Source organism: Lolium rigidum, chromosome 1 (assembly GCF_022539505.1).
Source record: "Lolium rigidum isolate FL_2022 chromosome 1, APGP_CSIRO_Lrig_0.1, whole genome shotgun sequence".
Lineage (NCBI taxonomy): Eukaryota > Viridiplantae > Streptophyta > Magnoliopsida > Poales > Poaceae > Lolium > Lolium rigidum.
In genome coordinates, this window is record NC_061508.1 from 109,040,930 (window position 1) to 109,111,570 (window position 70,641).

General features: G+C 44.7%; 5 protein-coding genes and 1 pseudogene across 8 annotated transcripts; 4 read left to right on the forward strand and 2 right to left on the reverse strand.

Moving 5' to 3' along the window:
• The first annotated feature begins 4,575 nt into the window (after nt 1-4,575).
• On the forward strand, nt 4,576-8,764 carry LOC124649697 (la-related protein 6B-like). Its single transcript, XM_047189318.1, has 10 exons — nt 4,576-4,956; nt 5,910-5,991; nt 6,536-6,627; nt 6,885-6,956; nt 7,033-7,112; nt 7,198-7,300; nt 7,456-7,503; nt 7,579-7,647; nt 8,012-8,113; nt 8,256-8,764. Exons 1-10 carry the CDS (start codon nt 4,663-4,665, stop codon nt 8,502-8,504), a joined length of 1,191 nt encoding a protein of 396 aa, XP_047045274.1. The 5' UTR covers nt 4,576-4,662; the 3' UTR covers nt 8,505-8,764.
• A 76-nt stretch (nt 8,765-8,840) lies between these two features.
• On the reverse strand, nt 8,841-11,106 carry LOC124649803. The gene is made up of 5 exons (XM_047189402.1): nt 10,777-11,106; nt 10,125-10,296; nt 9,849-9,924; nt 9,658-9,778; nt 8,841-9,536 (listed from the first exon to the last, which is right to left on the reverse strand). The coding sequence occupies exons 2-5, from the start codon at nt 10,294-10,296 to the stop codon at nt 8,898-8,900; spliced, it is 1,008 nt and encodes a 335-aa protein (XP_047045358.1). The 5' UTR covers nt 10,777-11,106; the 3' UTR covers nt 8,841-8,897.
• A 1,488-nt stretch (nt 11,107-12,594) lies between these two features.
• Nucleotides 12,595-16,052, forward strand: LOC124649901. Of its 4 annotated transcripts, none has more exons than XR_006986876.1 (5): nt 12,599-12,986; nt 13,699-13,755; nt 14,118-14,262; nt 14,518-14,596; nt 14,925-16,052. XR_006986876.1 is itself a non-coding variant. In XM_047189566.1 (4 exons), exons 1-3 carry the CDS (start codon nt 12,626-12,628, stop codon nt 14,522-14,524), a joined length of 513 nt encoding a protein of 170 aa, XP_047045522.1. In that variant the 5' UTR covers nt 12,595-12,625; the 3' UTR covers nt 14,525-14,596; nt 14,925-16,052. The 4 variants fall into 4 exon arrangements, 2 of the variants coding, with proteins under 2 accessions (XP_047045522.1, XP_047045457.1); XR_006986869.1 differs by having other exon boundaries at nt 12,600-12,986; nt 13,626-13,755; XM_047189566.1 differs by lacking the exon at nt 13,699-13,755 and having other exon boundaries at nt 12,595-12,986.
• Nucleotides 16,053-16,530: 478 nt separating this feature from the next.
• LOC124649602 lies at nt 16,531-25,422 on the reverse strand (annotated as a pseudogene).
• A 6,173-nt stretch (nt 25,423-31,595) lies between these two features.
• LOC124650134 lies at nt 31,596-33,270 on the forward strand. The gene is made up of 5 exons (XM_047189722.1): nt 31,596-31,807; nt 31,975-32,125; nt 32,673-32,731; nt 32,953-33,073; nt 33,157-33,270. The coding sequence occupies exons 1-5, from the start codon at nt 31,727-31,729 to the stop codon at nt 33,168-33,170; spliced, it is 426 nt and encodes a 141-aa protein (XP_047045678.1). The 5' UTR covers nt 31,596-31,726; the 3' UTR covers nt 33,171-33,270.
• Nucleotides 33,271-39,518: 6,248 nt separating this feature from the next.
• LOC124649951 (putrescine hydroxycinnamoyltransferase 1-like) lies at nt 39,519-40,787 on the forward strand. The gene has a single exon (XM_047189520.1). It carries the CDS (start codon nt 39,519-39,521, stop codon nt 40,785-40,787), a length of 1,269 nt encoding a protein of 422 aa, XP_047045476.1.
• Nucleotides 40,788-70,641: the final 29,854 nt, after the last annotated feature.

Genomic DNA, 70,641 nt, shown 5'->3' on the forward strand with positions numbered 1-70,641 from the left:
GCCCCCATATTTCAATACCCACCATCAAAGGATATCTTAGGCTGCTGGGCATTTGTACGATGCTTTCCTCGTGTTTTATCCACCTGGGTGCCCCCCCGAGCCGATTCTTTCAAGGGATTTGATGGTATCGGCTCTGTTGGATCAAATGTTGAACCCAGTGCGTAATGGATGGTGAGGATAATTTTGGCCGATTGCTGGAATCGGCCTCTACGTTGCTTGTTCGATGAAGGTTTTGTAATGTCCCTCCATAAATTTTTGGGGCCGATCACAAGGATCAGCCTCGCCACGTTTGCTCATTGATTTGCTCCAGCTACACGGTTAGCCAGTGGATACGACCAGCCTAACTTCATCCTCTGTCACGTCGATGCGCTCGTCGTCGTCCACCTTGAGTGCATCGTTTAATCCTCGAGCAAGAAACTCCGTCGGGAGGATGAACACCATGTTTGTGCCAGCCGATGTTTCATCATCGGCTTTCTTTGTCCTGGGGCGCCACTCTTTTCTTTGTGGCCGACCTTCTTCGTCCGTGGTTCGCCGAATCTTGGCGGCCGGATAAGGCCGTGCCTTCCTCAACGTGTGCAGGTATAATCTTTCGGCCTTCTTCCAACCCACGCAGTACGCCGAACCCTTCGTTTTTGGGAACGGCTGAGCCCATCAGGGCACCACCTTGGCCGATGATACTTATCTTCTTCATCATCGTCCTCTAGTTCCTCGAGATCTTACACCCGAGCGGACTCAGCATGCTTGTTCCGAGGCGGGAGGGGCCCTAGACGCTTGAACACAGATACGTTGGCTGCATCCTTCTTCTTCTGTTTGCATTCTGGGCAGTTGCCGATTGTTGGCAATCGGCTCATTCCCGAATCCCAGCAGTTGTCCGAAGAAGGGGCAGTCCCAGTGCCTATCCTCGTCGTCTCGCTCCCTCGACTTTTCCTTGGCGTGGCGCTCGTATCGCTCCTCGTCGTGATCATGCCGACGACGCCTCCTGTCGTCCCTAGCCAGACGATCTTTTTCATCGTCGTCGCTGTATCGCCGGCGTTGGTCATACTGACTCACATACTTGCTGAGGAGGTGATCGCAGAGAGGTCGTTGATATCTTATGTTCTTCACTTCTCCCTCTCGTGACGTAGCGCTTGCCGTCTTGGCGGAGCCGATCGCGTGGAGCGGCTTCCTCTCGTGTCTTTGATATGAGAGCAGCCTGCCCTCATCTCCGTCCTTACCAGCAGTGGTGCCCAAGCCCTACCATGTTGACATTGCACGAGAAAACCTGGCCGGCACCCTCCATGGTAAGTATACTCCACCATGTTAACGGCGGGGAAGGGGTGTGTGTCGACCTTCATGGCGTACCGGTTGAAAATTAGCCGTCCATTTTCTATCGCCATTTGGATCTCGCCGACGCCACACCCTTCGGCCGTTAGTGGTGTGGGTGAACGTGTTATGCCACTTGCGTATGGCTTTCCGTTCAGCTCTCCGCACCGTAGGAATCTTGTGGCCATCGGGTACCTTTATATGCTTCTCCGTGAGTAAGAGATCGAAAATCTGCTCGCTTTGGTCACATCGAAGTCAAACCCTTTTGGAGGGCCTTGTGGCTTCACCCATTTGCAGGACACGGGGCCTCGCCGCTCGAGTCCATTCAGCCACTGCTACCTCTCGATCTCCCGCAAGCACCTTCATCCTCGTCCGCCTCAACCAGGGCCACCGCTCGCTTGAATTTGTCCCGGTAAACATCCGGGTGGCGCTGTTCATATGCCGACGCCTTCGCACCATGTGCGCCAATGAAGGGTAGTCTCGCTTGGGAGGCCACGTCCTTGATCGATCGCTTCTTTTTCACTTACGTGAACCGAATAGCATCGGTTCCTCACGGTCCCGAAGCGCCGGATGTATTCCGACACCGTTTCCCCGCGCTCTCGTCGTACTTGTGCTAAATCGGCAATGCCAGCCCTCGAAGCCTCCGAGTGATACCGCTCATGGAACCGCTCCTCCAACCGCTTCCAAGTCCGGATTGAGTTCGGTGGCAGCGATGTGTACCACCCGAAAGCCGATCCCGTGAGGGACCGTGCGAAGAACCTCACACGCAGCTCGTCCGACGCCGAGATCGTGCCCAGCCGTGCCAAATATCGGCTCACATGCTCGATGGAGCTGGAACCATCCGATCCACTAAACTTTGTGAAGTCCGGGAGCCGATATTTGGGTGGTAGCGGGATCAATTCGTACTCGTTGGGGCACGGCTTGGTATAGCCGAACGTCTTCCTTTTCGGCATCATGCCGAACTGATCTTTCAGGATTGTACAAATCTGATCCGCGGTGATAGCTGAAGGTGTCGAACCCTGAAGATTCGCCGGGGTGGCATACTTAACCAGCCATGCTTGCTTTTCCAGCTCCGAGCCAACCGCAGGAGCTGGGCTCGGAGGTTTGTCGGAGTGGCGTACTTAGCTAGCCACGTTTGCTTCTCAAGATCCGCTCCCGACGTTCCTCCCGCCGTTCCAGCAGGCCCCCGCCGTTGCAGCCCGGTTCGAGAGTGCCTGTGTGCCGCAGCTCGGCACATATGCGCACGCGTATCCGTGCGGGATCTCCTTGGGCGCCTCGGTAGGAATTGGTAGTCACTAGGATCACCACCAATTTTGTAGACGACGTATGCCGATGAGTTCGGCACTTCCGGTGCTGCCCATGCGAACGGCAGCGGTGGATGGGACCGGAGTGGCATCTCTCCTTTGTAAGTCCCCGCAGCTGGTCCCGACGGCGAATACCGATGGCTCATGATTTCCGGATCACGCGCGAGCGACACGCTCTAAAGTGTTCACCAGTGCTCTCGAGTGGCGGTGCAGCGAATGAGCCACCATGTAGTTGATCTCCCGACGCAGCGAACCGGGTGCGTTCTTCCGACGGAGCGGACATGTCCACTCCATCGAGTGCGCCTTCGGTGAGAACCCCTTCCACCCGACGCCATGGGAGCGGGTTCCGTGGAAAGAGCCGATGAGTTCGGCTTCGAGGACCGCCTTGATCTCGTCATGCTTCTTCTTGAGCTCGTCGGCCGATCCTCGTACTTGACCGGAGTGCTTTCCGCCATCTCGGATGTAGATGGCGATGCGGTGGATGTCGAAGGTTGTCCCACCGAGCGTGCCAGAATGTGTTGCGGTCAGAAACCCACCGGCGGGCAGCGACTGGCAACACCGTAGAGCCGGGAACAACTAGGGCTGCGGCTGGCCCCAGTCCCTCGCAGCGACGGCCCGCAAAGCCTTCCGGTCACACGTCCGATGCCTGTCGCAAGGGCGTGCCACCCGACCTATACCCGGTCGGGAAGGTGTTGGATGATGCCTCGCTTAGTTTCCTGCATGGCATACACGTAAACGTTAAATACGAGCCCCGATCGGCTCTCAGGTTATCTCCGTGAATCGGCTCAAAGAGCCGATCCACCCATGATTCGTACGAGGTGCACGAATATATGGTGGTCCCGCTTGATCAAGATAAAGTTAAAGCGATCTACGACGATTTAGGGTTTTCACCGCATAATCGGATCATCCTACTCACGATTGGGCCTCGCGCTCGCGTACGGTGATCGTAAGCCGATCCTAGACAGGGCCTAAAAACCAACACGAGGTTGATCCCCGAACATCCTCGTCTAGGGCTAGCAAATTACACCCTACACGCCGCCGGATCCTCCAACCCTTTGTAAGGCCTAACTATTGCGGATGTTAAACTAATCCTTGAAGAACAAGGAGCAACCGTAACGGATCGGATCTACTAAACTATGATCAAGCGGGTGCCGCCCCTACACCCGAGATAGGTGTAAGGGCGGCTAGATGTGTAAGGGTTGCACTACGACGAGATATGATACGAAGAACAATGCTAACCCTAACACATCTAAGATAACTACGTTGCTCGCCATCAAAAAGGCTTCAAGCACGAGCAACGCATGAACAACGTGGGTAGGCTTGTGCTGCCTAGATCGCAAGATGCGATCTAGGCAGCATAGTGCTTACCGGAGAAACCCTCGAGACGAAGGAGTTGGCGATGTGCCGAGATTTGTTTGTGTTGAACGTTGGTTGTTGTTTATTTCATAAACCCTAGATACATATTTATAGTCCAAGGGACTTTCTAATTCGGGCGTGCACCTAACCGTGCACGGGTAAAACTCTAACTCCTAACCGACACGTAATCTAATATGTTACAGATACAAGAGCAAACTAGCCCAAACTTTGCATGTAAGGCCGATTCACGTATTTCTTCCATGTATATTTTTCAAATCCATCTTGATCGCGGCCCACCTCTAACTCGGTCAAATTCTGGTGATAACAGCTCTTAGGTTCTTACCTGATTCTAACTCACAAAAATGTGTTCCTTCTCCGAAAGTAGCATATCATAATAACTAATCAGATTTTAAATATATCATATGTGAGCATAAACAAATACCTGATATGAAACTCTATTGGACGGATTGCACCCAAAACCTGTGTTTTGTTTTGAGATGATTTGTGCTCGTATTTGAACTCGTGTAGGTCTTCCTCTTTAAACCCTAAGCAAAGAGCCTCCTTTTCTTTGTTTGGGAAAGTGAGGCCGCCTTTTTGTATCTGTGTCGGCTTCCTCCTCGCTCCGCTTCCCTTCTACTGGAAGCCAAAGGCAAAGCTGAGGCGAGACGAAACCCCTCTTCCCCAATCCGCTCCAATCTCCATGGCGCAAGACGAGGTCTCGGAGTCCTCCTCCTCCCCCTCCGCCTCCTCGTCGGGGCCGGCTGCCCGTCTCAACGCCGCCGCCCCGGAGTTTACCCCCCGATCCGCCGCCCAGCACCAATCCCATCCCCATCGCCGCGGGCCCCACAATCACTACCACCACCAGCCGCATCACCATCACCAGCACCGCCACCAGTATCACCACGGCGACGATGAGGGCGATGCCGCAGGGGTGGTGGAGAGGGACGCTCAGCTCGTCCTGCCCGAGGAGCTTGCTCGCCGGGTCGTCAAGCAGGTATTTTTTTTTCTTTCTTTTCCGCCGATTGCCACGAAATCTGAAGTGCCTCGTAATAAAGTTCGAATCTTTGGCAAAAAGAAGTGAGGTTTACATAGGTTTTTGTTAAGACATAGAGAGAGAGTTGTACTGGTGGTCTATGATTCGATTGTTTGCTTGCCCGCGTTACACATGTATCATAGCATCATGCGTTGGCAAATGTAGTTTTTTTTTTTGCTTCAAATATGTTGACAAACATAGACCACTGTCAGATATCGACATTCATGATTTTTCATGAATTGCTCAGCAATTTCTCTCATCATTTATCTGATGATAGGTTCTCCCCGTGTTACGTTTCTTAACTATTATATGGATAACTAATCCAGTTGTACAGATCTATGGTGGTGAAAGTGTACTCTGGTATAGTATCCATTGATAAGTAAGGATGGACCTGAGAGTGGTGGGTGGGGCGTAGATATAATAGGACGTCTGTTGAGCAATGATGTTCTTCTAAAAAGCTAAATTGCAAGTCTGCAACTAATTTTTTTTTGGGAGGATACTGTGTATTCCCCGTAATATGGGGGATGGAAAGAACTTGCACAGACTGTTCTAGGGTTAGGGTTAAATGAGAGAAGTAGAACGACAAGTTTACATGCACGTCAAGTCATAAATATTTGGCGGATATATGATCCTCCATTGAATTTAGTAGCCACAGTTACGGTATGTCAAATAGAGGCCATAAACAAGAGAAAAATAAACTTTTTCTCGTTTTATTTTATCATCTTCTACACCCTTTCTGTTTTATTTCATCTACTCTCAGATATACTTTTTTTTTTTACTTTTTGTACTTGGTTCACCTTTTACTCTTTCCTATTTAGCTGTCTATTAATATAATTAAATCGTAATCGTTGATTCATATGCATTTTTAAATTGTGTGTCCATCTGATATTGTAACATATTTGAAAACATGACAGGTGGAATTTTACTTCAGTGATGTCAATTTGGCTACAACTGACCATCTGATGAGGTTTATTACTAAAGATCCAGATGGATTTGGTAAGTTTGACCTGTGAAATATTAATAAAGCGCCTGATCATGCTGTTTACTTTCATAAAATATTTGATGGCTAAAATCATTTGAATTTATTATTTGTGCAATATGTAACATGATGATAAAATTCTTGCAAATGCTGATATATATAGCCTTCATCCAGCTATTATTTTCTTCTCGTAAATTTATTTGTTACTAATAAGTAATACATACACGTTTAGGGTACTAGTATTGAGAGGTAATCTTGTTCTGCTGTAGGTGAGGGAGTATAGGACTATAGAGTACTGACATGTTTGAAACAGGGAAAATGTTGCTTTAAATTAGTATCTAATATGCTTGTATTATTTTTGCATCATTAATTTATTACTGGGAGCTGCATGCCACTTGTTCTCTCTTTCTGTATTAAGTTTTGGCAGATAGCAGTTGATACTTCTCCATATTATGACATGATTGACCGTACATGATGGATGTTGTTGACTTATCTGTCTGGTGATATTGACATTTATTTTCAAAATGAATATATTGATTATACTTTTGTTCTGTTCTACAGTGCCGATGTCTGTAGTTGCAACATTTAGGAAGATTCGGGAATTAATTGATAGATCCTTGTTGCCTGCTGCGCTAAGGACATCAACGGAGCTGGTAAGGATCTCAACCATATAGTATTATGTTTATCTGTTTACTTGTTCTTTTATATGTATATTTTTCTAGGCCAGTTATGGTTTCATTAGTTAAATCTTGGAGATGGCTGCCTCAATGCAGCCATGCAGGGATGAGGCCAAAAAAAACAATTGTTTTGAAACCTGTACTATGTTATTGGAAAAGCTATCCTGTAATATAATACATTCATGCTCTTGTTCAAATATCTCCTGATCTTACTAAGAATACAACTTTTATAGGTAGTTTCAGATGATGGGAAGATGGTGAGGCGCCGAGTGCCCTTCTCTGACGTGGATGCTGAAGAAGTTCAGGTTAGCAATCTAAATTAGCCAAGTATTCCATTTGCTATATCATGTTTCTGAAATCTTATGTATTCTTTGTGCGCAGGCTCGCATTATTGTTGCTGAAAATTTACCTGAGGATCATCACTATCAGAGTCTTATGAGGATTTTCTCAGCTGTTGGGAGGTATGGATGTCTGTTAGGTGTTAGCATGAGTAATTGCCAAATGCAATGTTGAACACATCATATTATGACATTATCGATTTTGCAGCGTGAAGTCAATACGTACCTGCTATCCGCAACCGCAAGGGATTGGTACCTCTGGACCTGCTGCTAGCAAATCATCAAGGATTGAGAAGCTGTTTGCTAATAAGGTCTGTATAATGATCTACCTCTCTACGATCGCTACAGTAGTACAATTCGATGAATGATTTCATAGGTTATGAAGCAATTAATCTGCTGTTTGTAAGATCTTTTATTATCTGTTTCTGTTGGATCCACTAATGTTTCTAGTCTGCTGTACTTGCAGCTGCATGCTTTTGTCGAGTATGGAACTGTTGAAGCTGCTGAAAAGGCGGTATGTCAGCTTGACTGCTATCTGGTTGTTTTTTTGCACTTATCAACATTTAAAAGAACACTCTTTTTCATGTAGGTTGCTGAGTTCAGTGGTGGGAGAAACTGGAGAGATGGGCCAAGAGCCCGTTCGCTGCTTGGTTGCCTGGTGCGTTAATGATTCCTGGCCAATGCATGTGCTTTTCATTGTTCATTCTATGTTCTTTATAATTTTTTAAAGTAATCAGAAACTGATGGGGACTGTGGAGCAGATTGCACATAAAGCTATTCTATGATTTCCTCTTGTCTATCCTACTAATTTGGCTAGATCTGTCCTTACATCTGGAATATTGGTTGTCCACTCACATCACTGTAGTTACATACTTGATTGACAGTATAAGCCTGTCCAGTGAACATTTCATCTGAGGACTTCTTAAAAGACTTACTTGAAAATTCGCTGGATCGGTATTATGAAAATGCTTAATTATAAAGTCAGACATGTGTTGACATTTAGTTTTGTTACCTTTCACTAGAAACATGGGTTGGGTCAAGGAAGAAAAGGTGGAGATGAGGAGGCTGCAGATGAATATGATCCTGACACACCTCATGATTATGAAGCAGAAGATATGGCCCAGGTATTCAGATAAGCTGCTGTCTAGTCCATCCGTTCCAAATTAATTGATGCAGATTTGTCTAGATACGTTATTACTACATTTTGTTGATGCATCAGAAACTTCATAAAGGATGGATAGTCTAATGGCTTGTATCATCTTACAGGCCGAGGATGGTTTCTATGACAAATCTGGAATGGGACGTGGGAGAGGACGAGGACGCGGGGGAAGAGGCCGTGGCCGGGGCCAGTACCATGGCCAGAGCCGGGATGGTGGCCATCCAATCGGCACTCCTCCATCGAATCACAGTGCTGAGCATCCGGTGGTGCCGAAGCCGCCTCCTGGTCCGCGTATGCCAGATGGCACAAAAGGATTCGCCATGGGGCGGGGGAAGCCACAGCTCAACGCTTCTTAATGTCAGTTGAAGCCTGTTGCCCTGTTTTGAGGGGCTGGCAGAAACATGGGATGTTCTAGCTTAGATGCTTCACGTTTTGCTGGTTCCATTTTGGTGTGAGCCCCTGAAACGGCAAGGATGTTATGCCAGGTGCATGCATGTATACTGCTGGACATGTGAACCTGTCTTTTGATCTGAAGGGCGGTAGTTGGAAGTACAAAATCTTATACTCGAGTACTTGACAAATTCAAAGAAAAGGAGTATGCGATGGGAGGAGCAAATTTTACATGGTTGTCTTTTGGAACTTTGATTTTTTCACATTTGCAACATCTGCAAACAACGCATAGATTTCAATAGTTTTTGCTTAAACCGTCATGTTTCTGAACATGTAATTTGATGATACATATTCCCCATTCACTTGTCTGCAAACCTTGGTCGTCTCCGCTCGTTCTTCCCATCTGCAGCTCTCATTCCCTTGGGCCGCACAGCCTCACCGGCAGGCTCGCCGCCAGTGCCAGGTACAGCTTTTCCCTTCGCTGGTAAAACGTTCTTCCTGCTATCTGCCTGCGGCTTATTGAAACCTCTCGCTGTGGGGCACGGAGGTGGCCGCCTTGACCCGATACTTTCTCCTTTGACGTCCGCACCAAATGCAGGACCCCTAGATCGAGGTCTTACCACCATCGTCGATAGTGCACCGCGGCGGGTGAATGCAGACCCAGTCGTGAGCAGGTTCTTGGGTGCCATGTATGGGACTTCTTCTGGGCTCTCCACTGTCTCTGTCGTTGCATTTGCACTGCTGTCATGGGTTGCATAGAACCTGTCCGATTGTTTCTTGCCTGAGTTGCTGCTTGTAGGAATAGCAGCTCTAGCTGTGCTTCTGCTTGCAGGAGTTGTAGCTCTAGCAGTCACACCAGCTGGCTTCTGCTGCCTGCTGGGCAGGGCAGTGTGGGTTGATCTCTTGTCGACTGGTGGAGCCCCTCTGGACAAGTTCTTCATGGGTGAAGTACCAGGTGGAGATGATGCCTTTTTGGTCCCCTCTGGCCTGCCTAAGAACTGTCGTGGATAGGATTCAAGAAGAAAATCAAGTCCAGATAACAAAAATTAATCAAACTCAGTTTTCCAACAATGGATAACTATGCGTAATTATAGGAGATTTAGCATTTAGTATATATACCCTTGAAGCAAAAGGTTTCACCGGTTGCGGGATCGGTAGCTCCTTCTGGAGAACCATCTTGGAGGAGTTGGCTTCCACCTCAAGGGAAGGAAACAGAGATGCAGCTGGAGGGGTCTTCAGCCTGAAGCAAGACACTTGTAAAAACCGATTCGAGTAGAGTACACATATTTTCTTAGACCTGATGAACCTACCAGTCATAGTCATGCTTCTCGGCGATTGGCACGAGGAAATCTCTCCTGCCCGTGGGAGGTTTAGACATGTGACCACCTAGTGAGACAGGAACGCAAACACTGCAGTGAGTTTCATCAAAATTGCATATGGTTATTGAGGGACTCATGCCTGGTTAGTCAGAAAGATTATTGGATATGGATATGTTGTGGACAACCTGACAACATTGGTAGGAACACATATTCTTAGACATCAGCATGCGTATGAAAATGGCTGCAAGCAAGGATCAAAGATCTCACCTTGTATAGCGTCAAACTCGACGGAGTACATCGGTTCCAGGAGATTCATATCCGTATCTTTCTCATGCTTGTACAGCTCCCTGAAGAAAACTATGCTCTCATCTTTATCTTTCTGAACTGCGGATGGGACCTTAGCTTTGCCCATCCCAGCAATTCTCCTCATGCGGTTCATCTTCAACAAACAAGGGTAGTCTTGTTACATGGGTTGGAATGATTAGACGTATGGAGATTTTGACAAAGGCTCCATGAATACTACCCAAAAGACTCCAAATCTGCCGGCGATTCCAAAGCGATTGTTGTAATTATGGGAGACAGCTTACACAAATATAATTAATCAGTTGGTGATGTCGATTGGTCGATGTGACTATTGGAAATGATTAACTGGTTTTTTGAGGGATTACACGCTTTGCTGTTGTTTTCTAATTGTTCTCTAATTGTGTATTGTCTTTTTGTTGTTGTCTCTAGTGCTTGTCATTTCTAGTTTTATGGCATGTTTTTATCACACTAAACTTTTTTTGAACACATGAAATTTAAGATAGTTTAGGGTTTATCAAACATGCAAGTGATTTTGGATGTGTGAAATTTTCTATCTAGAATATACAAATACAGTGGAGCAGATGAAGCGAATGATATGGGATATGATGCTACACACCTCAGTTTGAGTCAGCACAGGAGGGAAGGGGCATCAGTAGAAACTTCTTTTTGTTGGACACCGTTTGTATTGCTGGGGCGATGTGTTCTGACCAAGTGGAAATACTCCCCACCTTCTTTTCAGCGTCTTCCCAAGTCTGGCCTAGCTTCGCTTGATCGGGTATTGTCCAGGGTCTCCTCCCAGCCCTTATAACACGAGGGGACGAGCCTCCTTAGAAAATTCTTGCTGCTGGATTCTGTTATCGTTGATCGAATGCTTTTCTGCGGGACAGACGAGACCGAGTGGAAATACTCCCCACCTTCCTTGCAACGTCTTTGCAACTCAGGACAGCCATATCACTACACCACCGCATAGAATTTGGGGCACTTCTCTTAGTGGCACTTCTCAAAGGTGCGGCTAATAGTAGGCAATTTGTGGCACTTTTTAGAAGTGCCCCTAATTGTATATAATTTGTGGCACTTTTTTAGAAGTGCCCCTAATTGTATACAATTTGTGACACTTTTCAAATGCCTCAGTAGATATATACCTATTGAGGCACTTCTCTTTATGCCCCAATAGATATATACCTTTTGGGACACTTCTAAGTGCCACAATTTATCATTACTCACTTGATAATTATGTACAACCTATAATTAAACAACATTGTAATTAAACACGAATAAACACAACATTCCATACATACTAACATTGCAGTTCATACATATTTACACACATTCATACTAGAATTAATTAACGTTCATAGATTCATGAAAATATTCATAAGAGTTGGGAAAAGAGTATGAAAATCCTTATCAAGCATTAGTTGTTTCCTAGGTTAGTTGTTTTCTTATTGTTTTATTTGCGGGCTTAAAAATGATCAAGGGTTCGAGGAAAAGTTTGTTTTACAAATTCAAGTAATGTTCACGTACGGTATTAGAAAAATATTCATGAGGTAATTTGGGTTAACAAAATATGTCCACAAATACAAATAATATTTCGCAGGGTTCGTGAAAATATTTACGAGTCTTGAAGAAAACTTCACGAGTTTGAATATTTCAAAAAATTCTACGAGTTCAAAAAATCTTTACAAGGTTTGTAAATGTTTCATGCGTTTAAAATTTATATGTTCACTGATTCAAAAAAATCACAGGATTTTAAAAATACATCCTGGGATTAAGAAAATTTAACCTGATCAAAATACGTTTACAAGCTATGACAAGAATGTAGCCGTGAAAGAACAAACTACAAAACGAATGGGGATGGGAGTGCGAGGCATGGAACTAAAATTCATTCTATTGTGTCGAATCGATAAGCGTGACACATATAACTTTTTTTGACAGAAACACAGACAACTAAAAACAACGAATGTACAGTACCTATTTTATATTGTAGAAACAGTTGAGCGAGCGGAACAAAATTGAAAGAACAGAACGAAATAGTCGAAACACACGGAAAAGTTGAACGTGTCGCTACCTATCGTCCATTGGGAGATCGAAGTCGTTCCGCTTTGAGCCCTGAAAAAAAAGGACCTGCCGACTCCTCATCCCCGCACGCTAAAAAAAGGACTCCTCGTCCCCTCGATTCCCCATCTCCTGCTCGCTGCCCCGGCCGCCGCTCGCCGCTCGCTGCCCCGGCCGCCGGTTCGCCGCCTCCGACACTGCAGCCTGCTGTCCAAGCTCCTCCACCATATCCTCTTCTAGTTCCTCGCCGCCTCGATTCTCGCCCGTGCCCGTGCGAGCGACCACGGGAAACCCTAGCCGCCACCCTTGCCGGTCATCCAGGGCATCTCCGGTGGCTCCCAGCGTCGCCACCTGCCGGTGTGGCTCCGCCAAGGTCTCCTCCGCAAGCTCCTCTCCGCCGCCAGGCCGCCATGCCTCCTACACCCACGCGGCAAACCCTAGTCGTGGGATCTGGCGGCGGTGCTGGCGGTGCTGCTGCGAACACCAGCACATCCCGCTGCATCCTCAACGCCCGTGGCCTCAACCTCGACTTCCCGACCCTCCTCCTCGACGGTCTCGACTTCCAACTTGAGCCCCTGCTCGACCTAGCTGTCCCGGCCTCCCCACGGTGTTGTGGTGGTGCATTGCTGCTGCTGCTGATGATCCAGTACTACCTCGGCTACCTCCACGACGACTACTACGTCTTCCTCGCCTACGACCTCAGTTTCCGCTGCTGCTGGACGGGGGTGGTTTCACCGAACCATAACCATGGTGGTGGTCGCCATCCGTCAGGTAGTTCTTCAACTTTCCACTGCTCTTGCTCATGCTCAGTGATCCGGTGTAGGTGGTCTGGTTACTGACCCACGGTTAGTTTTATAATTAGGACTAAGGTGGTGATTCCTGGAAATGTGCTAGCTAGATAGGTCCTGATTAGGCTCTAGCTGTTGTTTATGCTTGTGAATAAATGTTGTGCTGGATACACAAATATATGCTTCTAATAATATGATACACATGAGGCATTCCTCAAACAAATGCGTATGTGAGGTGCTGGAGTCCATACATAGAACAAATATATGCTGGTGTTGGGATAGCTGCCATGGAACTCTTTTGCAAGCTCACCTTATCATAAAGGCGATGTGAATGCCCTAGCAATTGTGTCTTGTCAGCTGATGGACAGGTTGGTATCATTGCTGAAACATTTGTTAGCTGGATTAACTACACTTGCGGAAACTTCTGTCTTTCTTATTTTGTGTGTTCTGCCTTCGAACTCTTAAGATGCTATAGGTGCAGTAGGTAAAGCACATATAAGTTGGAAAGAGGCTTTGGCAATTAATTGTGGTGTTTCATTTTTCTTCAATTCAAAACTCCTTGAGTCAAGCATATCTTACCTACTGCTTTCCTTTGCTTTCTAATTCAATGGTTGCTCTCTAGGTAATTTTGTACAAAGCATCGAAAGTAGTACTCTCTACACAAAATAGAGTCGCTGAAGAGATTTCCTTCTCAGAGTATGATGTTTACTGCTGACTCGTCCAGTCGATACTATGACAACAAAAATTAAGAGGTGCTTTTCTTCGGTTTCTAATCTATATGCATGAGTTCTCCATGTGAAGCTTGCAACTGAAATTTAGCTTTTGGATTTTGCCATATGCTCTCTGGTTTACTAACTTATTCATGAAATCTTCTGAAATTGTGTTGGTCAATAGTAATAGTTCCTTTTGTCCTGATAAAGCTTTAATATTCTAATAAACCATTTAGAAGTTATTATTCTAATGGGTATTTAGCAGTTTTACTGAATTTCTAGCAAGTTCCATAAACTAAGTGAATGGTTATTGTTTAGTTCTAGGACCCCTATCCATTGAGGTTTCGAAACTTATAACAAATTAGGCATATGAAATTATGCTAATCCCTGTGGTCTTGCACCAGGTATCTCCAAGGATGACCAGACTCAGATCCAATGGCTACGAGACAGCCGAAGAAAAAAGTTGACCCATCCAGCATGCTCTCCTTGCTTCCACTCTTGGTACATGGCCAGTCTCCTGCACGTTTCCACAACAATTTACCTGAAAAGGTACCTATTCTATGAAGCGTTTACATGGCATATTCATCTCAAGAAAATAATTGTTTCTAGCTGATTAGGTGTCTTATATTAACTTCACATCCCTACTGTTATTTCTTTCATTTTAGAAGTCTAGAATTTGTTTTCTAAAATCGGGAAACTGATAAGTTCATTTTTCCTATATGTGTACTTGTGCTCAGTTGCATAGTATCTTTTTCCAATTAATCTTAGTTCATGTCTTACTGACATAATGAGTTACTTTTGCAGGTTTTGAGCCTGCAATCCAATGCTATTATGTTCATGTGCTCTCCTTAACTTGCAGTGAAGTTCCCAGTTTCTAGTAGAGGTAAAAGATGTATCCTTATTAATTAACTATGGAAGTGCTCCAGGCTTCATAGGCTTTCTTTATGAGCTCATGGCTATTTAAGCATTATATTAGATGATTGTTTCGTACTCAACTGGTATGTTGCAGTGAAGTTCACGGTTTCTTCAATTTTCTATTCTTTTATATTTCATCATCCTGAAATGTCACTCCTTTCATGCATACAAGTCTTATGATTTTTTTTTTTTTTTTTGCATATCATGGGCTTCTGGTTTATTAGATCTTTCATTACGCTGCATGTACCATTCATCATATCCATGTTATCACGAGGGTCTAAGATGCGTCTTTACAGGTGGTTGAGCCTTGCAAGGATGTCACAGATGAAGGCATCTGTATGGGTATACAAAATGCAACTGGTCCTAGTACTCTTTATCCCATTCTGAATGTTCTTATTTATGACAGCTTGTCATATACACTGAAAATGTTGTCATTGTTACTGATTTTACATAGTTACTGAACATGCTGTGCTGTAATTGAAGTTGTATGAATGTGCTGCTACATTTATGGTCACATGATATTGTGTGCATGCATACCTTTTTACTTAGATAGGCTAAGGCATGGAAGTTAGTTTGTATTGTCAGTAAGCTATTATTAATAAGCTCTTTAATTACATGATGCCCCTGTCTAAGTCACTCCTTTTTGGCAGATCAGATAGAACAAAAAACCGATGAATTTTGTCATTGCAAGTAACCATTTTGGCCACTGCCATTTGAGGTATTTGTTTTGGCTGATCAGATAGAACAAAAAATCGATGAATTTTGTCTATAGAAGTAACCATTTTGGCCACTGCCATTTGAGGTATTTGTTTGAGAATAAGCTCTGCACGCACATGTTGATCACCCATGTTACATGGTACGTGGATACATATAAGCTCTGCACGAACATGTTGAGCACATATATTACATGGTACAACCACTCTTAATTATCATGATCTGAACTTGCAGTGATCTTATCTATGTTTTCTATTTCTAGAGGGTTAATAGACAGAATGGAAGCTGCTAAATAAAACGCGTGACTGGTACCTCGTGTCAACACTCTTGACATCAGTTCTCATACTTACAACTAACTGGTACCTCGTGTCAATTTCTAGGGAATTATCAGTGAATATGAATGCTAGCTGAGGAACAGAAGCTGCATTTCTACGGAAATTAAGCTACTATTGGAGAATCCATGGTTCCAAGGGGTTCTTGACTTCCTAATAGTGGACTTGACCCTGTTCCTGTTCACCTTTGCTATTCTCCTCTATCAAGCAATTCTAGTTGTCTTGTAGTGATTTCTATTAAAGAATATAGAGTTGATATCATTGTTACTGGAGTTGTATACTGATGTTTACGAAGTGAAATATCGCTGTCAGGATATGTATAATGTGGTGATGCCTTAATGTTGTGATATGTGGAATGGTAATTTCAGATTTTGTGCATGTATTCCATTTATTTGGGTCCTTCCTCAGAGACTCAGAGGGCCCCTAATTGGCTTTTGGGGCACTTGTCAAAGTGTCCCTAATTGGCTTTAGTGGCACATTGAGAAGTGCCCCTAATTGGCTTTAGTGGCACTTGTCAAAGTGCCCTAAATGGATTTTGTGGCACTTGTCAAAGTGCCCCTAATTGGATTAGTGGCACTTTGAGAAGTGCCCTAATTAGCTTTTGGGGCACTTCTCAAAATGCCCCTTATTACTTCAGTGGCACTTTACAAGTGCCCCTAATTGGATTTAGTGGCACTTTGAGAAGTGCCTCAAGATAGTGCCCCAAATATCTTTAGAGACGCAAGTAAAGGTGGCACTTTTAAAAATGCCCCAGTAGCTAATTAGGGGCACTTTGTTACTAATTAGTGGCACTTAGAAATGCCCCTAATATTTGACCGTGGTGTAGTGTATACTACTAGGGTTCCAAGGGCATGGAGCCGATCGCAGAGACCCTGCGGGAATTGCTCTATCCCTGGACAATGCGTAATCGACAATCGCTCTAGGCAAGTGAGGTGATACCATCAGGCAGTACTTTCAGGCATCTGCAGACACCGATATCAAGATTCCTCATCTTGACCAGATCTCCAAGGTTTGAAGGTAGAGCCACCAGTTTTTTGCAATCGAAAATTTTCAGTTGCTTGAGGGATGCAGGCAACTTCGGAACTTCCAGCAAACCGTGGCAGTTAATGATATCTATCCTCTCCAGCTGGGGCAGTGGAAAGGTCTCGTCAGGCGATGAAACGACCTTCCCCTCCAGGTTTGCACAACCGAAAATAGACAGGGAACGAAGGCGAACCAAGCTCCGGAGCTCCTCCATTGGCCAGAGCACAAGTTCGTTGCTTGAATTAATCGTCAGTTCTTCAACAAAGGCAAAGCATTCCCAATACCCAAGGTGCGATCTGGAAAATCCCGGCGATGTGACAAAGCAGTCGGGGCCATAAAGTCTCAAACTCCGAAGGGTTTCCAAAGCTCTTGTTTGACTTCTGTTTTGCTGTTCCTCTAGAGGCATGGGTACCATCATCATGTTTGCCAGCGAACAAACCTCTAACTTCTCCAGACATGGCCAAGAGCGCATAGGTGTTGGACAACTGTTGGTGTGTCTGTTGGGCTGTTTTCTTGTTCTCTGTTCTGGCCCATTTGGCCCAGCCCAGTCCTGACCTATATAAGGTGCTTCTATCTCTGTAACCCTAAGATGAGAGAGTTCCTCCCTGCAGCCTCCTTCTACCTCGAGTTAGGCCCTCACCTCTCGTCCACATGGTATCGAGCAAGGGGCGGTGAGGGCAGCGACGGGAAGGACTCGCCGATCCGGAAGCCTAGTCTGCTGTGGCAACTAGGAGGAAGAGGAAGAGGAAGGGAGCGAGGCCGCTGCGGCGGCAAGGAGGAGAAGGCAGTGACAAGTAAGGAGACGAAGAGGCATCCTGCGGGTAAGTCCTTTGGTGGTTCTGAGAGGTTAGTTTGGTGTCAAGCATGGGGGACAACAGGGATTTGGCCAAGGCTCTCGAGAAGCTGGCAGAACTTATCACTACCAAAGGAGATGGAGGAGGATCTGCTGGAGGGGGAGCAATCGTTCCCCATACCAACATCGGTCGAAACTTGAGCTGCCGGCGAACGAAATCAAGTTGGAAGGAGTGGCCAACTATCTCCGGTGGTCAAGGAGGGCGCCGCTGATTTTGAACTCGAAAGGGCTGGATGAACGTGTGAGTGGTGAAGCTCGCAGAACCAGCAGACAAGACCGAGTCCGGAATGGAAACGATGGAATGCCATAAATTCTCCGATTGTGGCATGGTTGCTTAACTCTTTGGTTCCTAACATTGCTGCGTCCGTAGAGGCACTCACAAAAGCTTCGAGGTATGGGATACCCTATCAAATCTTTATTCCGGAAAGGGGAACATTATGTTGATTGCTTCGAGATTGAGGATAAAGTGCATGACTTGCAACAAGGAAACAAAACTGTGATGGCATATGTGGCTGAGTTGCAGCATCTTTGGGGAGATTTAGATCATGTTGATCCTCTCGGAACTTGCCCATGGGGAATGTGTGAGTGCTGCTGCAAGCTCGGATTGAACGTCGGCGAGTCATGAAGTTCTTGAAGGGTCTTAATCAAGATTTTGAGGGGAGAAGGGCTGCTTTACTGCATCAAACCACTACCCCTTCTCTCAAAGAAGCCATTGCAGCTATGTCCGGAGAGGAAGTGCGTCCGAATATGACAAAGGGAAGCGATTATGTCCCTCATCCGACCTTCTACACTACCGAGAGACAAGAGATGAGAGACTGCTATACTTGCGGGCAGAAGGGACACTTGAAGCATCAGTGTACCTCCTTTGCTACATCCAGGTAGGGGGAGAGGAGGATACACACATGGCAGAGGAAGCTACGAGAGGAAGAGGTGATGGCAGAGGTAATGGACAGCCATATGGACAGCACTATGGAAGAGGTGGTGGACAACACTATGGCAGAGGTGGTGGACAACACTATGGCAGAGGTAGTGGACAGCCATATGGATATCGGTATGGCGAGGGTGGAGGACAAGCAGCACGCTATATCACCCAAGGCACATATGGAAGCGACTTCGCAGTCAACTACCGGTACCTCTCGGGGACAATCAAAGGAAGAAGGACAAAATGAAGCAACCTTTGGGAACTTTGCTCACTATGTCTACAAAGATGAAGGTAATATTGATAGAGTTTCTATAGCCACTCATAATGCTAATTCAGATTGGATTCTTGATTCGGAGCATCCAAACATGTTACTCGGAAATATTAGTGAGTTTGACTCTTATACTCGGTATCCTCCCGCACATAGAGGCACTATCCAAACAAGCAGATGGCACAGCACAATCTATAAAAGGGAGGGGTCGGTTCAATGTACACCCAACATAAAATTGTCATCAGTTCTACATGTTCCTGCTTTTCCAGTAAATCTGCTATCTCTAAGTGCCCCGATTGATCAGACAGGACTACCGTATAATAGTTGATAGATATATGTGTTTAATTCAGGAAAGGGAGAGCAGCAAGAAGATTGGGACTGCAACCAGGCATAGAGGTCTTTGGCACATAGATCGTGACAAGATGGGGCATGATGCTAGTTCGGTGCTTGCTGCGATTGTTGGAGGAAAGGAGAGTATGGCACTAGTTCATCAGTCCACATGGCGTTTGATAAAATGTTTCGAGTTTTTCCTGATGTAATGAATGGAGTGGACAAAACCAAATTATGTTGTGATGCCTGCGAATATGCTAAGCATACGAGAACCTCTTATGTTAGTAGAGGGATAGAAGTGTATCCCCATTTGTGTTAGTGCACTCTGATGTATGGACGTGTCCTGTTGTGTCAGTAAGTGGCATGAAGTACTTTGTGACTTTTATTGACTGCTATTCCAGAATGACTTGGATTTATCTTATGCGTCACAAAGATGAAGTGTTCACTTGCTTCCAGAGTTTTTGTGCCTATGTGAAAAACCAATTCAATGTTCAAGTGCAAGTGATCGGAACCGATAATGGTACCGAATATATCAACAAACCTTTTGTTGCTTTCTTATCTTCGCAAGGTATACTGCACTCGGACTTCATGTCCCGACACTCCTCCCCAGAATGGAGTTGCTCGAGCGGAAGAATAGGCACATCCTTGAAGTGGCTCGATCTCTTATGTTTACCATGAATGTTCCAAAATTCTTATGGAGTGAGGCGAGTTATGACTGCTACATATTTGATCAACAGAATGCCTTCAAAGATTCTAGGTATGCAGTCTCCTTGCCAACTCCTTCTCAATAACAATGACTTTGTTGTACCACCCAAACTCTTTGGCTGTACATGTTTTGTAAGGGATCACAGGCCATCAGTTGGCAAGCTAGATCATCGGGCTATCAAATGTATCTTTATTGGCTATTCCTCCGGACGTGAAGGGTTACAAGTGTTGGAGTCCCACCGATAGGAGGACATTTGTAAGCATGGATGTTACGTTTCGCGAGTCCGAACCATTTTATGACGGTGAGAGTGATCTTAGTGGCTTGTTCCGGGGCTTGACCATCTTGGTGATGCTCAAGAGGGGGAGCAACAACAAGGTGGTGATCAAGAGCAGCAAGATGGTGACCAACAACAACATCAACAAATTCCTATTGTTGCGGAGATTCCTGCAATTCCTGGTACACCTACACCACCTAGACCCGTACCACCACAAAGATGGCTGCAGAATCCACTTGTGTACTCTAGAAGACAAGTACAAAAGGAACAAGTAGATGCACTGGAGGAGCAACAAGATCAGGGGCAGGGGGAGCAGCTCATTGGACCAGAAAATCAAGGAAGCACAAGTGTAGATTCTGCAGAGGAGAATCAATCTCGACCGAGTCCAATAATAGCCTAGACTTGCCAATTGCAATAAGGAAAGGGATAAGGAAAGTTGGGCCCCCAAAGCGACCGAGTTATGATGACTATGACATAGGAAATTATATTTCTTACGAGGCATTATCACCCACTTTTCGGGCTTTTGTTGCTTCACTGCAAACTGTATCTGTTCCTAAGGATTGGAAGGCAGCCAGGTTGGACCCAAGATGGTGCAATGCTATGATGGAAGAGTTAGAGGCCTTGAAGAAAAATAAAACATGGGAGTTGACAGATCTCCCTAAAGGAAAGAATCCAATGAGGTCGTAAGTGGATCTATTCTGCAAAACAAAATGCGAAGGAAAAGTGGAGAGATATAAGGCAAGACTTGTGGCAAGAGGATATAGTCGGACTTATGGCATTGACTATGATGAGACATTTGCACCGATGGCAAAAATGAGCACTCGTCGAATTTTGATCTCTTGTGCAGCAAATTTCGGATGGCCCTTGCATCAACTTGATGTCAAAAATGCATTTCTGCATGGTGATCTTCAAGAGGAGGTGTATATGGAGATGCCACCATGGTTTGTCAGACCTGAAACTAAAGGGAAGGTATGTAGACTGAAGAAATCTCTATATGGTCTCAAACAATCTCCACGGGCCTGGTTTGACAGGTTCAGACAAGTGGTGTGTGGCATGGGTTATGATCAATGCAATGGAGACCATACCTTATTTTACAGACATTCGGAGCGTAAAATCACTATCCTTGTTGTGTATGTTGATGATATTATCATCACGGGAGATGATGTTGTGGAAATCGCAAAGCTGAAAGGATGCTTGAGTCGAGCCTTTGAGGTGAAAGATTTGGGAAAACTTAGATACTTCCTTGGAATAGAAGTTGCAAGATCGTCAAAAGGGATATTACTATCTCAAAGAAAGTATACATTGGATCTCTTAGATGATATGGGCATGCTTCGAGGTGCCGAGTGGCTTCAACACCTATTGACCGTAACACTAAAATCACAGCAGAGTTCGGGGAACCCATAAACAAGGAGAAATATCAAAGACTTGTTGGAAGACTAATATACTTATGCCACACGAGACCGGATATATCATTTGCAGGTGAGTGTAGTGAGTCGCTATATGCATGATCCGAGGGATGGACACTTGGAAGCAGCTCAAAGAATCTTGAGATACTTGAAGGGCACTCCGGGAAAAGGAGTGTTGTTTAAAAGTAATGGACACCTAAATGTAGATGGATATTGTGATGCGGATTGGGCTAGTCGCTTAGATGATCGAAGATCCACCTCGGGTATTGTGTTTTTGTTGGAGGAAATTTGGTGTCATGGAGAAGTAAGAAACAATCCGTTGTCTCGAAATCAACGACGAAGCTGAGTACGTAGCTATGTCACAGGGCTCGGGTCAAATGTTGTGGGTACGAAACCTTCTAAGAGAGCTGAAAATTTTAAGGCAAGGAAGCTTGAAAGTGTGGTGTGATAATATGTCCGCCATAAACATAGCAAATAACCCTGTCCAAAGCATGAGCGAACTAAACATGTGGAGATAGACAGATTCTTTATTAAAGAAAAGATTGATGCAGGGATTATCTCATTGGCTTATGTGAGATCGGGACAACAGTAGCGATCGTTTAACAAAGGGACTGGGCTCAAAGGAGTGTAATCTAGCTCTGTGCCAAGATGGGGATGATTGACATTTATCACCCATCTTGAGGGGGAGTGTTGGACAACCGTTGGTGTGTCTGTTGGGCTGTTTTCTTGTTCTCTGTTCTGGCCCATTTGGCCCAGCCCAGTCCTGACCTATATAAGGTGCTTCTATCTCTGTAAACCTAAGATGAGAGAGTTCTTCCCTGCAGCCTCCTTCTACCTCAGGTTAGGCCCTCACCTCTGTCCACAGGTATGCTTGTAGACACCGTATCTTTTCCATAGTATTTGAGCTCAGACAATGTTGTTAGATGTGCGAGTGAACTAATTGGAGGACAACAGAGTCCTGCTATGCACAGATGTTTGAGAACGGGGCTCCCTGGAACGCTTGCAATCTTTGGGCAAAATTTAAGGTGTAGCACTTCTAGCATAGGAAACACTGTGGAGTTAATGGGCTCTCCCGCACTCGTTTTCCATCCATCTACCAAAGCTTGGTAAATTATATAAGGCCATCTCCTTTAACTTAGGGAAAATTTGCAGATGGGTATTGTATCCTTCTGTTTCCACCTCAGTGATCTTGCCTAATGTGGTTAGACTACTCAGATTTTCTAGAAACAGGTACTCAAGGGAGACTGACAACCATACTACAGGTAAATCCTCACATCTTGGGCAGTTGGAAACTACGAGTTTTCTCAAGCACTGAAACATCTGAGGGTCTCTCATCCATTGTGATACTTTTAGGCCATGGTATCCAGCTACCTCTAGAATTTGGAGATTACTGTGAGGTGCAAGACAATCCAGCACTTGTTCCCCGATACAAGCCTCATGTTCAGACTTCTCACCTTTGGAGCGTCCCCAATACAACGACAACTCCCTTATGCTTTGTTTCAAATGAATATTAGCTTCCTTTGCATTTTTTCCACTCTTCACTTTTCTCAAATTATACAGTTCCAATCTGTTGGCAAGATGTCGCAAGTCTTTGAGTTCACTAATCCCATGGCCATCTCTGCTGTCAACAACAAATGTTGTTAGTGTGTGAAGATTTTTCAGTAAACTAAATTTTTGTGGCATGCCTTCCAAACTATCGCATCCAAGAAGATAAATATGGACCAGCTTCCTCATAGCACTCATATTCTCTGGCAACAGTTGTAGTTTCCAGCAACCATTGAGTCTCAGTGTTTGCAAGTTATACAACAAACATACCGAATCCGGCAATCTAACAACTCCGGACTCGTAAAGGTCAAGATAACGTAAATGTTTTGCATTTAAGACCTGGTCATGGATAGTAGAAGGAACATAAACATCCAAGTGCTCTAAGCGACATCGGTCTTAACTTCTTGAGATTCTTGTTTGTTGTACATGGCTCTAAGAAAGTATGGAGATATGTCGTGCCTTTTAATAATCTGTTGATTTGTTCAACTTCAGTCCGTGTAATAATCTGCATGTGACGAGTATCTTTTACCGATGATCTCTGTTGAATCAAGTCCTCAGTGGTTGCACATTCATCTGTGACATCTTTCGCTAGGTCATGCATTAAATCATGCATTTTACAATAAATTTTCTTATGTCTTGTCGTGCCAAAATGAACTTCCTTCTCTTTCACATCTTGAAGAAAGGATCTCCAAACCAAATAATGGAAAATCAGTTCTCCTTTCTGGGACAAATCCATTGTTCCCTCTTCTTGAACAAAACCATTTGCTACCCATAGTTGGATCAACATGTCCTTCTCCATCTCAGAATCCTTGGCGTACACTGAACAAAAGGCAAAACACTGCTTCATTTCAGATGACAAGTGTCTATAGCTCAGTTTCAGTACAGATATTATCTCATCTTTGCTGCAGGCATTATCCCCTATACTTCTTTCTTCTATGGCCTTCCATTCATGCACTTGTTGTTTAGAACTCATCAAGCCACCTATCGTCTTCAGAGCAAGAGGCAGCCCCCTGCATTTCTTCACAATGCCTCTACCAATGCTGATCAACTCTGGTTGCTCCTCTACACCATTACAAAATGCTTTCCTTGAGAACAGTTCCCATGAATCATCTTCACTCAGACATGCTAGCTCATGGGGTTTAAGGGTGGCCATTATAGAGGCCACTTGCCGGCTTCGACATGTGACGAGTATAACACTTCCTGGTCCACCAAGAGAACATAACAGAGGTTTCAGACCATCCTCCCACTTTCTCTTCTCTTCATTCCATACATCATCAAGAACAAGCAGAAACCTCTTGTGTCCAATAACTTCCTGAAGCCGCCCTCGCAGCAGCTCGATGGTGTTGGGAAGATTGCATTCTTGTATGGTAGCCAATTCAATGACGGATTTCACAAGATCAATTGCTTCAAAGTTTTCTGAGACACAGTGCCACATGTTCAGCTGAAAATGTTGCTGAACCCTTCCGTCGTTGTACACCATCTTGGCAAGTGTAGTCTTTCCCAAACCCCCCATCCCAAAAATGGGCAGCACCTGCACCTTGCTCTGATCTTGTTGACGGAGCAATAGCTTCACAAGCGATTCCTTGTCGTCGTCTCTGCCAAAGATGTCAGCAGGGTCGTCCAATGCCGAGTACGTCTGTCGGTAAAGGAACTGTGGTGGCTCCATGCGCTCAACCAGTCCAAACTTGTTCATCTCCTCAACAAGCTCATCGATCTTCTTCAGGACGTTGCTCAGCTTCCTGCCCATGATAAGACGGAACAGCAGTGGGCTGTGGGACGTGAAGTGACAGAGTACCTTGCGAATGTTTGACTTGCCGATCTGCACCTCGCGGCGGAGCGCCTCATACTGAAAGTCGTCGAGGACGTCATTGGCCTCGTAGGCAACGGTTCTGAAGTCTTTCATCCACCTCTTGATGTACTGATTAGTCTCGCTCTTCATCTCGGCGTCGGCCAGCTTGTACTGGACGGCCAGCAGTTGGCGCTCGAGCTTATGGCGATCGTCGTCAACCCCACACATGCTGGTCACCCTCTGGACGAGGGCATCAGCGGCCTTGCCAGCTGCGGCGTGCACCACGGGGAGAAGCAACGTCTCGGCCATGTTAAGTCGATCACAGCGCTTCCTCGCGATGGTACTCTGAGCAAGCTATGAGAGAAGAAATGGGCGATGGGAAGCAAGGATATGCACATGAACCTGGACCACGTCCTTGAACGCAAGCTGATATTTTGAGTCGTCAACATCAACCATTAATTCATGTTGGACCAAAGAGTGGGCAGACTAGTTGTGGAAGCTGGACCAATGAGACGGTGACATTTCAGGATTAAGTGTACCAAGTTTAACCGCACTGTTTCCAAAATAATTGATGGCCGGAAACAAGACTTGGATTGCACGCGCTTTGACTAGGAGTATGCCACTCGTTTGGACATTTCAACAGGCATCTGATGGACGCACACCGACAGAAGAGGAGAGGTAACGGTATTTTTGTTGGTGCATGAAATCAACCAATATCAGTACGCCGCTGAACCACAAATATCCCAGGTCAAGTAAGGCACTGTTCTTCTTAGTTGCCCAGAAATCACGGTGCGAACCTGTATCGTGGAGAATTGGACTCCGTACAGCTCCGGTGTCCAAACAAAAGGTATATCAGCACTGTCCTCATACTCGCCATGTTGCCTTCATTAATTTAAAGCCGGGCTCAGCTCGAGCCTTCCGTCTCAACAAAAATTATACTATTAGTGGAGACTAACACCGGCAGATCCTCACAGATGCTGAATTCAGGTTTTTATCCTTGAGACCTTGGTAATCATACTTAAAGTCTGCATGCATCCGTAGTTGGCGAGGAGGCGAGCACAAGGGAAATTCTTCTAAAGATTTTAACTTAATGCTGAGCTGAAATATGTGGAACAAAGAATTGAAAAGCGACTTACTAGTTGGAGAGACTAGTTTTTGGGTCTTGAGCATTTAGAATCAAATTTCAAAGACGCACTACCGTGATATTCGACAACAGCTTGACCACTAAACTGAGGAGAGATGTCCAAGAGATGACCTCTAAACTGAGGAAAGGATTTAAGTCCGTGATACTTGAGCACAGACAGGGTCATTCAATCTGCTAGTGGCAGCATTCTGTTATGCTCAGTTCTTGGAGACCTGGGCTCACTGGAACACTATCAAGCACCGGGAACATTACCAAGTTGATCTTTGAGAGATTCTTCATCAATCTAGTGGCCGGTGAATCACTAATCAACGAGCAGGCAGCCGCCAGGTTTAATGATTTTGTGAGCATTTCTCCCTGAAGTTGGCTCGAAGACCTGTCCAAGACTGCCGTTGAACAGCTTGCATGCACCTCTAAGACCTGTCCAAGACGTCCGATCTTTGGGAGCTTGTCCGTGATCTATCAGGGCTGAGTCTGCATGGCCCATGCTCGGACGTGCAACGACCCAGGGAGCTGCAGAGCTGGTTACTCGATTGGCTGGGTAAGCTCACCGACAAAGAGGTCGCTGTCGCCATTATGACTCTTTATCAGATGTGGCTGGCTCGGAATGACGCCAGGGAGCAGGCTTCTATTGAGGATCCGGGCATGATTGCTAGGAGAACTCTTAACCTGATCGAGGAATGGCATGGACTGAGTAACATCTCGGCGACTGTGGCTCCAAGGAATGGGGAGCACTGGCTACCCCCGGATGAAGGATGGCTAAAGGTGAACGCGGACGGGGCGTTCCATGCAAGCTCAGGTGTTGGTGGGTGTGGCGCGGTTCTCAGGAATCATCATGGCGACTTTGTGGCGGGAACGAGCCATTTTTTGCCACGTGCGCCGGACCCCGAGCAAGCGGAACTTCAGGCTCGCAAGTGCGCCTTAATGCCGGCCAAGGAGCATAACATCGACAGGGTTCATCCGGGAGTCGACCGCCCGGGTGTTGTGGCAAACCGAGGAGTAGTGACTTTGATCGCTCTGTTCATGGACAGCTGATCCAGGAGGTGAAGTCGCTATTGCGGAGCTTTGCTGAACATCGAATTAGGCATGTGCGTAGATCTTGTAATGGTGTCGCGCATAGTTTAGCTAAGTATGGCTGCGTTAATAATGTCTGTATGGTTTGGGTGGGTACTCCACCTGACTTGATTGTGAACCTGGTGGCATCTGAGCATGCCGGTTTGAGTTAATATAAATGCAGCTTTGATCTCAAAAAAAAAAAAAGACTGCTCGGGCGCGCTTGGCACCGTGGTCAATTGTAGCTCGAGATTGAATATCTCGTCAGAATGAATGAACTAATCCTAACTGCGGAGATAACTGAACGATCTTAACCCTGGAGGCTAGAGTAGACCCAAGTGTCAAAACCTCCGATTGTTTCCCAGAGGTTTTGTGATTTGGCTAACAATTTACATATTGCTGCTTGTGTATGGGAATATAAATTGAATTTTGTGGCTATTTTGAAAACCGGTAGATGGGACTTCTCGGTGAGTCTTCTAAACCACATTCTCGCCCGTCACGTGGCAGATATAGGTGCTTATTATTAGCGTCAGAAACGACACTATGGATATATTGGCTACTTGGGATGGAGATCATCATATAAAACTTCATATCCGTAACAAAATCGATAACTTCACGTGGTGTCTTATCGCCGTGTATGGAGCCACCTAGGAGGTTTATAAAGCTGTTTTCCTCCATGAATTGCTTGAGTGCTTGACTTGGCAAAGACAACACATATCCTATTCTTATAGGTGGGCACTTTAATTTGCTAAGATTTTCACACGGAAAGAGTAAAGATAGATTTGACAATTATTAGCATTTCTTATACAATGTTGTCATTGTCGGTCTAGATTTAAGGGAGGTTTCAATATTGGCAGACAGTTTAATTGGGGAATTAACCTTCCTGAGCCTATATAAGAAAAATTGGTTTGTGTACTAAAGAACACAAATTGGGAATCTAAATTTCCACTGGTCATAGTATGGGCCCTAGCACGTATTGAGGCGTTGTCAAAGCATGCTCCTATTACTTGTAACCATAAGAAGATAATTCAAGGTTTAACTTGGATGTCTACATCATGAAGGTTTTTCTGACATGGTTAAGAAAGTGTGGGAGAAATCTGTATCCAACCACAATCCTATCCAAAGATGGAATAACAAAATACGCGCAATGCGCAAATACCTCGAAGGATGGTCAAGGCATATGTTTGGGCAGTTAAGAAAAGGCTTCGCTTATCATGCGTTATTGATAAGTTAGAAACCTTCATAGAAGTACGACCATTGTCTTCGCAAGAGATTGAACTCAATAGTCAATCCAATGCATAGATTGCTCGTCTTCTGCGAGAGGAGGAACTCAAATGGTACCAACGTTCGAAAGCCGAATTTATTTTAGAAGGGAACTCGAATACAAGTTACTTTCATAGTGTCGCAAATGGCATACACCGGAAGAAACTTATTTACTCTCTTGTACAACATGAGGGTACGAGCAACCCAAAGCATACGTAACAAAGTATTACAAAAGTATGTTTGGGGAACCAAAAGAAGGTAACTTCACGATGAACGAATCCCGACCTGATGATATTTCACAAATTTCCGATGAGGAAAATGCCTATCTTACTGCACCTTATATTGAGGATGAAGTAAAAAAAATGCGGTTTTCCGAATGGAACACAACAAAGCCCCAGGCGGACGGTTTCGTAGCTGAGTTATCATCAAATCAGACCTTCTCGAGTTGTTCAATGTTCTTCATGCTGGACAATTATACCTATTTCGCCTAAATTTCAGTGAGTTCTGTTGCCAAAGGTTAATGAGGTAGAAATGATCCAACCAGTATATGCCTATCTATCTTCTTAAAGTTAGCTTCAAGATATTCACAAAAACCGCAACTATTAGGCTAAATCCGGTGGTTGTTCATGTTGTACGCCCCACTCAAACTATTTTTACGCAAAGGAGAAATATCCTAGATGCGATAGTAACCATTCATGTAACAATACATGAGCTACATCCGAAAAAACTGTATGGAGTAATTTTGAAGATAAACTTTGAAACTTCTTATGATAAAGTCAAGTGGTATTTTCTTCATCACACACTTAGAATGAAAGTTCTTCTGATGATTGCCGTGCTCTAAACCATAATTTTGTGTTCGGAGAAAGTGTGACCATAAAATTCAATGATAACATTGACAGATACTTCAAACAGAAAAAAGATTAAGACGAAGTTATCTATCATCGTCCATCATATTTAGTATAGTGCCCAATATGTTAGCCATTATCATAGAGCATGCAAAAAGCGATGGCCAACTTGAAGGTGTAGTTCCACACCTCGTGGATAGTGTACTATCCATCTTTCAATATTCCGATGATAAAATTCTCTTTTGGAACATGACCTTGAAAAGGGGAGGAGAATCTGAAATTTATATTATCAGCTTCCGAGCAGCTATCAGGTCTAGAAATAAATTTTCACAAAAGCAAAATTCTTAAGACAAGGCTGCCCTTTATGTTGAATTATGTGACCGCATGCAAGGCCATTTTCTGTCAGCTATTTAGGCATCTCGAATTATCGGAGACTTACAAACACTGAATGTAAAAGCTTTGAGGAAAGACTAAAAAAGCGATTAAGTGGCTGGAAAAGAAAATTAGTAACTCTCAGAGTTTGAGTGGTTCTCACTAATTAAGTACTAACTAATATGAGACCGTATGGTTTCCTTCTTCCAGTTGCCGAAAGGATTTTTTTCATCGATTGGATTATTTTCAATCTAGATTATTTTGGCAAGGACATAGTGAGAAAAAGTCACCTGGATAAATGGAATGTAGTTTGTTGCCTTAAAGATCAAGGAGGACTTGAGATTTATGACCTTGAGGTCAAGAGCAGAGCCGTCCTAGGTAAATGGATGTTCAAACTTCTTAACCGAGAACATGGTGTGGCAAACTATTCCAAAAAGGAAGTACATAGGCGCAAATCCATTGTCTTAGGTTTATTGCTAACTCGGAGACTCGCACTTATTGGCTGGCCTAACGGCAATGAAGAAATACTTCTTCCCATTAATTCGTTGACAATTAAGGATGCTTCGGATGTAAGGTTTTGCGAGGTTAATTGGCGTGGTAACGCTACACTCTGAGAACAATATCTAGCTATGTATAAGATTGTGCGTCACAAAAGCGATAACATCTCTAAGGTGTTGGAAACTTCACCACCAAATATGTTGTTCAGAAGGGATCTTATTTGTCAGATGCTAGTATCATGGAATTCTCTGCTACATCATCTGGCTTCAGTCCAATTTTTGCAAGGAACTGATGAGTTTCGATGAAATCTGCATGAGAGTGGAAATTTCCCTTTAGATTCTATGGACAAATGATTAATCCAGCGAGACATGCCAGTTAATAATAACAAAAAAAATCTAGAAAAATCAAGATTCCCGAGAAGACTAAGGTTTTTGCGTGGTATTTTCGTAGATGTGTAATACTCACTAAAGATAACCTTGCGAAACGTAATTGGCATGAAAGTAAAAAAGTGTATCTTTTGTCACAATGATCCTGTGTAAATTTGCTAGATTTATATTTTGGTGAGCAATTGAACTACAATTTTCACAATATCAACAACATGAAAGTTTTACACATAATGAGCATGGAAAGTAAAAAATAAGAGATTATCCTAATATTCTTAGCCCGTATAAATTGATGAACATTTTTTTCGATTTGATTCTCAGTTGTGGGTTGATTTGCTTTCCTTCTGTCACACTGTAATAAATTACTTGTTATGTGATGATAGGCACATTCTTTTAGGGAGGAAATAGCTAGATGTGAAGTTATCCTCATCTTTATTTGAAATAAATATCAATCTATAAGGCTAGGCCCTAATGAGCATGTAATATGAAAGAAGATATCATGCCTTTAAAATATTATTAGGCTGCTATATCCGATTAAAGATAATCCGTAGAATAAGGCTAGACCGGTTGATTGAAGAGATAAACAACGGTGGAGGGTAGGAGGAGAGAGAACAAAACTAAGGCGGTCATGAAGAGGAAATGTTTAGGTGATCAGCCGGGAAATTGCAACCGGTGGCTAAAACTAGTCATAGTGGAAAGTAACATAGAGTAGTAATATGCACATGTTACAACTCTATGTTACTACCTTCATACTCCCTCCGTTCTGAAATAGTCTACATTCTAGCCCTAAAATTTGTTCTCAAATACTCTACATTCTAGCTTTTAGTCAACAACAACACTAAAAACAAAGTGGTTTTGCTATCTTCATTGGACGTTGTTGTTTTCAATGTAGCTTGTATTGGTTGTTCACATATCTAAGTAGTACTAATAAATGCAATACTAGTTTGTCTCATTTTTTCTAGGATGTAGACTAAATCAGAACGGAGGGAGTAGTGGTTAGTAACATTAAAGTAGTATCATAGATGTCTTCATTAATTAGCTTCTAAACTCATTGTATCTTGAAAAATATGATATTACAATTGAGAACAAGCAAGTGCGTGGGTGTTTGCCCTATGCCTGGGCGCTCCACGATAGTCACCTGGCGCGCGTCGACTTGGTCTCCACCGTCTGGCGAAAGGTGGACCCCGTCTGGCGGAAAACGCGTCGCTCTTGTTTCTCTCACACAACCCACGCATCCTCCGAAACCCTACCCTCTCGCGTTTTTGGCGGCGGCGGCTCCCCACGCGCTCCTCTTCCCCGCGTTCTCACCAAGTCTCGCCAGGCCACCGGCGGATCAGAGTCTCTCCAATACATGGCGTCTCTCCCTGCGAAGAAACCCTAGATGTGGCGGCGGTCTATGCCCGCCATGGCCATTGGCGGATGGAGCTCTAGATCGACGGCAACGGCAATGGCGGCCGGACAGGTAGGTACTCTGTCCTCTCCCTCTCTCCAGCTACTCAAACCCTAGCGTCGCCCTCTCTTGGTCGTCTCCTCCGGCGCCGGTGACCGGGAATCGGCCAACGCCGTCCGTCTCCTCCCACTGGTGACCTCTCCCTGCTCCTTCTCCCCTCATAGCTTTTTCTTGAACAGGGAAGAAGGACGCGACCGAACCTAGAGAACGACCGGCAGAGAGAACATGCTCCATCCCATGACCCGCGCCGCTGCTCCAACCACTGCTTCGGCAGCTGCTGCTGGTCCATCTACTTGACCGGGCCGCTGCAGTTCCAACCCATGAAAACAGGTAGATTTATGCCCTCCTTTCCGTTCTTTTCTATTTTTTCCTCATTAGGTATGGGATGCAGCTAACTGAAGTTAATTTCTAGAAAAGGTTGAGAGGATCTACATGACAATCAGGCCTGCCAGTTCAACTTATTTTGTTATGCACTTTTTTTTTGTCTTCTCTCGCTGTTTTAGTGCCAGTTCAATTTGGTTCAGACCAAAGTAATAGTGACTCTTCTACATATGTAGATTAAAGGTATTATTTCTTGCTTTAAAAAGTACTTTTCGCTGAAGGGAATAAAGCTTCTTCAGTGCCCATGAACTTGGCGCTGGTTGGCTTCTGAAGGTGCATCAAATTTTAAACGTACCGCAGTTCATGGAAGTTACTAGCGAAGAAAAATGTTTTTGACATTATAAGCAATACAAATTCACCCTTGCTCACCAACGTCAGATCTTAATGCCCGCATTAATCTATTCAATATGCACATAATTTAGAGTTCAATAACTTATTAAACATTATTTGGAACACAAGGCATAATTTCTAACAATTACAATGAACTATGATGCAGTTACGGCGAAGTCAAAGAATAAGGAGAAAGAAAAATCAGAGAAGGAGGCATCATTGCAGGTAAAATTATGTCATGTGTTTATTTTCTTCTTTTCAGAGATATTTTTTCACATAATACTAAGCAAGGTGAAATTACATAATACTATCTGAATTTTTAACATGTGGTATGGTGTTTGCATGCGCATAACATCGTATATAATAATAAAACTACTACATTGATAAACAGATGTATGTTTTATCTTTCTCCTTTTCCTTCTGTCACTGATCTTTAGTTACTGCAGGTGGAGCAAGGAGGACAATCAACAGATCTAGCATTTATTTTGCTCAAGCTACATGTTATTGTTATAATAAACAGTGTGTGCCTTCATTCAACATGCTATCATGGAGCTCTTATTGGGCATGGTACAGTAGCCTATTTCGCATTTAGTTATCTGGGTTGATGCATTTGAAAATTGGTACCCAAAACTGGCTTCATGTATTTGCAGTTGCAACTAGATGATGACAAATTGGATCCTGCTCAAGAACACCCCATTGTATAGAGGTTTTTTCACGGCAAGATCATTTGTGTATTTTGAAATGCTTGGTCATGACCTGTAAGCAACTTCCATCAGGCATGTATTCACTAATACTTCTACAACTATTCCCTTTGTTAGTTGAATAATGAATAATGTGGTAACTTAAACTCCCACTTTATAGGTATGTGCTATAGAAAGAATGGCTTCACAAGTATACAACAAAACTTTGACAGGTTAGGTCTCATTTCCAGATGATGTTAAATTTCGTATGTATATGTCACCAACTTACGATATTGTATCCATGGCGCACTCTGTTTAGATATTAGTGTATTGATTGTCCATGAAGGTGTTGGCATTGTTCACAGAAGCTAAAACCAAAATTATCCCGTGATTCCAAAATGAGTTTCTTCCCCTCAAAATAAGCACTTGCTATGATTACCATTAGTATGCTATTACTTCTGGCCATGGTTATGCTTGATGGGTGAGGTGCTCATCATTTATTTGGTTTTAATTGGTTGTAACAATCAGTCGATGGCATTATGCATCACCATCATGTTTCTGGCTTATTGAAATATGCTTCATGTAGTTATCATTGTTCCTATAATTGCTCTTGATTTTTTGAACCATCATGTTCTGGTGTGGTACTGGTATGTTCGTGATAACCCATAGTTTCCTTCGTGCGGGATTTTCCTCTATTACCACTTGTCATTTCTCATAGAAAGAAATTCAAGGTTGATGCATTCCGTGTCAGTTAAGCACCATCTTTTCCTCTGTTTGATATAATTGGGTTGTTTGGAACTCCTACTCTTGAGCGCTAATGATAGTTAGAAGTGATCTGTACATACAGAATGGTTCGGATGGTTAGGTAAATATCGTGTTGTTGGTTAGAATCATGGGCATATGAATCAAAATTGTTGTTTCGGAAAGGATACTCATTTTATCTTATATGGTGATCCTTCTTACGAAATTATGTTGATCCCCAGTCTGCAATAGTGTTGACCATGGCTACAATAGCTGAAGGGTCTTATTATCTAAAGATGTCTTTCAAAAAAATCCAGTAGACTTCTTGGGCAAATATCTTTTTTGGCAGCTTGAGTTGTTACAGGATGTATGGCTTATTTGTAGCTACAATTTTGCTCCATCGTGTTGTATGGCTCAAGTTGGACGCTTAGCCTGGTTACTATTTTGTTTGTGCACCAAATTGTAGCTCCATTTTGGTTTTCTTGTATCTTGAATGACTGACAAACTTATACACGGCAGATATATGCACTTGACAGTGCAAGCTGAGATCTTACCAGTTGTTATAGTCTGGGTCCTAGAAGTTGTACATGTGTTCTAATTTATTTTGGATTATTAGTTTTTTGAGTGCTAAGATTACGTACTAAATATTGCTAGCGTTCTCTCTTCTCAAGTTACATATATAGTTGAATATAGAAGTGGTTATTTTGCAGATCAGCAGTATAGTGGTTCTTCATGAATATGAGTTTCTCACAAGCAGTGTGAATTAACTACTGGTGTCGTAGCATTTTGTGTAGGATTATAGGTACAATGATTCATGTTCTACATAAATTAGCATTTTGTGTAGCATTTTTTCATATTGTTCATGAATATGAGTTTCTCAGAAGCAGGGTGAGTTCCTCACAATGCACACTGGTTCCATACTTTGTATTTCCTGTCTCCATCAAATTTATGTATATCTTTCTCTGAATTTAATCTCTGTTTGCCTATATTGTTGACTGTAGATATCTTCCCCATCTTGTCCTGCTTGAGTGCTCGGTGATATTTCCGCTTATTATAGTCTTGAATGGGTGTATTATTTTCACCTGATCTCTGAACTGTAGATTGTTAATGCACTTCTTTGGAGAGAGGAAATTGTTGCTTATGTTGGCTAATTTATAAGCTTTACATCTTTCATGTTGGTCGTTTTACAGGTTTTACCAAGTTGATGAGATTTGGATACATGAGCTCTATAAGAACTCTGTAGGAACTCAAAGTCCATGTAAGGAACAGTGCCTGAATAATTTGAAGCATGCCACTTCTTTTGATATCCCTTTTAAAATTTACTTCTTTTGCTGTGTAGGGTTAAGCTGTACTTGCTTCCAGAGATCTTCAATCAATTCAAAAATCACATTCGAAGCAAAGCACGAAGGTCACTTGATGATTCCCATCAGATAAAGTCAAGGTAAACATCCTACTTTAGGTGATATATATATTCTCTTATAGTTGGCAGAAAGTTTTGATATAAAGGAGATTAACTTGACAGTTTCCCTTACAATTAACTAATTCAAATATGTGATGTGATATATATTCTCTCACTGCCATCATTCTCAGAATATATATGTAGCTCCTGCTAATCAGGTTAATGTATATATCAAGGATCTGTGAAGATATATGTAACTCTTGCTAATCAGAATATTGTATATAACAAGAAGATAACCTTTCCTGCTTAGACTGTAAGTCAATTGGATTTCCTTTATGGACAACATACTGTATATTCCTTTTTGCTACAAAATCTATTATTTTTCTAGGGCATGTAAAAACAAGTTAGGTATGTATTGTCGAAGTTCTCACTGAGGTTAGTTTGCACACTGTTTTTTTTGGTTTACAGATATTGAGCTAAGGATCGAACCATGCATTGGTCAAATTCCCTAATATTTGTTCAGATTGAATGATTGTGTGGATCTACCATTTGTAATGTATTATATTCCTCATCGGTGGGACTACCTTCTTACAAGTATGTGAGATGCATGTATCCCTGCTCTGATGTAATCTTGGATCTATATAAATGCAATTACAAGTATTTTTATGTCCCCATGTTTCATTTATCCAAGTGACCAACACGATAGTACTATATTTTACTATAAGTTTGTATTAGTTGACCATCAAAGTATTCAGATTGGGTTGCCCCTGACCGGTGAGGAGGCGCCCCATGGGGCGCCCCAACCACTAGTAACTATAAAGGTAGTATCATATATGAAGGTAGCTATGTTACTCTATCCTCCTCTCCCCTCATTAATCACGGCCGCATAAGACTGCTCATAGTGGGAGTAACATAGCTAGTAACATCACACATCTCAAAGTATTTTGGTGACATGACATACTAATAAATGAAGAAAGAGAGTGAGGTGGTAACTAGCTATATTACCATAACATCACACACCTCAAGGCAAGATGAGTTTACAACATAATAAATAATACAATGCATGACACCACATATAAATTACTACCCACTATGAAGGTAGTAACCTAGACTAGTAACATGACATATGTTACTAGTCTAAGTTACTCCCCACTATGACCAACCTAAGCAAATTTTGTGAGTTGAATACTTAATTACTAGTGAAATTATTTCCACTGTAAATAGTCTAAGGAGTTGCGTTTGCAGGTTATCCACCGGTTGAAGAGAACACAATCGGGGCTATCTGGTGCCGAGTGAGCGCTAATGGACAGGAGGGTGCCAAACTAGGACCCATATGACCAGTCAACCTGAGTTTTGCAGGGCTATCGTGACTAGGAAATCCCGCCCCTAAAGTCCAGATGAGTGTGTGGCCAGGAACATTCCACTTAATTCCACTTCGGAGGGGGACTTCGTGGAGTGGTGGTTGCAGACGGTGCGGACCGTTCCTCGCCAGTTGCGCAAAGGTACATCGTCGATAATCATGCTCACGGCGTGGTTGATCTGGAAGCACCGGAATGATGCGGTCTTCGACAACGCACAGCCTTCGGTGCCTTCCCTGCTCAACGACATCAAGACCGAGGCGCAACAGTGGGCGAGCGCGGGAGCCCGGGGTGTCCGCCAGATCCTCCCCTAGACTAGGTCTCCTTTCTTGGGTCGAGTTGTAGTGCGGGTGGGTCCCTTTGTGAACATGTACATATAACCTTTTTTTCTATCAATGCATCGAAACACAAGTCTTTTGCGTTTTCGCGAAAAATTAGAGAAATAAGTTTTCATAGGTACAGTATCTGATATAGCACTCAAATCGCTGAGATCTCGCTAAGTTTGTTAGCCATTATATATATAGAGAGAGATACATACAGTATTATAGTGCCTCCTGGATATATCAAAAGTGATCTGCTCCATAAAAAATTTAAAAACTATGTTCTTGCATCACGTTAATACATGACTAGCGTACTTCAAACCAGCAATTGTCTCTTAGTTTGTTGGACGTGTAATCTGGTGCTCAGCTCGATCACAACCTCACACACACGCTATTGATTAGCAACTCGGTTTGCTGTCGCGGCCTCCGTTGGGGTTGATCGGTCACCATGTGTTAGGTATTCGGAACGGCGACAGGAGGCAGGCGACATGTTATACAAATGTGTAAAATCATTGGAATGTTGGTTTCTACGCAAGACATCAAAGCGCATATGAATGAAATTTGTATATTTAACGGGGCAATCAATTTCATATCTAGTAACTAGTACTGTTCTAGCAAAAAAGAATTTCCGATTTCCTTATCACGACATGAAACTCGCTTTCGTAGGAATAAAAAATTATTTTCTGATTGGACGGAGATCGACATGAAAGGTGCAGGACGTAATTGGATGGAGAAGCCGACTTTTTTTTTTGAACAAAGGAGAAGCCGACTGAAAGTCTGCAAGCGCAAGCCATGCTGCCACAGAATTCGACGATTGGGTGGGTAGCATGCATCATGGTACCACTTGATCATTCCACAGAAATATGTATACAAACACACCTCGTACACATATCTACTACTCCATCAAATTAAGTATAGGCGCGCCTCACATGTCACCGGCCCTTTCGTCCTCGTGATCTCATGATCTAAATAATCCGGTCAAAAAAGAATCGTGCAGCATATAATTAACTGATTCCACAAGATCCAAATTAAATCCTTTTCGTTTACACCATGCAGCATATAATTTGCTGATTCGATCAGCTGGCCTCTACGACGTACTCGTCCGGCCTGCGTGCACCACGCGATACAAATTAAACAAGGATATTGTAGCATCTCCAGCAGCGGCATACTGCGGGGTCGTATTTCATGTTTACAACGCGAAGCCGGCCGCTGCCAATTTATAAAGATGCCCAAAAAATGTCGAATTTTTTTTACAGTTTTTTAGATGCTTTAGTTTTTGTCGCGGCAAAAACACTGAAATTGTTCATTCGATAGTACATTCAGACAAATTCAGTAAACACACAAACACTAGTTCATCGATACATTCATACTAAAACACGAACAAAACTACACAATGTCGGCTTTATCCCAGTCAGAGAGGACGCCGCCGTTGTTGATGTCTTCCTCCGTCGTCTCGAACGTCGCCTCCCTCACCGCCCTCCTCTCCGCCTTCTTCGCCGCCCAATAATTTTCCGCGTACTCCACGTCCTTGGGGTGGCGCGATGCGCTCGTCCGCCTCTCTGCGATGGAAAGTTGTTGTCATCCCCTTTCGTGGTGGCGCTATTCGCCTGGGATGCAAGCCGTGGTTCTGGCGCCAGCATCTCCGCCTCATCCTTGGACTGAATTTCCGCGAAATTTATGTCCCGGTGCGGCCGGCTGAACCGCCAACGAGGCTTACTCCGGCAAATTGAAGGTCTCGAGCCAGCAGCGCTCGTCATCGGAGGTGATTCCTGCCGCGAAATTGTCGGCTAGGCGTGCGCGGACGTCTTGGAAGCCCATCGTTTTTGCGGACGGTGCCATGGCGCGGAGCCATCTTCGATTCGGCAGGAAAAGACCCGGCGGGAGTCGGCGGAGACAGGGACCGGCCGGATCTACGACAAGAGCGGCGGGGGAGGGTTGTGGCAGCCGGAATCTACGATGGAATTGGCGACGAGCTCAGTGGGCAAGGAATATTTCACGTTGAATTTCTTTTTGGGCTGCGGCACATTGTTGTACTTCTGCAGAAGCTTTCCCGCACCCTTCTGTACCTTTTTCTCAGACTAGCCACAATAAGAGTATTATAAGTACTATCATGCATGTCATGTTGGCAAAAATCTGATGTAGCTCACCAATTAATGAGGTGAGAGATGGGAGTGGTATCGTAATATGATACTACTAAAAAACTTAATGGCAAACACATCATGTACACTAATTTGCATTGAGATTCTACAAACATTAAATATGATGATACTATGGAAAATTCTTTGGTACAAAACGTGGGTTCGTGCGATTGGAGAGAGAGGAAGAGGCAGTTTCAGCAAAATCTTCCCTAGCAAATCTGCAGTTCACACGTCAGCTCGTAACAAAAATTCCGTAGAAGTACGTCCGTAGAAATAGCATTATTGGTCTATATATTTGTGCTCCAGCTCCACTTGCCTCTCCACTCAACAAGCAACAGGCATAGTACATATCTCGTACGCGGTACTGTACTTTGGGATGGAGTCGACCAAGGTGGCGGTGGTGGAGTCGATGCTGGTGGCGCCGAGCGAGGAGACGCCGCGCCTGGGGCTGTGGCTCTCCAACTTCGACGTCACCGCCGCAATGACACACACGGCGCCGGTCTACTACTACCCGGCTCCGGCGACCGTCTCGACAGACCGGCTCAGGGCGGCGCTGGCCAAGGCGCTGGTGCCGTTCTACCCGCTTGCCGGGCGGCTCGGGGTGGACGAGGGCGGGCGGCTGCAGATCGACTGCCATGGCGAGGGCGCGCTCTACGTCGTCGCAACGGCGGACTGCGCCGGGGAGGACCTCTTCGGGAACTACGTGCCCTCGCCACAAGTCAGGCGCATGTTCGTTCCGATCGCCGACCCGCCCAGCCTCATGTCCATGTTTCAGGTGACGTTTCTCAAGTGCGGCGGAGTGGTGCTGGGCACGGCGATCCACCACGTACTCATGGACGGCATCGGCGCGTTCCACTTCATCCAGACGTGGTCCGGCTTGGCGCGCGGCCTCGACGTCTCCCAGGCATGCCCTTCGCCGCCCTCCCACGACCGCACGCTCCTCCGGGGGCGCTCGCCGCCGCACGCCGACTTCCACCATCCGGCCTACTCCTCGGCGTACCTCAACGGTCCCCCGCGCCCCTGCGTTACCCTCGTGTACCCCGTCTCCCCAAAGCTCCTCGCGGGACTCAAGTCACGGTGCGCGCCCGGCGCGTCCACCTACGGCGCCGTCACCGCGCACCTCTGGCGCTGCATGTGCGTCGCGCGCGGACTTGCGCCGGCATCCGACACCCGCCTCCGCGTGACGGTCAACGTCCGCCACCGCCTGCGCCCGCCGGTCCTGCGCCACTTCACCGGAAACGCCATCCTGCGTGACCTCGTCACCGTCAAGGTGGCCGATGTCCTGGCCCAGCCGCTGGGATACGTGGCCGACACCATCAGGGAGGCGCTGGAAGACGTTGACGACGCGTACGTGCGGTCGGTGATCGACTACTTGGGGATAGAGTCCGAGAAGGGCGGCTTGCAGAAGGCGCCATGGCAGCTCCTGCCGGAGTCTGATCTGTGGGTGACGGCCTGGCTGGGGATGCCTGTGTACGACGCCGACTTCGGCTGGGGCGCGCCGCGGTTGGTCGCGCCGGCGCAGATGTTCGGCACCGGCATGGCGTACGTGACGCAGCGCGCCCGCAGGGACGAGGGCGTCGTCGTCTTCCTGGCGCTGGAGCCCCAGTATGTGCAATGCTTTGAGGACGTCTTCTACAGCGAGTAGAATCCACGTCACCGACCTGTGTTCGACGGTTCTCTAACATTCCTGCCGTCACATCTTGCTTTTGGGGATTTGCATACCTTGCATTTGTAGTATTTTATTCTGTGATTCATATTTGCATCTGCCATTTAATAAGTCTGAAGCATGCAGCACTTAATTTGAAGCATGTCTTCTTCATGTTTATCATTTCACCCTGTTGACGTCGTTGAGGTGGCCCTTAAGCAGTTAAGCCATCTGCATTTGAGCAATTTGGCGTATGACATTTTGGAGTTTTATGGAGCATGTAGATTCGGCACTTCGGCAGTCAACCGTTTGAGGAATCAACACTCCACCAGCGTCCGCATTTTATGTCCAGACCGTCACAAATATTGTCCAGTTTGAGGGCGTTCGTACAGGGTCACGCGGGTGCTAAGAGCATCTCCAGTCGGCGTCCCCAAAGCAATTTGGGAGGCGGATCAAAAAAGGTTCCAGTCACGTCTTCTAAAGCCTAATTTTGTCCGGCACGTCCTGATACGGTGTCCGGCACCCCGAGCCCGTCCCCGCCCCACAGGGGATGCATCGGGAATGCCGGACACACCGAAAAGCGAGGCGGGGAGTGGCGGGCCGACTCGCCAGCGGCACAATAAATTTTAACCTAACCGTCGCTTACCTCGCGACGGAAGTTATTGGCGCGCAGCGATGGTGCAGTTCCCGCAGCGACGGTGCAGTTCCCGCAGAGGCGCAGCGACGCGTCTCGTCGCGCCTAGCTCTGCGTGCCGGCGTTAATGAGCGCCACCGCTCCCCCGCTTCACTCCGGCCTATAAAAAGGGCCGCCTCTCATCGTCCCTCTCACACACAAACCCTAGCGCCTCTCTCCCCAACCCTAGCAGTCACCATCTCAACAAGAGTCGACGCCATGTCTGGTAGAGGTGGAGGCCGAGCTCGCGGCCGTGGTCGTGGTCATGGTCGTGGCCGCGGCAGAGCGGCACGCTCGCCGTCGTCTTCACCGTCGGAGGTGGACGTGGAGCTGGGCGTGCTGTTGAGTTCGTCCTCGTCCTCAAGGGCGACCCACGCGGCATCCAGAGGGTGCCGGACTCCTTCGCCGAGTACGTCGCCGGCGATGACCGCCCGCGCACGATGCATCTGCGGGAGGCTTCGTGCGGCTACTACCGGTGGATCGTCGATGTGATCTACGACGCGCGCGGCAAGATGTACCTCAACATCGGCTGGGAGAAGTTCGCGCGCCACCACAGCCTCGAAGCCGGCTTCATCCTCATGTTCTCCTACTTCGGCGACATGGACACGAGCGTCAAGGTCTTCGACGAGACGCGCTGCCGCCGGGACTACCACGGCGACAGCACCGATGAGGATGACGACTGATGATGAAGAGTGTTGTTTCTTCACAGCGAATACGTGCACGGAAGTTTCTGGATGTTCGTCTCATCGGTAGAACCAACAAGGGCACCATCCTCCCGCTGGATTTTTCAGTTTGGGTGACTGGGTGTGCCCTCGAGTGTTCTTTCTTAGCAGCGAACACAGGAAACCTTCGATGCACGGCCTAGTTAGGTATAGTTTTTTGCAAAATTTTATATTTGTGTCCACCATGATTCAAAATATGTATTAGTTTGTGAAAAACCATGTTCCAAATTGTGTCTTCCTGTAAACCACGCTCCCAATTATGTATTAGTTTGTGGAAATTGAAATAAAAATGCCAAAAAAAGTATTTTTAATGTTTGCGGGCGGCGTTTGGGGGACGCGGCTGGGGAGCGACGTCCCCCCCACCCCCCAAACGCAGCACGAACGAAACACGTCCCCCAAACGCTCAATCCGGCGCGGGGTTTGGGGGACGCGACTGGAGATGCTCTAACACCACCTCCCAAACGTTTTTTAAACAAAACTGAGGCCAAATACATTCAAACTATTGTTAGTATAACAAAATTTAAATTGAAAAAAATTAAAACAGCTAAATTTAAAGTGATCTAACCCTATACCTAATCTAAGCGTCAGACTCTAGAGTCGACGACGACGATAGTACCATCCCTCAATCCTCATCCCCCGCTAGTGCAGAATAAGCATTCACACGCTATGGTAAACTTAATTTGTGCAACCGTGGACGATGCTCGTCTACAACGTGCATGGTTTATTTAACCGTGTGCGAAGGAGTTAAGTTTTGCAAACATGTACTTTTATGAAATTGTGTGTGACTGAAGAAGTCGCCGCACATGCTATTTATGTTGGTGGTGTGTGTTTGATGACCGTCGGAGACAAATGTAGATCTTTAATCGACTGATTTTACCAAACATCACAAAATACTTTACTATGCACCTATCACTAGTACTTGCATCCCCCAACTGCACTTGTAACCCATGCAGCATTTCATTAAACATAGTAGTACCTGCATCTCCAGTAGTGTTTACGGAGATGTGATGAGGACCATGTTGAAGTATACCTTATCGATGTAGTGTCGGTGAGGGTATAGCAACATGCGGAAAATAATGTTGTTTGAAGGTTTCCCTTGTGGTGACGCACATTGAAACCTTGTTGTCGAAGAATTTGCGTCTTTTTCCACACCGTCCTGACATGTTAGGCCGACGTCGCTTCATGCGTATGTGCTCGATGAAGATATTGCCTTATGTTAAATTGTATGAACCCTAATTTTGGTGTTGTGTTATGGTGACCTTCAAGAGGTATATATATATGTATACGGAAGAGGGAGAGACTTGTAATATAAGATGATCGAGAGTACCATGTATATCCTAGCTCGTCTTGTATACGTATTCTGACATTCCCTCTCAATTGTAGCGGGATTGAAGCGGTCGACTGCAACTGAATTTGAAATCATGCTCTTTCGTCGCCTTCGACGCCTTGTCAGCATCGACATTTCTTTCTGGTGCTTTCTCTTCCCTCCCAATGGTCACAGCGGGTGCGTCATGGACGGTACCGATGACATGACCGATGTTGCCAATGTGTAGTTGGCTAGTTGCACGTTGCCCTTAATGTTAATATCAAGATAGCCGATCGTGATGTAGTCGTGATTAATTTAATACTCGTTGTAGTTGGTGTAATCGCAATCGCAAGAGACGCAGCAAGAAAATGATAATGATGTATCGGCCAGTTTTCTTCATTGGGGTTTTGCTGAAAGCTGCGGTTGTCCACCGGACCGGACAGCCTGGCCGCAAATTTACTGCCGAGTTTCCTGCATCGGGTTCAATCGAAGAGTTGTGGTTGACGACAGGCGGAAGCATCATTGAGTACCACGACGTCATGTGTACTTGTTGTGCGTTAGTCTTCTTTAGGTGCAGAGTTTGATCGCTAAAGGGTGTTTACTCAGCTAAGGACACATACAGGATGCTTTGTTTGGGGCAGGAAGAATTCAGCATGTATAAACCCATCTGGCACTCGTTCGCACCACCAAAATGCAAGATTTTCGTGTGGCTTGCTTTGAGATATCGTCTTTGGACCTCAGATAGAAGGCACAGACATGGATTGCAAGATCGATCGGCGGCTTGTTACTGGTGTCTTCAGGAGGAGGACAACCTGGATCACGTGCTTATGCGCTGTCCATATGCTCGTCAGGTGTGGTTCGGTTGTATCACGGCTGCAGGGCTGAACATTGTGGAGCCTAACAGGGATAGTTCTCTGGAGTCTTGGTGGTCTTCGGCAAGAGATCTGGTGAGGAAAAGGGATAGAATCAGCTTCGACACATTGGTGATCCTCATCGCATGGCAGATCTGGAAGCAACGCAACGCTAGAGTGTTTGGAAACACTAACCGGCAATTCTCTACTGCCCAGATGTTGATTCAGATAAAGGAGGAGTTTGGCCTTTGGAAGCTTGCCAAAAGAGGAGAGGAGCACCTGTTTGTGAGAGAGTAGGCCAGGGGGTGCGTGCGTGTGTGGGTGTGTGTGGAGTCGCCGCCTTCGCTGTTCGCAGACGTTAGGCAGGCCTCTTGTATATGACACCTTGCTTTCTTCTATAAAGATTTGGTACGCCATTGGCGTACCCTCGAAAAAAAAAAAAAAAGGTGCAGAGTTTGATCACGGAATCACCGGCACGAACTGATCATTAGCTGTCACAAATTGTTACTCATCTCTTTTCTCTCATGAACCAAAGCTACGCTGCCGTCAGGTTGTCCTCACTTGGATGTAATGAGCTAGCGAAAGCAACAAAACATGCCTACTATCGGCTGCTGATTAAGCCATGACGACTTCTCCGTCAAATTCGTCCAAGCTAAGATAGATCAGATACCGATTTGAGCAGATGGGCCCTCTCCACCGCTCTCATCCATCTACAGTAGCTTTGAGAGGCGGAGTGCTCTGACCGGACCACCGACGACCTCTCCGCCAGAGTAGCTGGCCGGAGCTGGTCTATGCGCCGGAGTAGTTTTTAGGGTTCCTTTGTAGATTTCTCTTCTTGTTTTGGCTGATGCCGGTGTTTGGGCATATGCCCTGTAGTCTAGGCGGAACTTCGGATCTCCTCCACCAGATCCTTGTTGTTCTAGGGATGCTGCTAGTCCTGCTGCTGCTCCTCCGGTCGGAGCGCGGCCTGGTCAGTAGTGTTGCCGCCTTCTCCAATAAAAAGGTGGATCTGAGATCTAATCTCCCTAGCTATGAGGTGGAAGGACTCCTAACCGGCCATGCTGGCAAGGAGGAGTACTGCGCCGGTGTAGCAAGGCTTGTTGTTTCCCTCTTCAGGCCAGCCGTGGTGGTGAGGTGGAGAAGAAGACTGGTGAGCCGATTTTCCCTCTGGAGTTCGGATCTCTCTCTTGGCATCGAAGCTGCTGTGTCTGCAAGTGTTCACCCATTCTTCTCCCTGGCCGGCCGTGGAGGCGAGGAGGGAGCGGCCGTGGTGGACTTGCTGAAGCAGCTGCCAAGGTGCTTGCCTTCGAGGTGCTATGGAGTCTTGCGTTGCAAGCTCCTCCGAGCGAAACACACGACGGCGATGCTCGCCGCCGTGATCTTTGGCCGGCAGGGCGGCCCGTTCTCAACCTCCTCCTTGGATTCCTTGATTGGTTTCTTCTGCTAGAGCTCGACGGGGAGCTTTCTCCAAGTGGTTTGTCCCCGGAGTCAGCTCAACGGCCGGCGGCAAGAATCCATCGCCGGAGTAGGGCTTTCGAGCGCCCAGCTCTCTGATCTCGGCGGTGACGCTTTGAGATCGCCGGCGGTCGGTGGCGGAGGCACCAGAGCACTGGATTGCTTTTCTTCTTTAGGTGCTAGGGTGTTTTTTGTAATAATGAGGGGCCTTTCTTCAAATTTCTGGTTTCTTCGTGCGAGGGATGTTAAAGGGGCTTTTGTTAAAAAAAAGATTTGAGCAGATGGCAAGGCCTAGGTTCGACGTTTCCATGAGGTGATCCCAGCCCGAGTATAAGAGATTATCCCTCATCGGTACATCTGCTGCTGATTACCAATAGGAGCACAGGTCCAACGATGACATTAGAGTGACATGGGTGGCAAAGGCCGAAGATGGATCATCAACTAAGAAAAAACCTGGAGGATGCTTTATTATTTAAAAGGTTTAAGTATTACACCCGGCCACTGCATTGTCAAGATCCACATAGCCGTCCAACAGTATAAACCACACCAAAACGTTACAAAGGCAGCCGAAAAGGTCATAGGAGGAAAAATCATGCGATTATGTAGCCACCTATATTGGGTAATAAACTTCTTGGTTGTTTCCTCCAACCGTGTAGACACCTCCGTAAAGAGGCCGTGGTTCTCCAAGCGCTAGAGCGGCGACCATGAATGGAGCAAAGCCATACATCGATAGATGACCTGCATAAGAGAAGAATTTTTATATCAAAAACCTTGTCATTCCTACATAGTCAAAGCGACCATATTACGGCAATTGCTCCCACTCTGATATGAACCTTAAACCTAGAATCCACCCCATTTAGCCAATTGCCAAAAATATTTGCAATGCTTCATGGAAGGTATAAGTTAAAATCTTTTTGAATGGTTGAGCATATAGATCTAACGAGCCAACACTGGGAAAAGGTTTTTTTATTATCTCCTCTTCATGATAGAAAACACATTTCATACAACCATGCCAGTTGCGTTTTGCAAGGTAATCTTTAGTAAGAATAACGCCACGACGAAGGTACCATGCAAAAACCTTAGTTTTCAATGATATCTTCATCTTCTAAATATTTTTATTATTAAGCACCGGCTAAATGGATTAAATTAAAGCCTTCTACATGGACCCTACCGAGAATACACCATTCTTGGTAAGTCCCTAGCGGAATTCATCAGATCCCTGTAACAACTAGACCGAGGGCAAGCACTGTAGCAGCTCATTCCAAGAAACCAACCGGGGTCCAATAAGATCCCGCCTAAACGTCATAGAAGGCGAAGATGTTTCCATAACCTTCTCTGAAGGTGGTTGCTCCCAATCATTTATCCTCCTAAAACCTTATCTCTGATCCATCCCTAATGGAGAAAGAACCATATAGGAAAAATACTTTTAGTAGCCATAATACCAGCCTAAAAATGTGAATCTCTAGGTTTCCAAATGACCTGAGATAACGCTTTTGAGCCAACATACTTTCTTCGCAACAAGTTTTTCCATACTCCATCCTCGGTTAAAAATCTAGCCAGCATTTTCCTACCAAGGCTTTGTTCTTGACCTCCAGATCATGGACACCAAGTCCACCCTGATCTATTAGATGGCAAACGACACGCCATTTAGTCAACCGGTACTTCTCTTTCTCACTATGTCCTTGCCAAAAGCAACTTAGATCGGAAATAATCGAATCTATGCAAAACTCCTTGAGGCAACTGGAAGAAATAAATCATATATAGTACCATATTTGTGAGTACTGAATTTATGAGGATTAATCTTCCACCTCGAGATAATTTTTCTTTCCAACTACTAAGTCACTTTTGTAGTCTTTCATCGACTAGTTTTCATTCGGCAAGCGTGAGCCTTCGATGATCGATCAGAATGCCCATATAACTGACCGGGAAACTGCCCGACCCGCATCTGAAAAGTTTGGCATATTGATTGGCCTCGTCTTGGGCGTCGCCAAAAGAAAACAATTCACTTTTGTGGAAATTAATCTTAAGACCTGACAAAATGCTCGAACGCTGACAATATTAGCTTCAGATTTCTAGCTTTATCGAGATCATGATCCATAAATAGAATTGTCTCATCGGCATACTGAAGGATAGACAATCCCCCATCAACCAAATGAGGGACCGCTCCTTTAATCTGACATTCAACTTTAGCACACTCAATTAAAATAGTCAGCATATCCACCACAATGTTGAATAACATTGGAGATAGGGGATCGCCTGGCCTCAACCCTTTTTTTTGTCTGAAAGTATTTACTAACACCATCGTTTACCTTAATGGCAACACTTTTCCCAAAAATAAAGTTACTAATTAACGCGCGCCACTCTTCAGAAAACCTTTCATCCTGGGAGAGTTTATTGAAGAAAAGACCACTTGACTTTATCGCAAGGTTCCTCAAAGTCTATTTTGAGGATCAGCCCTTTGCATGTTTTCTTTTCACTCGTTTCTTTCAAATTATTGTATGTGACTTTCTTACTATTTTGCAAGCTAAACAGTCTCTCAAAAGGATGTGAGCCACAATAGTTTTAGGGACGCGGATCTTGATAAAAGAGCATGCCATGACCACGAAGCTATTATGTGGGAAAACAAGAAAAGACTCATCTTGGTGTCCAAGCCCATCGACGTAGAAGAAAGATGGACCTAGTACCTACCTGCAGCATATGCGGAGTCGAGCATGAAACAGCCCACCACGTAATTATCAATTTCACTAAAGCAAAAGTCCTTGGACAGAGACTAAGGAAAGAATGGCTTCTGCCAGCGGACCATTCCTTAGACTACACCGGAAAAGATTTGATCCTAGTCTTGCTAAACCAGGTCAAACTCCTTCTCCTTTGGTGGGGAACGTGGCACCTGAGAAACAACACCTTGTCCGGGAATGGTAAGTGCAGTATTGAACACTCGGCTATTTTTTTGCAATCTTACCTCTCCCTGTTTCATGACAACGCAGACTGCGAGTTTCTAGCTGATCCAAATGGCAAACAACCTGCCTCTCCCCAGGGAGCGACTAGCAGTCAACCTCAAAGAATAATTGAAGCCAGTTGGTCCAAACCTGGCGGTGGGTAAAACTTTAATTTGATGCTAGTTTCTGCAGGAAGATAACAAAGGCCTTGGCCCAGCCGCCACCACGCCAGGCCCAGCCGCCACCACGCCGCTGCTTATCCCCGCTGCCGCTCGCTTATGCCCGCCCCCGCTCGATCGGGAGAGCCAAGGAGCGTTGACCTCCTTGGTGCATGCGCCCTTCCCGCCTGCGCCCGTACGGCCAGGGTTGCTCCCGCGCGGGAGATTTCCTTGCATGGCCCAAGCCACCGCACCGCATGCTGACTGGCCCTACTCGTTGATGCACTGTTGTCGTCCCTTTCTCTCTCTTTATGCGCTGCTTCTTTTCTATTTTGCACTGGATTTCGACACAAATGGTACTATCGGTTTGCACATCGGTAGTACCCGTTTGAGGTATTTTCTGAATCTTTTCTGCACAGTTTTGACGCAAACGGTAGTTGTAACATCCCATGTTTGTTAATCAATTTATGTTGCTAAGTTGTTCATAAGCATGCATGCATTTGCATTGAATTTGTGAAATCTTGCACCAAAATGGTTTGAAACAAAGTTGCAAATGTTGTATTTTGCTCTTTTTAAAAATTTGATGCAAAAAGCCCCTCAAAACTGGGTCAAAATACCCTAATTATACCTATTTTTGCCCTATTTTAAATGTTCCAGAGTTTTCCTAAAAAGCCAGGGGGCTATGGGCAAAATGCCCCTTGTCTTCTTCCTGGCGCAGGCAGGCACCTGCGTGCCCTGCCCTGCGCGCCCGACGCCGCCACCTCCTGCTTCGCCGCTCCGGCCAGAGGACGTCCCGCGCCCTCCCTCCCTCGACGCCTCCCCTCATCCCTATCCTCTCCCCGGCTCTCTCTTCCTCTCTCTCTTTCTCTACACACGCGCCGGACCAAACCCTAACCCCCGGCCAACTATCGTCGCCGCCGCTCCGCTCCTCCCCGCGCCCGGCCGACGACGCCATCGGCTCCGCCGCAACGCCTCGACCTCCTCCGTCCAGCAGCGCAAGCGGAGGCGCCCCGAATCGCGCGAATCGGACCACCTCTGCGCCGCCGGCCACCGCCTCCCGCCGGTGACTCCGGCCTCCTCACGCCTCTCCGTCAAGCCTCCCGTGCTCGCGGTGAGCTCCTGAGCCGCGTGGTGCTCTCCTCCTCCCCGATTTCTTCCTCCTCCGGCCCAGAGACCGTGAGCCCGCCCCGGCCTCCGCGCGAGCTCGCCGCAGACGTCGCTCCGGCGACCATTCGCGAGCGGCGCCACCACCAAAAGGCTCGCCGCATCGAGCTGCGTCCGTAGCCCCCGCGCACGCGCCCGAATTCGGCCTCAATCGGCCGATTGCTGCTCAACCTGAGACCTCAAGGTCGTGCTGACGTCAGCATGCAGTAAATCATTTTTCTTTTTCTGTTTTGTTATTTATTAATTTCAGAAACTTGTATAATTCATATCGTTTTCATATTAATTCAGAAAAAGATGTGTAATACACCGAAATGTTCAGAAAAACATTCTCTACAAGTTTAGATGTAATTCATGCATCGTTGCAACAATTAAAACCGCATAAGTAGTGAAACCCTAATTTAACCCCTCTCATATGTCGGGGTCCGATGCCGGAACCTCCTTTAAATTGATGATGCACCTAGGGTTTACTTAATTCTATTAAAATGACATATCATTCATACTTGTATGTGCATTGCATCGATGCCATGTGTTGATTGTTATTTCTCTCTTTATAGTATTTGCTTCTTCGCGATCGATAGAGCACGTGCCCGAGACGATGAAGATCAACAACGACGGAGATCAATATTTGTCCATCAGCGAACAAGTCAAGCAAGGGATCCTCGAAGATCCATATTGGTTTATCAGGGACAAAGGCAAGCCCTAGCCTGGTTCATATATGATTTCGAAATGCTTTTACTCTGGTTCCTTCATATTGCATGCGATTCAACTGTCTTTTATCGATAGATAGAGTTACCCTATCTGTTGCATGTCCTACCTTTGTAGCCTCAAATACCTGATCCACTGCTCCTAGCATAACTAGGTTTGGCATGTGTGGATCGCTAGAGCCTTTATATCTTTATGCTTAGCCATGCTTAGTTTGTTATGCTACTACTCCGGTCTTCGGACTGGAGCCTTACAATGAAATGAATCTAGCATGATGAAGTTGACGTGGTGAGTATAGAGATGTTGTTAAAATGATTAAAGGCTCAGACGAGAGGCCACATTGGGATGTGGTGGGTTGTTTCGTTTCTGCCGACCCTAGGAACCGAGTTCTCGCCTCTTGAACCAAGACTGAGCGTACAACCACGCGAGGCCCTATTATGGTACCCTCTCGACTCACTAACTTGCCTAGTAGATTCCATGAGTCACATAGTTTGCGCTTTACCTGGACATATGCATTGCATTTTGCTTGGGGGAAAAGGTACATCACAGGTAGGTAAGCGTGGTCGTGGTGGCTGGGGGTTGCGGCCTCTGGGGAAACCCACCTCGGCTCACATCGTTAAGGACCGACTTCGGGACTTGACCCGTTACGGCGGAATAATCCTTAGCGCGTGACTCATGGTCTCGGCGACGAGCAAGGTAAAGGTCGTGGTCAACCACTCTCTCGCCGGCTTTCCAAGGAAGAGAGCTAATGATCCGGCACTAAGAATCGGTTGGCACATGTGGGTAAAGTTGTGCACCCCCGCAGGGTTAAATCTTTTCGAAAAGCCGTGTCCACGGTTACGGACGACTTGGGAATGGATTCTCGTGATCATAGACAACTTGAACCTGATCGTAAAACTTGGCAAACAATGTGTGTTTACGGATACCTTCTCCGGGTTGTTGAGGGGGTGATCCGAGGATAGTGGTTCGAGATGATGAAGATTGGTGGATACAATATGATGATCAATAGAGATAGAGATGTCGCTCTCTTATCCCCTTTCAAAGGTTCTGAGTAGTCGAGCTTCTTCTCCCTCTTGTTTATTAAAGGAAAACTGGCTTTACGCAAAAGAAGCTCTACAGAAAGCCCGCATACCCGCTTTGCTAAAAGGTTGTACTAAGTCTTGCTGAGTCCGTGTACTCAGCTTTGCATGCTTTTGTTTCAGAAGAAGTCGCTCCAACAGATGGTGGTTTCTAGTCGACATCGACGAGTAGCTTGGGGTTCCCAGGTGGCAGCCTGGAATCTATGGGCTGGGACGTCGCCGTTATGCTCCTGGCCTCTTAGGCCTTTTGCTATCTTGCTATGTCTAATAGCATAACTTCGCTTTCGTTGATTGATGTATGTCAGGTCAGTGACCTCTGCTTGTAATACTTTGGTTCTTTGCTCAGTTATGAGCTTGTATTACCTCTTTGAGTCGTAGAGTCACTGTTGTGTTACCGATTCTCTCACTGTAGTCTCTCGAGTTCTAGGTTAGGCTTATATCAGACGCAGATCTGGTATTTATCTAACCCTGATCCCGGGGGAGTGCCACAGGTTTTGGTATCAGAGCAGGACTGCCTGTAGGAAGCCCTTTCTACTGGTCGATGTTGAGTCTAGTGTTTGTGAAAACTATTGAAAGCTAAAAGTAATTGCGAAAATCTGATTAGGATTCTTTTTACTCCTTATCTGGTATCGCTCTAATTCTAAGGTGCCTTACCTTGTGTTGATTTGAAAGTTTTTCTATATCTTCTAGTCTTTCAAACTTAGGTGCCTCAAGGGCATGTCGTTTCTAAACCAGTTGACCTAGTGCAGAGTTCTCTAGAGTCGAGTGTGTTCTATGCATCCTCCTTGTTTTGTTCTAATAGAGAGATTTCTTTCCATCGTGATCCCTCTATTTTGTGAGTTCCACATCCTTCTGTTCTAGGCTTCGAGGTTTCCTTTTGCCTTGTATGCCTCCTTTTTTATTTTCTTGGGTACTTCGGAAGCTATGCAATGCTTCTGGAAGCTACACCGTGATTACTACCTCGTAGTGTCCTTTGTGTCACTCATCTAGTAGTTACGCCTTTCTCGGGTTCTAACCCTTGGACTTGAACCTAAGGTCCCCGATTGTGCTGGATTCTATTTTACGAATCTTAGTACATGAAGCTGACCTTTAACCCAATATCCATTCCATTAAACACTGGTGTTAATGTTCAAACATTACATAGGGCTGGCTAAATTCAAATGAAGCTATCCTTCAAGCTTGTGGTTACTTGTCGTGATTGAATTGCGGCAACAAAGGACTTTCCCTTCCACTAGCTATCGCATAGGTTCTCTCATTGAACCAAATGGATCACGACAAGAGTGCTCTTTGTGAGTCTCGCATCTATGTCCGTGACCCTGCCACACCTCCCTTTTGGTATGAGTTTTACTAAAGTGTTATCTGGTGCATTTGCATCTCAGGATTTCTAATCCTCATCATGTTCCTCCTCTTTAGTCGCTTTCCAAACCTTTGTCCGATAGTTAACAGACAAGTTCTAAATGTGCATTGGTGTTTTCCAATGTATGTTACTCTTGTGGTTCTTTAAGACATGCCACTTCGGTATGTCAGGAGAAACAAACTCCAGTACCTCGTCCATTTATAAGACTTGGTCAAAGTGTTGTAATCCGCAGATTAAGAGGCCTCGTTAGCTTTTGTTCTGTTCTACCTTAGAGTATCCCCCTCTTTTATATCATAAGGTCGTGTTGTGTATCATGGCCTTATTGATGAAGTGATTCTCTTGCACATCTTTACTCGCCCTTCCTCCGAGCTGTCTATGCTTGGGAATGTTGGGGTTTGCGTATTGATGTGGCTATCTAAGATTCTTAGCAATTCTTATTGTTTTGAAATCCAAGGAAGTTTGCGTCATTCTTAGCATGGTTGGTTCGCCAATTACCAAGCGAAGTTTGATTGTGTTGCCAAGTCCATGCGTTCAGGCGCACATCTTTGGTCAAAGAGTTAGGTTTATGCCAAAGCTCTCAAGACCCATATCGTTTGCTTTGTAAAGCAAGATCCCCTCTCGAACTCAGTGATATACCGGTGGTTCGTGATATTCTAGTTGTCTTTCTAGAAGTATCGCCATGTTGCCACATGACCGTGTTGTCGATTTCATGAGTAAATTAGTTCTGTGAACTAATCCTTTCTCCAAGAAACCGTACTAGATATCCAGGACTAATTGGTTGAGCTTAAACAACAACTTGGAGAGTTGAAAGACAAGAGCTCTATCCAACTTGATCCTTCTTAAAGGGATATCTAGTTTTGTTCGTGTTGAAGTCAGGAAGTATCTCCTTTATGGATATGCTATCTTTCCCATATTTGATTTGAGTTTGGGCTATCGTCAAATCAAACTCAGTTCCAAGGACTATCTTGATGATGTTTATACCCATGATGTCTCTTCTGAGTACACCTTCATGTCCTTTGATCTGACCAATACTTCTGCCTCGTTCATGCAGAATATGAGTCCCTCATTGGAGTATCTTGATAAGTTGTTGTTGAGCCCATCGATGACATTCTTATTTCCTCCAAGTTTAAAGAGATTCGTATTGAATAGTTGGCAATAATATTGGAAACTTTTTAAGAACCAACCTTGTGTCATCATGAAGTATGTGTTCTGGATGTTGGAAGTGACCTTCTCTGGTTCACGTGTATTTGCCGAAAGATGTCACCGTGGATCTGAGTCGAGTTCCCTTTGTTTTCCTCGGGAGTCACCGCAAGTCGGTCAGGAAGTGCGAAGTATTCTTGAGATGGAAGGTTGTTACCTCCATTCCTTGAAAAGTTTCTCTATGGACACCAAGCCACTGACTGGTTTGTTCAAAGAGAAGAAGCTTAATAACTTCATTATCTTCTTTGATGTCCCCACAATAACTCAAAGGTGTTACATTGCAAGTTCATATGCGCGCAATTGCCTTTGCAGTCGCAACCACATGTATTACACAATCTAGCTCAATCCGTTGGAGCTTGACATTGTAGTCTACAACTTGAGAATCTAGCAACTTTACCTTGGTGGTAATTGTTGCAAATCTTTTATTCGGACATTATGAGTCTGAAATATCTTTACACCTAACCTAAGCTGAATATCAAGCGGCAATGATGGTTAGTGTTTCTCAAGGAGTTTTGACATAGGTCTCTTTGCAAATCCGGCAAGATTGATGTCGTGGTTAACACAATCAGTTGGAAGACCTAATGCCAAGATTCTTGAATTAACAAGAATAACCACTCTCCATAAGGATCTTGTGCGACTTATTCTAGGAGTTGCCCTTATGATGTCTTCTCAATTCCGAAGTCTGACCTTCACTTGATGACCTATTGAAGGCTATTCAATAGCCTAATATTGGTGTCTAGAACATCAAGGAGAACATCATAAGCAGCGTTGCTAAATGTCTCTCGGTCAATCCCTCGAAATCATTTCTCCGGTGACAACAACTTCGTTCGGAGAAATTTCACTCACCGCTGATCCTTGGCACTTCTCTAGCCAGTACCCTTCCCTTTCCGCTGGTTATTACCTGAAATTCTAATCAATTCACACGTTGTGTGAATTTTTCAGTCATCTAGGCCCTAGCCTTTTGAGTAGACAACAATCATTTCATGTACCCTTGCCAGAAAAGTGACTATGATTCTTAAATACAAAGTTGCTATGGTTGGATAATCATTGGTGTTTCCACGAGTCACCCTCTCTAAGAGTGCCTCGTTATGGTATCAAAGGCAATTTAACTCTTCGCTACTTGTCCCTCGTATTCTTGTAAAGCGTGGTGCAATTGCCTACCAAATATTTGAAACTTCTTTTGTCTCCTCCGTTACCTTGACGTGTTTCATGTTTGGCAGCTCAAGAGTTGTTTCTAAGCACTCCTTCCATGAGTTAACCATGAGATACTGTAACACCCCAAATTTCAAAATAAAGAGAAAATGAATTCCCTTTTTCCAAAAATGAGAATCAACAAAAACTTTTCTTAAATAGAGTGCTATGCTTAGTGCTCATACATATTACTTGTGTTTTTGCCATGATGAGTGTTATTATGCTTATGTGATAAACCCTAAAGTGATCAAGTGAAGATCACAAACCAAATGAAATTAAAAGAGAAAGAAATCAAATAAGAAAAAAAAAACCTAAACCCTAACCTTCTCAAAAATCATTTGGATCTATTTTGAGAAACCTAAATTAAAGAAAAAGCCATATGTGGGCCTATAGCTCTAATATATAAATCTTGAACCCTACCTTTTCCTATTTGGCTAAATGGTGGTGAACCATTGCAAAACTTATTAAAACCTAAACCACATCCCTCTTGTCATCAATCTTTGAGAAATAAAATAAAAAGGAAAAATCTTATTTAAGAAAGAGGCATATGTGCATATGGCTATTTTTGTAAAACTTTACCCTAGGCCTTTCTACTTTATTGAGAGGATTGGAAAACCTTCATAAACCTTATCTAGTACTTCTCAAACACAATCCAAAGTGAAACAAAAGATTTTGAAAGGAAAGTAATAATGCCATAGAGGCATATGAGAGCAAAATATCAAATTTGTGAAATTGAGGACCTTGACCCTAAGACTTGGAATTGAATGGTTGGATCACTCCTATATATCTTTTCAACACTCAACAACATCAATTGGGTCAAGCCTAGCCAAATTAAAAATCAAATGCCACATATGCATAGAGGCATATGTGACACATAGCCATTTTCACCAATTCTTGCCCTATGACTTTAAACCTTACCCAAATGATGTGAAACCATCTCTCAACCTAATATAACCCTAAATTGACCCTCAACCCATGCCCAAGTAAAGCAATGGGAACAATTTACAAGTTTAATGAAATTTGACACATCACCTCTTATGTGTTATAGCCATTTGTGCAAATCTTTGAACAAGCCCATTTGAAATAATTTCAATGGTTTGAAAATGTTTCTAAACTAATAAGAATCACCTTAGAATCAAGACAAGCCAAATCAAATGGAGAGAAAGCAAATACTGAGATAATTCCATTTTCACTCACATACACATAGGGCCAATTTATCAAATCTTGACCTAGACACCCCCATTGCCTCAAAATGGTTTGAACCTTTGTCCCCACACAATCTAACATCAAATAAACCTCACCCTTGTCATAGTGAGGTCAAGAAAAATAAAAGAATAAAAGTTAGAAATTCACAAAACCCTCACATATGGTTTATGCCATTTTTTTATAAATTTTGACCCTAGACCATTTTGATCTTCACCATTAGTTGAATAATGTTACTAAACACTTATTACAACTTTTGGAATCAAAGAAACACAATTCAAATCAAATTCAAACTCAAAACTTGCTCACATAGAATAATGGTCAAATCTGCCCATTATAATCTGGTCACTACTTTGAGCCCTTGCAATTTCAAGTATTTTCAAACTAAACCCTTTCCCAACTCTTTGCATGTCATCCAAGAGCACATCAAGGTGAACAACTTTGGTAAAGAGCACCATGCCAAATTCATCTTTGATCAATAACCATGCTCATGCCAAAGTTGCAACTTTTTATTATGGGGAACAATCTCACACTTAGTCAAATTTGGCCATATCTTTAAATTTCTAAATTCCACCACCACCTCTCTTTGCCTCTGGTCATTTAGAACCAAACCAAACACATCCTTTTCACATTGGTCCACCTTTTGAACTTAATCAAATTTGGACAAAATTAATGAATTACAAATAGGAAACTATTCCAACACTATTCTGCAATAGTGTCTTAGCCTAACCCTACCTTGCCCCAAATCACTCTCTCTGGTTCCCTTGACCTTTCTCACTCTAGACAATCCACATAAACCCTAAGGGGACAAACAAACATAGTGTGTGCATGGCCATGCCGGCCATGTCACACATGGACATACATCCCTCCTCTTCTTCCCTCACCAGCCATGCCCACGAGTGCCACCTCGACTCCCTACGACATCCTAGACCCAGCCCCTGCCGGAGATCGACACGCCCACACGCGCGAAACGCGTCGCGCCCAGGGTGACATGTGCATGCCGTCGCGGCGTGCGACACGCCGCCGCGCACCACGTGGACATGCACGGGCACGCGCCGCCCCATCACTCGCGCAGCCCCCGGCCCCCCTCGCCGCACGTTGAGCATCACCGTCGCCGCGCCAACCCACCGGACACGCGCCGTGCCCCGCGCAAGCCTTGCCGCCGTCGACATCGTCGCCGGAATCCCGCGCCCGTGCCGCCGGAGCCCGACGCTCGCGCGCGCCAGCCGGACCGTCCCCCACCTCTTCTCCTAGCTCGCTAGCACCGCCCGGACGCCACCTACCTCGCGCCTGCTCCCTCCTACCTCGATCTCCATCGCCGGCAACGCCGCCGCGCATGTCGCCACCACCGCCGCACCCGCACGGCACACCCCGCAACTATAAATAGAGCCATCCCCGCGCCTTCATCTCCACACGCAAACCTGCTCGCCTCCTTCTCCTCGATCCTCCTCGATCACCTTTCCCTCTCCAATCTGTCACCGGAGCTCGCCAATTGCTCCGCCGAGCTCGCGCGGAACCCGACGATCGCCGCCGTCGATTGACGCCTCCCCGAGCGACGCCGCCGGCTACGCCATCGCACTCCTCATCATCGACAACGCCGCCCTGCGCCGCCGCTGACCCTCGCCGGAGTCCCAGCTCGCCGCCGACCCCTACCTCCGCCGCGGCAGCAAGCCCTCCCTCGACGGAGACGACGCGCCTCGACCGCACGATCCGCCTCTAATCCAACCGCCCACAATCTTCCATACCGCTTCGGTAAGCCATCAGTCGACTGACATGTGGACCTCTCCCTGTCGGCTGGCCCGCTGCGCTGGACGCACTATCTGGGCCGGCCCAACTGCCTCCGTGCCGCGTTTCAAACTAAATCAGCCCACTTCGTTTCCCGCGCCCGTTTAAATTCGAAATTAGTTTAATTCTTTTTAGACAAATTGCAAACTGATGCAGTGTTTAAAATTGAATAACTCCAAATCTACTGGACCAAAATGTTATGAATTTTATACCGTTGGAAAGCTAGTGAAATTATCTATCAAATGCCACTGGTCCCATCTCAAGATTTGGTGTAGAATTAATGCGACATAAATAACAAGACAGGGACTTTTCTGCATTCAGAATAATTCTTAAAAATCAACCACAAATAGATATTAAGTAAATTCCAACTCCTAATAGCTCACAATTGCACTTACACTAATTGTTTATGCAATAAACATGGTGTGGTCACTTTGCATGATCATGCCCTGGTTTAAGTAGTGGACTAATATGGCTAGTTTAACTAGTGGATATTGTCCAAAACTATTAAGTAAAATTTTATGAAGTCTTATACTTCATTTAAATATTGTCTCAAATGAATTCATGTGATGTTTGGACCCCTGGTCCCAAACTCTCTTATATGGATTATTTGAGATTTAAATCATATGTAGTGATACTAAATAATATGAGATGATCCACCTCATTTAAAATCAATTTCTCAAATGTTGATGATATGAAATCCCCTCAATGGTAGTTGTTCACTTATTTACAACTATGTGTTAAATCATATGAGAGGTATTCCTCTCATTTAAATCTTGGTCTCAAGTATTTCAACATGAGGTATGGACCATGGTCTATATAATCTCATGTTGAGTAATTTGGTGACATTAAATCACTATCATGTTAGTATTAAAATTGTATGAGGTACTGGAACCTCATTTAAATCATTTTCTTAAATGATGAGTATGAAGAGGTTGACTTTGGTCAACCTAGGTCATATTTTGTTCATAAGAGAAATGAAACTAAATACTTAAGTAATTAAGAGTAACACCTAAGTTAGAATGAGAGGAACTTATTTTTCTTAAATAAGAGAAACACATCTACCCACTCCATAGTAATGTGTGATGCTAGTTTAAGTGGTGTAAATTGTTATGAAGTGTTTCACTTCATTTAAATCTTGTCCCAAATACTTTCATATCAAGTATTGACCCCTGGTCAAATAATCTCATATGAAATACTTGGAGATTTTTAAATCATTTGTAGAAGTGTTAAATAGTATGAGGTATCTCTACCGCATTTAAATCCTTTTCTCAAATGATGATAATGAATGGTTGACTTAGGTCAACATAAATTCATGTGTGATGGTTTGAGAAATTAAATCTTAAAGAAGATTCAATGAGAGGAAATTATTCCTCAAGACCTATATGGAACCTATCATTTACATATCAAATGGGAGGAAATTATTTTCCTCAAAGCAAGACCACCAATGCACCCAAATTATATTCATTGTGTGAATAGAATAGTTTGTGTGAATATATGTGATGTTTGGAATAGCCAATGAATTGTTTGGTGATTGTATCCTCGTATTCGTATTTTAGACGCTAGTACCGAGGAGTATCAAGAGGAGGAGGAGGTCTACTTTCAAGGAGAAGAAGACCACTTTGATCACCTCAACCAATCAAGGCAAGCTAATAGTCTTGCAAGTTACCCAAGTGCAAAGCCCCTTTAGGGCAAGGCACCATGTTTCTTACCTTTTCTTATATGGACCCATCCCAGGTTTACTTTACAAGTTTTTACTGGTTTTCTAAATGAGTTACTTTTATAGTTAACTTTGGTCCAAGTACAAGTGGGTTACTAGAGTAGTAAAGTTAGTCTCCCTCAAGCAAGGCAAGATAATACTCTTGCAAAGTGCAAAGCTCACCATGAGCAAGACATTACCCACCATTGACTTTATGCTTCATGATCCTATTTCCCAAGTTTTACTTTACAAGCTGTATTTACTTTTATTATTATCAAAGTACTTTTGATTCATGATTCACTTGGTCTAGATATTGGATTAGTCCAAGAGTATCAAAGTTAGCCTAGAAGCAAAGCAAAATACTTAGCACCCCTCACACATAGATGCTAGTGCTAAATTGGAAGTGACTACTCTAGTTGGGAACTTGTGAAATAAAAGGACTTTGAAAACCTTGGAATGATGAGTCATTCTATTGAAAGTTTTTGAAGGTGAATATGACTGGTGAATGACTTGGTGAATTTTACCACAAACACTGATGGTTGGGTTCGGATGCGATACCATTCCAATTTTGCAAGTACCCCCACAATACCTGATATGGGTAGGGCTTAACTAGAAGTTTATGTATCTTAGTATGGGTTCCCTCTAAACAAGCGTCATCGGGGTTATGCCGAAAGCTGCCTCTACCACAATAGAAACGATATGATATGATGCGAAATGAGGTGAATGTCCGGCCCAAGCCTCGTGCGGTTCCCAGTGCTGACCGTCTGTCTTCACTGGGAGGCCAAGCTCATGGGGAGAGGTGCCTATACTAGGGTATGTAAATGAAAGGTTATGATTGGTAGTTCGCGTACTGCGTACGATAAATCAGGGCCAGTTACCCCTGACGAGCTATTGCAATTGTTGTGGCACAAGTGTACAACCTCTGCAGAGTTAAACCTATTCGAATAGCCGCGTCCTCGGTTATGGACAGTTGGAAAGGCCATACTGTTCCGTCATCAGAAATTTTCGAAAACTATGAATGGTGAAGGGTGACTTATGATTTTGAACTTGAAAAGGTGACATTGACTTTGAATCACAACCGAATGGTGGGAATGACACCAATGTTCCCATTTGAGTTAGTTAGCACAGAAAGAGTTGTTTACAAAAATGTTTGTGAAATAAAATTGGCTTCATGCGAAATAAACTAGAGCTTAGCACCCCCTTACTAGAATTGTTAGCACTTACATTAGTATTAGTTTGCGAGTACTTTAAAGTACTCACGAGCTGTGTCCCCGGCTATTCAAATGGCCGGACTATGAAGAGGAGCAGTAACTATCAAGATGACGACCAGCAGGACGCCTACGACAACTAGGGAATCTTCTGACGTCAGACGTTGGCCTGTGGACTAGAGAGTCCCTTCTATTTACGCTTCCGCTATGAAACTATGAACTTTGTGTATGTTGATCAATAGATCAACTATTTGTGTAATATTGGATCATGTGATCTCTATTTGTAAGACGACTATGGTATGTAATGAATGATGACTTATGATATTCAACCGTTATGTCTCGCAACAACAATATTCCCGGGATTGCGATGTATGGCATAACGAGCATCCGGACTTAAAAATCCGGGTGTTGACAAGTTGGTATCGAGCCATTGTTTGACCTTAGGAGACCCTAGTTAGAATGGACGTCCGAAAAACTTAGTTTCAAAAACCAATGAAGTGAATATTTGTGAAAACTTGTTCTTACTCTTATCCTTGAGATCCTTTTGCAAAAAAAATGATGAGAAATCTATACTCTACTTTCTTTGCAAGCCTACATAAAATTTTGCGCACTTGACTACTTCTCTAATTTACTCCTCCTCTTTGCTCACGGATGGACGTACCAATGGGAGTCCTATCAGCTTGGTCCCGAAGGTGACCTAAAGTTCGAAAAGGAGTTGAAGCAACTAGTGGAATATCTAGGACACCCGTATCCCGAGTTCTTCGGAATACCACTCAAGGCTCAGTTAGGAGAATCACCTCAGTGGGACGTTTCTACGGATCTACGAAGGAAGCTTGATGCCCCGGTATGGGAAACCATATGGTTTTCTGTAACGGGAAACACTTGGAAGGAAGGACTTGTCAAAGCTATGCAAGAAGCAATTTCCCGTCTGTGTGGACAAAATGAGGACAAGATCAAGAACACTCGTTTCATCTACTACCCAAGACATGACTCCATGGGAAGACCGATGACCATGCCCCCACCCCAACCAAAGATGAACCCCTATGAAGCACCTCAGGACTTCAGGAAGTACAGAACCTACAGGGATTTGGACAACGCTCTCGCCTCTCGCCAAGCACCTCACCCGTGAAGAAGAAGAATCCACCCGGAATAGTAGTATCACCCCAGCACTTAAGTAGGTGTGAGTTGTATCAGGATCCCCTTGTATCGTAGAACGAAGGAATGGTTCTTCAAACCAACGGTGTGTTAGATTTGTAATGTGTGATGTTTGGTATGAATGAAAAAGTGTTGCTGGTTTTTACCCCCTCAACACTACTCAAGTTTTCAAGTTTTGAACTTTTGAACTTTAACTCAAACCAACCATAGAAATTTCCCTCTTATCTTATCATCTACCCCATTGTTCAGATGGCCCCTCCTACCCGCAACAACTCCCGTGCCCAGGCCAACCAGCTGCACCTTGAGCACGCCAAGATGACTGACACCATCAACATCCTTGCAATGGAGCGCAAGGCACTTCGCCATCAACACGCCAAGAAGGACTACCTCATTGCTCGCCTCCGCGCAAAGATAGCATCACTGGAGCAACTCATCCCAATACCCAACCATGCCCCCAGAGGCAAGTCCAATGTGACTTGCTATGAATGTGGTGTTACTGGTCATTACTCGAACAAGTGCCCGATGAAAACCGCCAACAATGCCCCAAGGACCGGAAGTAATGCCGTCCCCGTCACGAACGAGCAGGACAAGTCCACCATCACTTGTTATGAGTGTGGTGTAGTGGGTCATTACTCCAATGAATGCCCCAAGAAGCTTGCCAAGATTGCCGCCAACACCGCTGCACCTACACAGCAGCAGCGCCGTGCCGCCACTAGAAGAAAGTTTGCTCCAAACTACCCGAACAACCGCAATGGTCGTTACTACCGCATGAAGGCCACCGAAGCACAAGAAGCACCTCAGGCCATGCCAAGTATGTTTCCTGCTAAATCCTATCACCCAATCTCTCTTAGGAACCTAACTCTTCTTAAAATCTCGGGACGAGATTTGTTTAAGGGGGAAGGGTTTGTAACACCCCAAATTTCAAAACAAAGAGAAAATGAATTCCCTTTTTCCAAAAATGAGAACCAACAAAAACTTTTCTTAAATAGAGTGCTATGCTTAGTGCTCATACATATTACTTGTGTTTTTGCCATGATGAGTGTTATTATGCTTATGTGATAAACCCTAAAGTGATCAAGTGAAGATCACAAACCAAATGAAATTAAAAGAGAAAGAAATCAAATAAGAAAAAAAACCTAAACCCTAACCTTCTCAAAAATCATTTGGATCTATTTTGAGAAACCTAAATTAAAGAAAAAGCCATATGTGGGCCTATAGCTCTAATATATAAATCTTGAACCCTACCTTTTCCTATTTGGCTAAATGGTGGTGAACCATTGCAAAACTTATTAAAACCTAAACCACATCCCTCTTGTCATCAATCTTTGAGAAATAAAATAAAAAGGAAAAATCTTATTTAAGAAAGAGGCATATGTGCATATGGCTATTTTTGTAAAACTTTACCCTAGGCCTTTCTACTTTATTGAGAGGATTGGAAAACCTTCATAAACCTTATCTAGTACTTCTCAAACACAATCCAAAGTGAAACAAAAGATTTTGAAAGGAAAGTAATAATGCCATAGAGGCATATGAGAGCAAAATATCAAATTTGTGAAATTGAGGACCTTGACCCTAAGACTTGGATTGAATGGTTGGATCACTCCTATATATCTTTTCAACACTCAACAACATCAATTGGGTCAAGCCTAGCCAAATTAAAAATCAAATGCCACATATGCATAGAGGCATATGTGACACATAGCCATTTTCACCAATTCTTGCCCTATGACTTTAAACCTTACCCAAATGATGTGAAACCCTCTCTCAACCTAATATAACCCTAAATTGACCCTAACCCATGCCCAAGTAAAGCAATGGGAACAATTTACAAGTTTAATGAAATTTGACACATCACCTCTTATGTGTTATAGCCATTTGTGCAAATCTTTGAACAAGCCCATTTGAAATAGTTTCAATGGTTTGAAAATGTTTCTAAACTAATAAGAATCACCTTAGAATCAAGACAAGCCAAATCAAATGGAGAGAAAGCAAATAGTGAGATAATTCCATTTTCACTCACATACACATAGGGCCAATTTATCAAATCTTGACCTAGACACCCCCATTGCCTCAAAATGGTTTGAACCTTTGTCCCCACACAATCTAACATCAAATAAACCTCACCCTTGTCAAAGTGAGGTCAAGAAAAATAAAAGAATAAAAGTTAGAAATTCACAAAACCCTCACATATGGTTTATGCCATTTTTTTTATAAATTTTGACCCTAGACCATTTTGATCTTCACCATTAGTTGAATAATGTTACTAAACACTTATTACAACTTTTGGAATCAAAGAAACACAATTCAAATCAAATTCAAACTCAAAACTTGCTCACATAGAATTAATGGTCAAATCTGCCCATTATAATCTGGTCACTACTTTGAGCCCTTGCAATTCAATATTTTCAAACTAAACCCTTTCCAACTCTTTGCATGTCATCCAAGGGGACATCAAGGTGAACAACTTTTGTAAAGAGCACCATGCCAAATTCATCTTTGATCAATAACCATGCTCATGCAAAGTTGCAGACTTTTTATTATGGGGAACAATCTCCCACTTAGTCAAATTTGGCCATTCTTTAAATTTCTAAATTCCACCACCACCTCTCTTTGCCTCTGGTCATTTAGAACCAAACCAAACACACCCTTTTTACTTTGGTCCACCTTTTGAACTTAAATCAAATTTGGACAAAATTAATAAATTACAAATAGGAAACTATTCCAACACTATTCTGCAATAGTGTTCTAGCCTAACCCTACCTACCCCCAAATCACTCTCTCTGGTTCCCTTGACCTTTCTCACTCTAGACAATCCACATAAACCCTAAGGGGACAAACAAACATAGTGTGTGCATGGCCATGCCGGCCATGTCACACATGGACATACATCCCTCCTCTCCTTCCCTCACCGGCCCATGCCCACGAGTGCCACCTCGACTCCCTACAGCATCCTAGACCAACCCCTGCCGGAGATCGACACGCCCCCACCGGAAACGCGTCGCGCCCAGGGTGACATGTGCATGCCGTGGGCGTCGCACCAGCGCGCACCACGGGCAGCACGGGCACGCGCCGCCCCATCACTCGCGCGGCCCCCGGCCCCCTCTCGGCGCACGTTGAGCATCACCGTCGCCGCGCCAACCCACCGGACACGCGCCGTGCCCCGCGCAAGCCTTGCCGCCGTCGACATCGCTCGCCGGAATCCCGCGCGCCGTGCCGCCGAGCCCGACGTCGCGCGCGCCAACCAGACCGTCCCCCACCTCTTCTCCTAGCTCGCTAGCACCGCCTGGACGCCACCTACCTCGCCCTGCTCCCTCCTACCTCTCTCCATCGCCGGCAACGCCGCGCGCATGTCGCCACCACCACTGCCCCGCAGCACACCCCCGCAACTATAAATAGAGCCATCCCCGCGCCTTCATCTCCACACCAAACCTGCTCGCCTCCTTCTCCTCGATCTCCTCGATCCCTTTCCCCTCTCCAATCTTCACCGGAGCTCGCCAATTGCTCCGCCGATCGCCGGAACCCGACGCGATAGCCGCCGTCGATTGACGCCTCCCTCGAGCCGCCGCTGCCGTACCAGCCGCACTCCTCATCATCGACAACGCCGTCCTGCGCCGCCGCTGACCCTCGCCGGAGTCCCAGCTCGCCGCCGACCCCTACCTCCGCCGCGGCAGCAAGCCCTCCCCTCGACGGAGACGACGCGCCTCGACCGCACGATCTGCCTCTAATCCAACCGCCCACAATCTTCCATACCGCTTCGGTAAGCCATCGTCACTGACATGTGGACCTCTCCCTGTCAGCTGGCCCGCTGCGCGCTGGACGCACATCTGGGCCGGCCCAACTCCTCTGTGCCGCGTTTCAAACTAAATCAGCCCACTTCGTTTCCCGCCCCGTTTAAATTCGAAATTAGTTTAATTCTTTTTAGACAAATTGCAAACTGATGCAGTGTTTAAAATTGAATAACTCCAAATCTACTGGACCAAAATTTATGAATTTTATACCGTTGGAAAGCTAGTGAAATTATCTATCAAATGCCACTGGTCCCATCTCAAGATTTGGTGTAGAATTAATGCGACATAAATAACAAGACAGGGACTTTTCTGCCTTAGAATAATTCTTAAAAATCAACCAAAATAGATATTAAGTAAATTCCAACTCTAATAGCTCACAATTGACTTACACTAATTGTTTATGCAATAAAATGGTGTGGTCACTTTGCATGATCATGCCCTGGTTTAAGTAGTGGATAATATGGCTAGTTTAACTAGTGGATATTGTCCAAAACTATTAAGTAAATTTTATGAAGTCTTATACTTCATTTAAATATTGTCTCAAATGAATTCATGTGATGTTTGGACCCTGGTCCCAAACTCTCTTATATGGATTATTTGAGATTTAAATCATATGTAGTGATACTAAATAATATGAGATGATCCACCTCATTTAAAATCAATTTCTCAAATGTTGATGATATGAAATCCCCTCAATGGTAGTTGTTCACTTATTTACAACTATGTGTAAATCATATGAGAGGTATTCCTCTCATTTAAATCTTGGTCTCAAGTATTTCAACATGAGGTATGGACCATGGTCTATATAATCTCATGTTGAGTAATTGGTGACATTAAATCACTATCATGTTAGTATTAAATTGTATGAGGTATGGAACCTCATTTAAATCATTTTCTTAAATGATGAGTATGAAGAGGTTGACTTTGGTCAACCTAGGTCATATTTTGTTCATGAGAGAAACTAAATCTTAATAAGATAATGAGAGGAAATTATTTTTCTTAAATAAGAGAAACACATCTACCCACTCCATAGTAATGTGTGATGCTAGTTTAAGTGGTGTAAATGTTATGAAGTGTTTCACTTCATTTAAATCTTGTCCCAAATACTTTCATATCAAGTATTGACCCCTGGTCAAATAATCTCATATGAAATACTTGGAGATTTTTAAATCATTTGTAGAAGTGTTAAATAGTATGAGGTATCTCTACCGCATTTAAATCCTTTTCTCAAATGATGATAATGAATGGTTGACTTAGGTCAACATAAATTCATGTGTGATGGTTTGAGAAATTAAATCTTAAAGAAGATTCAATGAGAGGAAATTATTCCTCAAGACCTATATGGAACCTATCATTTACATATCAAATGGGAGGAAATTATTTTTCCTCAAAGCAAGACCACCAATGCACCAAATTATATTCATTGTGTGAATAGAATAGTTTGTGTGAATATATGTGATGTTTGGAATAGCCAATGAATTGTTTGGTGATTGTATCCTCGTATTCGTATTTTAGACGCTAGTACCGAGGAGTATCAAGAGGAGGAGGAGGTCTACTTTCAAGGAGAAGAAGACCACTTTGATCACCTCAACCAATCAAGGCAAGCTAATAGTCTTGCAAGTTACCCAAGTGCAAAGCCCCTTTAGGGCAAGGCACCATGTTTCTTACCTTTTCTTATATGGACCCATCCCAGGTTTACTTTACAAGTTTTTACTTGGTTTTCTAAATGAGTTACTTTTATAGTTAACTTTGGTCCAAGTACAAGTGGGTTACTAGAGTAGTAAAGTTAGTCTCCCTCAAGCAAGGCAAGATAATACTCTTGCAAAGTGCAAAGCTCACCATGAGCAAGACATTACCCCATTGACTTTATGCTTATGATCCTATTTCCCAGTTTTACTTTACAAGCTGTATTTACTTTTATTTTATCAAAGTACTTTTTGATTCATGATTCACTTGGTTAGTATTGGATTAGTCCAAGAGTATCAAAGTTAGCCTAGAAGCAAAACAAAATACTTAGTACCCCTCACACATAGATGCTAGTGCTAAGTTGGAAGTGACTACTCTAGTTGGGAACTTGTGAAATAAAATGACTTTGAAAACCTTGGAATGATGAGTCATTCTATTGAAAGTTTTTGAAGGTGAATATGACTGGTGAATGACTTGGTGAATTCTACAAAAACACTGATGGTTGGGTTCGGATGCGATACCATTCCAATTTTACAAGTACCCCCACAATACCTGAATCTGGGTAGGGCTTAACCAGAAGTTTGTGTGTCTTAGTATGGGTTCCCTCTAAACAAGCGTCATCGGGGTTATGCCGAAAGCTGCCTCTACCACAATAGAAACGATATGATATGATGCGAAATGAGGTGAATGTCCGGCCCAAGCCCTGTGCAGTTCCCAGGCTGACTGTCTGTCTTCACTGGGAGGCCAAGCTCATGGGGAGAGGTGCCTATACTAGGGTATGTAAATGAAAGGTTATGATTGGTAGTTCGCGTATCTGCGTACGATAAATCGAGGCCGATTACCCTGACGAGCTATTGCAATTGTTGTGGCACAAGTGTACAACCTCTGCAGAGTTAAACCTATTCGAATAGCCGCGTCCTCGGTTATGGACAGTTGGAAAGGCCATACTGTTCCGTCATCAGAACTTTTCGAAAACTATGATTGGTGAAGGGTGACTTATGATTTTGACTTGAAAGGTGACCTTGACCTTGAATCACAACTGAATGGTGAGAATGACACTAATGTTCCCACTTGAGTTAGTTAGCACAGGAAGAGTTGTTTACAAAAATGTTTGTGAACTAAAATTGGCTTTATGCAAAATAAATTAGAGCTTAGCACCCCCTTACTAGAATTGTTAGCACTTACATTGGTATTAGTTTGCGAGTACTTTAAAGTACTCACGGCTGTGTCCCTGGCTATTCAAATGGCCAGACTATGAAGAGGAGCAGAACTATCAAGATGACGACCAGCAGGACGCCTATGACAACTAGGGAATCTTCTGACGTCAGACGTTGGCCTGTGGACTAGAGAGTCCCTTCTATTTACGCTTCCGCTATGAAACTATGAACCTTGTGTATGTTGATCAATAGATCAACTATTTGTGTAATATTGGATCACGTGATCCCTATTTGTAAGACGACTATGGTATGTAATGAATGATGACTTATGATATTCAACTGTTATGTCTCGCAACAACAATATTCCTGGGATTGCGATGTATGGCATAACAGGCATCTGGACTTAAAAATCCGGGTGTTGACAGATACTCGATCTTTGTAAAGATCCACCGTCTAGAGTTATTCCCTCTTTCCTTTAGAGTGAAGAAGTAAAATGAAGAGTTCTTCATGGTGTTGTGGTTTAACTTCTTCATGGTGTCGTGGATCAACTTCTTCAACAAAGAAGACCATCGTGGATCGACAAGCTTGTTGAAGACCGTCATAGTCCTTGTTACCTTCTCTTTTCCTACCTTAGGAATCTCGGGGACGAGATTCTTGTAAGGGGGGTAGAGTTGTAACATCCCATGTTTGTTAATCAATTTATGTTGCTAAGTTGTTCATAAGCATGCATGCATTTGCATCTAATTTGTGAAATCTTGCACCAAAATGGTTTGAAACAAAAGTTGCAAATGTTGTATTTTGTTCTATTAAAATTTGATGCAAAAACCCCTTAAAGTTTGGGTCAAAATACCCTAAAAATACCTATTTTTGCCCTATTTTAAATGTTCCAGAGTTTTCCTAAAAAGCCAGGGGGCTATGGGCAAAATGCCCCTTGTCTTCTTCCTGGCGCAGGCAGGCACCTGCGTGCCCTGCCCTGCGCGCCCGACGCCGCCACCTCCTGCTTCGCCGCTCCGGCCAGGAGACGTCCTGCGCCCTCCCTCCCTCGACGCCTCCCCCTCATCCCTATCCTCTCCCTGGCTCTCTCTTCCTCTCTCTCTTTCTCTACACACGCGCCGGACCAAACCCTAACCCCGGCCAACTACTGTCGCCGCCGCTCCGCTCCTCCCCGCGCCCAGCCGACGACGCCATCAGCTCCGCCGCAACGCCCTCGACCTCCTCCGTCCAGCAGCGCAAGCGGAGGCGCCCCGAATCGCGCGAATCGGACCACCTCTGCGCCGCCGGCCACCGCCTCCCGCCGGTGACTCCGGCCTCCTCACGCCTCTCCGTCAAGCCTCCCGTGCTCGCGGTGAGCTCCTGAGCCGCGTGGTGCTCTCCTCCTCCCC

What these genes read in the sequence shown, in the direction of transcription:
- LOC124649697 (XM_047189318.1), top strand. Translation starts at nt 4,663, where the DNA reads ATGGCGCAAGACGAGGTCTCGGAGTCCTCCTCCTCCCCCTCCGCCTCC. An exon ending in GTTCGCTGCTTGGTTGCCTG is followed by an intron (nt 7,648 to 8,011) that starts GTGCGTTAATGA and finishes ACCTTTCACTAG; the next exon opens with AAACATGGGTTGGGTCAAGG. An exon ending in AAGCAGAAGATATGGCCCAG is followed by an intron (nt 8,114 to 8,255) that starts GTATTCAGATAA and finishes ATCATCTTACAG; the next exon opens with GCCGAGGATGGTTTCTATGA.
- LOC124649803 (XM_047189402.1), bottom strand. Translation starts at nt 10,296, where the DNA reads ATGAACCGCATGAGGAGAATTGCTGGGATGGGCAAAGCTAAGGTCCCA. An exon ending in CGAGTTTGACGCTATACAAG is followed by an intron (nt 9,925 to 10,124) that starts GTGAGATCTTTG and finishes CTGTCTCACTAG; the next exon opens with GTGGTCACATGTCTAAACCT. An exon ending in GAGAAGCATGACTATGACTG is followed by an intron (nt 9,779 to 9,848) that starts GTAGGTTCATCA and finishes GTCTTGCTTCAG; the next exon opens with GCTGAAGACCCCTCCAGCTG.
- LOC124650134 (XM_047189722.1), top strand. Translation starts at nt 31,727, where the DNA reads ATGTGGCGGCGGTCTATGCCCGCCATGGCCATTGGCGGATGGAGCTCT. An exon ending in CGGCAATGGCGGCCGGACAG is followed by an intron (nt 31,808 to 31,974) that starts GTAGGTACTCTG and finishes TTTCTTGAACAG; the next exon opens with GGAAGAAGGACGCGACCGAA. An exon ending in GTTCCAACCCATGAAAACAG is followed by an intron (nt 32,126 to 32,672) that starts GTAGATTTATGC and finishes ACTATGATGCAG; the next exon opens with TTACGGCGAAGTCAAAGAAT.
- LOC124649951 (XM_047189520.1), top strand. Translation starts at nt 39,519, where the DNA reads ATGGAGTCGACCAAGGTGGCGGTGGTGGAGTCGATGCTGGTGGCGCCG.
- LOC124649901 (XM_047189501.1), top strand. Translation starts at nt 12,626, where the DNA reads ATGCCTCCTACACCCACGCGGCAAACCCTAGTCGTGGGATCTGGCGGC. An exon ending in TGGTGGTCGCCATCCGTCAG is followed by an intron (nt 12,987 to 14,117) that starts GTAGTTCTTCAA and finishes GTCTTGCACCAG; the next exon opens with GTATCTCCAAGGATGACCAG. An exon ending in ACAACAATTTACCTGAAAAG is followed by an intron (nt 14,263 to 14,924) that starts GTACCTATTCTA and finishes GCGTCTTTACAG; the next exon opens with GTGGTTGAGCCTTGCAAGGA.